We start from the raw sequence: 71,160 nt of genomic DNA, 5'->3' as shown, positions 1-71,160 counted from the left end.
TAGGGTAGTTTTGATGAGGTATGCCTAAGTCTTTAATAAAACGGAACAAATGAAATTTACTTTTAAATCCCTTTAGCGTGGCTGGCTTGATGTTTTTATTACATTCGATAGATCCTTTCGATGACATGAATGGGTGGTAGGGAATTATTCTACTCAACTGCATTCTCATGAACTAATGGATTTTTAAGTCTAGATAAACATAAGTCAAAATGACAACTGCAACTCAAAAACACATGATAGGTGCATTCTAGAATAACTATTGGCAGTGACGGTATCTTGGGGAGAGGGATCGTATCAATGTAACCTTCTTCCTAGCAAAGCTGACTGGGTTGAGGGGGCACCGTGGGAGAAAATTAATTTCTTACACCGTGTTTGCAAAGTGTGACAGCAACAGCACGGAGGCTGATCTTAACAAGCATTTTGAAAATGTGATTACTGAAGAAAGTAATGAGATTTTTTTTTTTCTGTGCAGGAAGGAGAGAAAGTTTCTCTTCCTGAAATTATCGTGTCAGATAAATCCAAGGTAGGAGCTGAAAAGAAACTAATTACGTAATCCCTCTGCTTTATCTTATCTCCTTTTTTAGGGATATAAACTGTTACTAATACACTAGTGAGAATTTTCATATGTTGAGTCACAGCCTGTGAATCATAGTAAACCCTCCGAAGGCTGATTGGGAAAGATTCTGTTATATTCCTATTCCCACACTGAAATAATAACTCCCCTCCCACGGGGGCCAGCAGAAAAACATGCCTTTTCAGCCATGAACTTGAACTTCTTTTCTTTATTTCTTTGCCACTTGATTTTTATGGGACTCTGGTCTCGGCTGGCTGGCTCCTGGAAGACGACGTTATTTAGGGCTTTCCTCCACGCAGGATGTAACTCTTGCTCGCTCTTCTCTCTCCCGATCGGTTGCCTCCATTTGCTGTTATTTCTACAGCGATAACATTAATGAGTCATTCTTTTTAGAGCCTTACGCTTAACAGAGCACTTTCCTGATAACCTCATTGGAGCATCTTAGCGACTTCATGGGAAAATATAAATTAGCACCCATTCTCCGGGTTGGGAAGCGAGGCCTCGGGGGGCGTCAGTGGTTTCCCAAGGTCTGACACCTCCTTATGCCGAGTTGAGGACATCAAACCCCTCTTGGGCTTGGTGGACCCCCGCCTGCCTAGTGTCACAGCAGGAGGCTGGAGCGATGGGCGCTGAGATGCCAAGAGACGGAGAGCGCACGGGGTTTCTCTGCAGGCAAAGAGCACCGCAACTCGCAGAGCCGGCCGCCTGCTGCGGGGCCCGGGACGCGCCAGCAGAGGGAGGAGGCGTTGCCGGGGTCCACGGACCCCCCAGAGAGGGACAGGCGCGGAGGACACCCCGGCTAAGGGGGGGGATTCCAGGGCACACAAGCAGCTCACCTCTGCTCTTCTCACGGGGTCCCCGTGGTCCCTGTCCCCCGAGATCCGCACGCACCCTCGTGCCTGACCCCCCACCCCTGCCCACCCGGCAACAGGGTACGTTCCTCTCTGCTCACCCCTGCAGGCTCCTCGGGCAACACAAACCAGCTACCGCCGGCGGGGCCGGAAAGGGTGAGCACCGGACCCCTCCTCGGGGCCCCAGCCTCAAGCTGCGAGGCGCACACACCAAGAAACACCTCACTGGCTCGATCAGCCACTCCGACAAGAATCAGTTGCCCCTGAGTCCGCAGTGGGAGACACAGTTACGCGGACAAAATCATGAATACGGCGCTCAGAGCAAAAGCAGACTCTCCCGTCCGTCCCTTCCCTCCCTGGGATCACTCGGAGGCCCCCGCCCCCTACACGGCTGCTTGGACCTTGCACAAAGCGTCCAGGCTGGCCCTCTACTCCCCCCCCACCCCCATCTAGTCTAGTGGCCTTAAATGCCATGTACACTTGACGCTTGAACAGCCCGGGCCATGGGCGCACCAACGTCCGGCGCAGTCAAGAATGCAGGTGTGACCTTAGACTCCCGGAAAACTTCACTACTAGCCGCCTGCTGTTGACCCGTTTAGCATGACCGTCCGTTAACGCATACTTCGTGTGTTATGTGTATTATACGCCGTAGTCTTTTTTAAAATTTATTTATTTATTTATTTGTCAGCAAGAGAAAGAGAGCATGAGCTGGGGGGAGGGGCAAAGGGAGAAGCAGGCTCCCTGCGGACAAGGAGCCCGAGGCGGGACTCGAGCCCAGGCCCCTAAGATCATGACCTGAGCCGAAGGCAGCCGCTTACCCAACTGAGCCACCCAGGAGCCCCTCCGCCCGCCTTCTTATAATAAAGTAAGCTAGAGAGAAAATGTTATTTAAAAACTCACACGTTTTCAGCGCCTCCGCGGGCCTCCCTGCTGTCCAGCTACTGAGGACCCCTGAGCCCTACAGAGCCCGGTGCAAGGAGTCAGGAGGGAATTGGCTGGTTTCAGCCTCTGGCGCTTGCTAGTAGTTTGATCAAAAAAACTTTTGATTGCTCTAAACCTGTTTCCTAATCAGTAAAATGGGCATAATGGTTCCGGCTGCAGAGGTCTATTGAAGGATTAAATGACACTGCTTGTGTAAAACACTTGCTATGATGCCTGACACATGGCAGGCCCTGGGAGAATGGAGATTATACGTATTAGCAGTGAGAAAAGTTAGAGGAGCTGCAGGTCATTGGTTTGAGAATTGCACTGGTGAGTTCAAAGAAGCTTGTCTGGTGCTGTCACTGTTTGAACCTTATGTAAATGGAATCCCTAGAGTATATATATATATTTTTTGGCTCTACCTTCTGTAGCTCAACATTTTGTTTGTGAAACTGATGGCGATCCCGGAGGATACTACAGTTGGCTCATTCCCATTGCTGTAGAGTTTTTCATTGCCCAAGTCCACAATTTAGTCAGGCATCCACAGTAGGTGGACAGTTGGGTTGTGTTCTTTTCTTTTTTTTTTAATTGATTTTTTTTAAAGATTTTTTTTTATTTGTGGGACAGAGAGAGAGCAAGAGAGCATGAGCAGGAAAAGGAGCAGAGGGAGAGGGAGAAGCAGACACACCACTGAGCAGGGAGCCCCACCCGGAGCTCAATCCTGGAACTCCAGGATCATGACCTGAGCCAATGCTTAACTGACTGAGCCACCCAGGTACCCCTTTTTTGGCAAACTAAAGTGGCACCAAACTATTTGTAGTTTGATTTTAACAGTGGTCCCTCTTCAAAGATGTATGTTGTCAAAGCTAAAACTACATAACTCTCAGGAGAAAACAGGAGTAAATATTCATGACCTTGGCCTGGGGAAAGCCTTCTTACACGTGACACTAATAGCATAAGTGACAAAAGAAAAAATAAAATGGACTTCACCAAAATTAAAAACTTTTCTGCCTCTTAGAATAATATCTTAAGTGAAAATCCAGCCCAGAGGGGTGGGCGATATTGGCAAATCCTATCTCTGATGAGGAATGTGCACCCAGAACATACAAAGAACTTCTACAACTCAATAATTAAAAAAAAAAAATCAGAATTTAAAAATAAGCAAAAGATCTCAATAGACATTTCTCCAAAGAAGACATACAAATGGCCATTGAACGCATGAAAAGATGCTCAAAAGTGGCTCCTTAGCCCTTGGGGAAATGTAAATTCAAACCAGAGTAAGATATCACTTCACATCCACTCAGAACATATAATAATAAAAATAATAACAATAACAATAACAACAACAACAACAACAACAATAATAATAATAACAGGGGAGCCTGGCTAGCTTGGTAGGTGGAGCACATGACTCTTGATCTTGGGGTCATGAGTTTGAGTACCACATGGGGTGTAGGGATTACTTGAAAAAAATAAATGAAGGTATTACCTATTTTAAAAAAAGAAAAGGTAACAAATGTTGAAGAGGATGTGGAGAAATGGAACCCACATGCACTCCTGGCAACAGTGTAACCATGGCAGAGTCCCTGCGGACAACAGCTTAGAAAGTCCCAAGTTACCATGTGACTCCGGGATTCCACTTGTAGATACACACGCATGAGAATTGAAACTGGCCACACATATACGCACACGGGAACCTTGGTAGCAGTATTATTCCTAAGAGCCCAAAACCATGAACAACCCCAACTATCTATCCAATGGTGAACGGATGAACAAAACATGAGATTATCCGTATGATGGAATATTACTGGGCAATAAAAAAGAAATGAAGTAGGGATGCATGCCTGAAAGATGGACCCAAAAGCATGCTGAGTGAAAGACCACCCATAGTATGATTCTATTCATTTGAAATGTCCAGAATAGGCAAGTCTGTAGAGACAAAGCCAATTGGTGCTTGCCTCAGGTCCAGAGGGTGGAGGAGGAAAGTGACTGCTAATTTATACAGGAAGTTCTCTGCGGCAAGAAAATGTTCCAAGGCTGATCGTGCTGCCGGTTGCTCAGCTCTGTGAATGGCACCCATGCCAGCGAGTTGGACAGTCCACTTGGGTGAATCACATGGTCTGCAACTTAAATCTCATTAAAACTTTTAATAAACAAAAACTCTGGTGAGGTCACACCTGTGAGGGCTGGATGCCAACCGGCACCAACCAGCACCTTGACTTTTCCTCTTCCAAATGTGGAGAGTGGACGCGCATCATTTCAGGCTTCAAATCAACCTGTTATATCTACAGATTCAAACATCCCGTGGGCACACTTAAGTTTGAGAAGTACCAAAGGGCTTCAGACTCAGGAAACAAAATCTGGAGCGACATAGTAATTGATAGAGATTGAGAGGATATACATAATGTGTACTTCACTTTTCTGTTTCTTTAAATATTACTTTGTCTTTTTTATTTATTTGGTGAATCAAGGGTAGTGCTGTGAGATAAATGTTCACACTTTTTTTTTAAAGATTTTTTATTTATTTGACAGAGAGAGCACAAGCAGGCAGAGCGGCAGGCAGAGGGAGAGGAAGAAGCAGACTCCCCACCGGCAGGGAGCCCAAGGTGGGCGTCCATCCCAGGACCCTGGGATCATGACCTGAGTCGAAGGCAGACCCCCAACCGACTGAGCTTCCTAGGTGCCCCAAGTGTTTGTCATTTTTCTTTTAAAGATTTATTTATTTATTTGAGAGAGAGAGAGAGAGAGCGTGTGAGCAGGGAGATGGGCAGAGGGAAAGAAGCAGACTCCCCACTGAGCTGGAGCACAGAGCCTGATGCAGGGTTCAATCTCAGGACCCTGAGATCATGACCTGAGAGCCTTAAGAGCCGGAAGCTTAACCAACTGAGCCATCCAATGCCCCAAATGGCTACATTTTTATTCAAACATGATAGACATGCTCCTAACTGACGTCCACTTAACCCATTCATCCCACGGCCCCAGATCTCCCTTCTTGCTGCCATATGCACTGGCTTGGTTGGGAGCCCATCGCACCCCTCTGTTGCAAGCTTGCTTTTCTGGACATCATCCCATTTGGCTAGTGGATGGGCTGATCGAGAGGCTCCAAACAGCAGTTTTACCTGCCTGGTGAGGTGTCAGGGATTCCTAGAAGACTAGGAATGTCCACCAAAAAGGCTAAATGTGCCTCTTCAGCATGCTGGCTGAGTTGAGGGATGTCTGCTTATACGGTGGTCTGAGCCCCCCAGAGTGTTCTAACAGACAGGAGGTGGAACGTGCCAGTTTCTTAAGATGTGGAGCCCACACTGAGGCAGCATCACTCCCATCATATTTTATTGGTCAGAGCAGGCATGGACCCTGCCCAGACTCAAGGGAAAGGACCTCGTTCGGTTGAGAGGGAAAGGGCGGTTAATATTTAGTTGGAACAGGGTTTCAGTTTTCAAGATGAAAATGCTCTGGAGCTTGGTTACATGGCAATGGGCGTATCCTTAGCACCAGTCAACCGCGCACTTAAAATGGGCAAGAGGGCAAATGCTACATTATGTGTATTTCACCGCAAGTAAAAATATGAATAACAAAGTAAAAGAAACTCACCTGAAAGATGTACTGTCAAAAATAAAAAATAAATAAGTAAAAGAAAAGGAAAAAAAAAAGAAAAATATATTGCCGACTTAAGCCCACCACATCACACATAAGGACAACGAGCACAGTCCCAAATGCTGCTGGCAGCCTGTGATCTCTTTAAGCTCGGCACAGCTGTTGTTAGGGGCCAGGATTTTAACACCACTAACACTGAGTTGGTGGCATCATAATGTCCCTGAAATAAACATGAACACAAGACACAACAGAATGCGCCCCGCATGACTCTGAATTGGGTTCCACAAGGAGGACGACGGAACCAAATAGGACAGTAGCGATGGGACAACTGGACACTGGTCAGTGTGATCACTGGCAGGTCAATGGTCCTCTGAACTTCAGACAGAATTAGGCAAAATCTATCATGGGGAATGACTCTCAAATATTTTATGTACAGATGAACAATCAGACACCCATATGGGAGAGATGAAACCCTCTGAAAGGCTTAAAAATTCCCCGGGTAAACAGAGACAGAGATCACTGTCCAGATAAGAAGATTGAATGCTGTACCTCCCTGTTTCCCGTTCCCTTCTCCATGGGAGAAATATTAAGGAAAAGGGTATAGGATCTGGTTCTAGTAGTTCTGTTTGCACCATGCCCTGTTCACAGAATCACAGCCGGGGAATGGCAGTGGGGAATCGCCTCCGGGCACAGAAATCTGATGGGGGCAAACGTTTTAAATAATCATCTTAAAAGATTGGGTAAAACTCCCCACTCAGTGAAAGGCTTCCTCCACCTCTCAAGCTGTTGGCTCTTGATCTCAACATCCAACATCCAAGGTCAACATCCAGGGTCATCCAAGGTCAGCGGAGGCCCTTTGGACTCTCCTCCTTCCCATGCTTATGACCTTATCTGGGGGACAGCCTCCGTGTTACATGTATATCCCACTAACTGATAGAACTGACAAGGAGATTTTCCACTCTAAGAGTTGAAAGTGAATGTAGAAATGTTAATACTAAATCAGAATGACACGCTTGAGTATCCCCGCCATTTTTATGCTGTGAAGACGGATGAGTGATCACACTGACCAGTGTCCAGTGTGTGGATGCCATTAACATAAAAGACAAGGAAGTGGGTAGTTGGCCTTCCAAAGGTCAAGACAAAACTAAAGCCAGTGAGCAGACGAAGGCCAGATCCAGAAACCAAAGACCAATTTGCCTGCATCTCTGGATTTTGACCTAGACATCCCATTTGGAGATGTCTATGCTAACCATCAGGGACAAATGTTGACTTTGTCCCACATCTATCCTTGTGGGGACAGCACCCCCTCCCTTGGTGAATTTTTTCTCCTCCTTTTGAACCATGTGGTTCTTGAAGTCTACCCATCACAGTGACCACCCCCTGGACACAGTGGTTGGTCTAACGTGGGTGTCCACACACACCCCAGGCCAGGGAATCAGGGTCCTTTCCAGGGATTGCTGCGTACTGGGGTGACGATCAAGTATTTTATTTACTCTGGGGTTTATGATGTGGGATGACATCCACCCAAAGCTACCTCATGGCGTATCGCTGACTCATACAGGAAGATTATAGAGTCGAGGAGGCAATGGGACGAAGCCCAGAGAGAAATGGACAGGACAGAGAGAGTGTGCCTTGTTGGAGCCTTTGGGACCATTTTGAGTCCCTGGGGCAGCTCCTTTTGTGTCCATGATATAAGCAAACACATTTGATTTTGGGGGGGGGGGCGGTATGCATTCCATTTTTTTGTTTCCGCTACTTTGAGGTGGGCTTCTGTCACTGCCCACAGAGGTTTTCATTAATATCCTAAGGAAATGATCAGAGATGCACACCAAGAATGTTCGAGGCTGCCACGTGCATAACCTCAAAGGAAAAGACCTTGTGAGGGGAAGGGCTCAACAGAGTATGGTTTATCTATTGATAGAATGTTGTGTCATCCTTAAGGATTGGTTTTTAAAAATACTCGATGATATGGCAATGCTTACGCTGTGAAATAAAAAGAAGGCGTAAAACTAAAATAAATACCATGATTCTAACTTACACCCACGAACACGCGCATCTGTGAAAGTGGAATGTTCCTGGTGATCGGCATTGTATTTTCATGCTTTCGTGTCTGGTCATAATGTTTTGTTATTTTTTCCACTTTTACGGAGGAATAATTGACACAGGTCACTCTCCAAGTTGAAGCATCCGGCATGACGGTCTGATTTAGGTGTTACCGTGGAGCGGTCATCACCACGGGCCCAGCTGAGATCCATCATCTCACGTAGATACAACACCACTAGAAAAATGTTTTCCCTGTGATAAGAACCCTTGGGATCTACTCTCTTCACAGCGTCCCTACATTCGACACAGCCGTGCCAGCTACAGTCACCGCGCTGTATGAGGCATCCCGCTGCTTATTTATCTTGCGCCCAGAAGTCTGTGCCTTCTCCCCCCTTCCTCCCATCCCCCTCCCCCTGCTCCCACCTCTAGCAACCATGCTTCCGATCGCTCTTCCTATGACTTTTTAGTGTTTCCCTTTCTTTTTTCTTTTTAGATACCACATGTAAGTGAGATCAAGCAGTCTTTGTCTTTTGTCATAATTTTTATTTATTTTTTCAAGATTTTATTTATTTGTCAGAGAGAGAGAGAGAACACAAGCAGGGGGAGAGGCAGGCGGAGGGAGAAGCAGGCTCCCCGCTGCGCAAGAAGCCCAACACAGGACTTGATCCCAGGACTCTGGGGTCATTTCATCATAATTTTTTAAATGTTAGTACATATTTTCTTTACAACAAATTTAAAGATAAACAGGTTGTCTTTTCAAAAAAGCAATAAACACTTACAGCTCAGCTTCCCGTTTGCCAGCACGTACCTTATCTTTGAACCCTGAAAGGAGGTGTGCGTGACTTCGCATCACCTGAATCAGCTGGGTAGAAACCATAGCTCCTTCCGTGATCCGTGCAACCTGTCTAAGACGTTACTGATTCCGTAACAATCCGCCAAGTGGAGAAAACATTGCAAACTTGACACCATTTGCCAGGGGTGTATCCACAGAGATGGCAGCCGAGGAAGCGAGTCTGAAGTTGGGGTCTTGTGTCTTTTGATGGTCCGTTACACAGTCAGGTTTCTTCAGGAGGTCGCCAGGGCCAGAGCCCTTGAGGGCACGACAGCCTTAGAGACAAACTGTGACGATCTTCCCCTTCACCCTCCACACAAGCGAGCAAGACATGATGACTCTTCCTCAGTGTCCTCCTCTGACGTACCCTTGTCCCTCTCTGCCTCCGGGCATTCCCACAGGCAGCCCCTTCCCCTGGAAGGCTCCCTCTCCCCGTCTCATCATCAGAGCCCACTGCCCTCGGGAGCTTTCCTTACCTCCTGCCACACAGCTCCTCCCTCCCGTGACAGCAACCTCTGACAGCCTGTGAGGGACCCTGCGAGGGCCCCTCCAAGTTCAACTCATCGTCCCAGCTGCTCGAGGGCCGTGGGGCTCTGCCACGAAGAGCCTCCTAGTCCAGGGTGAAAGCTTTCCAGGGGAGGGGGTGCCGTCCCCACAAGGATGGACGTTGGACAGAGTCAGCATTTGTCCCTGATGGTTAGCATAGACGTCTCCAAATGGGATTTCTGGGTCAAATTCAGAGATGCCCGCAAACTGGGCTTTGGTTTCCGGATCTAGGCCCAGTCTGCTCACCGGCTTTGGTTTTGTCTTGACCTCTGGAAGGCCAACTGCCCACTTCCTTGTCCGTCATGTTTATGGCATCCACACACTGGACACGGGTCGGCGTGATCACTCCTCTGCCTTCACAGCATAAACATGGCGGGGATATTCAAACGTGTCATTCTGACTTAGTATTAACATTTCTACCTTCGCTTTCAAAAACTGGCTCCTTTTCTGGCGTCGCCCACATTCACTGCTGACACGTGGTGGAGTATAATGGTCTAGCCACCCGCCCAAATCAAGACATCTCTGAAGGTGGTGGCCCTTCTAGTTCCAGAAGTCCCCCCTCTCCCCCTCCCCGGGGTTGGCCAGGGCTGTCATTGAACCTGACAGAACCTGCATCCCATCTTGACTTCTTCCTCTGCCTGGTCCTGCTTCTCACCGCTCCCAAGGGCAATCCTTACTGAGTACGCTGCACACCAAAGTCTGTCTCAGAGTCGTCTTTCTGTGGAGTAGAACCTTCAACAACAGCCCTTGTGATCTGAAGTCATTTTGGCCCTGGATCCTAAACTGCCTCGCCTACTTTGCTTTCGCAAGGGTATGCTTATCTCAGCAGAGAGACTGGAAGCTTCTGGAGAGCAGAAGCTGCCCTTCCATTTCTTTAGCATCCACAACACACCTCCCCCGCACCCTCCGGCCCAACACTCTGCTCTGAATTATGCTCAAGGATTTCCTATTACAAAAGCAGACGCGTGAAGGGCCTTAGAAATTTCTTATCCCCATTATTTGAAATATGGACACTTGTCTCAAGTGCTCAGGCTGATACAACAAAATACCACAGAGACTGAGTGGCTTGAACAATAGACATTTATTTCTGACAGGCTGAGAAGTCGAAGATCCGGTGCGGCTGAACCAGGTCCTGGTGGGAGAGGTCCCTCTTTTTATAAGGACATTCGTCTCATCATAAGGGTCCCATTCTCTAAAATTACCTCCCCAAGGTGCCATCACTGGGGATTAGGGCTTCGACATATGACTTCTGGGGGAGACACAAACATTCAGTTCACAACTTTTTTTCTGAAAAGTGTGTGTATCACAATGAAGGTCAAACATCTGCCTTCTTGTCACATGTAAAGCCAGATGCAGGGTGGAAAAAATATCCCTTTCTACCATGGTTCCTATTTCATTGGTCTTCTTGTACAGCATCAGTCTCTTCACCCCTTTTAGCTCCCATTACACTCTTTGGGCTTTTTAAGTTGCATGAGGTATTTACTTAAAACTCGCTGAAATTTCAATCCTCGGAATTCACCCCCGGAAGAAACCCGCGTAGGTGTACTCTGGCGACACCTGGTGGTAAGATTTGCAATAACATCATGAGCCGCCTATAATGGCGGATTCCTGGTGTATCCCCGAAGAAAATTAACTAAAAAGGAAAATTCAAGAACCGCTTCATAGAGTTAGCGACAAGGAGAAGGGGGGTGTGCGTGCACAGGCACACCTGTGTATATCTTCTTGTGTTTGGAGGATGGAAACGACCCGCGACACCACCGGCAAAAATGAGAGCAGAATCTCTACCTCTCTGTTCCCCGCCGCAATAAATAAAATCTTAAAAAAAAAAAAAAAAAAAAAAGAATAAATGAGAGTTAAAAGAGAGTGAGTATAATTTGTAACTGACAATTTTTTTTTTTTTAATAGGACAAGAACAAGGTGAGGGAGCATTCAAAAAAGGGTTGTTTGGTTTTTGGTTTTTTTTTTAACTGTTTTGAGTAAGCATATTTTTTTGAAGATTTTATTTATTTATTGGAGAGAGAGGAGAGAGAGAGAATGAGGGGGGTGGGCAGAGGGAGAAGCAGACTCCCCGCTGAACAGGGAGCCTGACACAGGACTTGATCCCAGGATACCTGGATGGTGACCTGAGTTGAAGGCAGATGGTTAATTGACTGAGCCCCCCTGGTGCCCCTGGTTTTGAGTCATCAGGTTGGCAGTGGTGATATTACTCTTGTTGCTTTAGGACTGTTGTGTAAGTATTAAGGATAAAGCAAAATGGTTAAGTATGGGATATTCTCTCATCCATTTACGTTTTTGAGAATCATCTGCCCATTTTGGAAGGAAGGCTCTTACAGCTGTAAGACAGAAAAGGTTAAGCAAAACCTCGTAGTTCTGAATTTGAAGCATCGGCATGAACAGATAGGGTATTTATGTTTATTACATTATACTTTTATATATAACCTCCACTGAAAAGGCTCAGAAAGAAAACAGTAACCAACACAGTAGCAATGAGCATCTTTAGTACTGATTATTATTTTTGAAATGCCATTTCCCACTAACAGTAACCAAGGCTTCTTGAAGAAATGGCTGATTCCTGGTTTGGGCCGGGAAATGTATACGTTGGCCCCATCATATCACCAAGTCATATCAGCTTGCAACAAAGCTATGGTAGACCACTAGATTTTGTAAAAAGGATGCGGGAGCCAATTTTAAGAGACATCCACTTGCCGAAGATGGGGCGATTTCTGCTTCACTAATTCCAAGGCATTGAAATCGTTTAAATCTATAGGTTCCTAGTTACATTTTTTTTTTTTTTAAACTTGGGGCACTCGGCTGGCTCAGTCAATAGAGCATGTGACTCTTGGTTTTGGGGTTGTGAGTTCAAGACCCACAGCACAGAGCTTAGTTTAAAAAACAAGCAAACAAGCAAACAAACAGACAAAATCCTTAAATCATCACGTATGGAGGATGCTACGGAACCAATATTTTATTTTGAAAAACTGATATGTAATCAGAAAGAATGAAGCACTTTTCCTACCTTCCCTACATGAATCAAACCACTGGGAAACCACATGGCGGATGAAGGGTAGCGTTTCTTTATGAAAATATTACGACTAATAAATGAAAAAAGAAGCGATGGAAATGGAATATTACTTTGCAGTCCTGGTGAATCAGTGGATTTAGGCATTAAGCATCAAGGGTTGCTAACGCAACAGTCCTGTGCCTCCTCATTCAAGGTCGCCACTTACGATTTTGCCAAAGGGATAAACCTAAGTCTCGCCAAGCCTCAGCTTGAGCCAGCCGCCGGGTGGTAGGATATCAAGAACATGCTGAACTACACCCAGAGCATGTCGTTGGCAACATCCAGACCACAGGGCATCTCCACAGCCAAAAGACTCGGGTTCTTCAGCAGATAAACCGTAAGGCTGAGAAAGGGATCAAGGGCAAACCTGGAGACAGAGACTTAAAATCATATCAAAAAAAAATTTTTTTTAAGATTTTATTTATTTATTTGACAGAGAGAGATCACAAGTAGGCAGAGAGGCAGGCGGGGTGGGGGGAACAGCTCCCTGCTGAGCAGAGAGCCCTATGCGGGGCTCGATCCCAGGACCCTGAGATCATGACCTGAGCTGAAGGCAGAGGCTTAACCCACTGAGCCACCCAGGCGCCCCAAAATCATATCAAAATTTTTAAATGGACAACTGTAAAGCCCTAGCGTATTCACCTGGGTGAAAGAAGGACCAGGTAACACAAGCAAGTGATTATCTTACTGGTCACTTGGAGAAAAGGGTATGATCGGGATTGGGACACGTGGAGGCTCTTCCCCATTTTCTTGACCAGGATAGTAGTTACGAGGATGTTATAATAATTCATTCTGTGAATATTCTTTATAGGAATATATGCCTTATAATTAAATAATAATACATTAAATACTAATATAATAGGATGTCAAATTCAATGTTAATTTAGCAACTCAATTTTAAATATTAAGTATTAAATTAAAAACTAACATACACCTTACGATTGATTAAGCAATATGTTTATTTTGTTTCTGTATCTGTGTTTTGTTTTCCAACAAAAATCCCTAAAAGAACATAAAGAAATTGGATGGCAGAAGTCTGTGGTATCTCCTCACAGCAACACAAGCACACCCCGAGGGTTTCTGGAACTTTGTTTCATAGTTGGTAAGGTAGTGACAATTACTAGGGTTGGCCACTAGGGTGTGCTGTCTGTGCTTACACTGGGAAAGGGGGGGGGGTTGGTGTTTTTTTCCCCCCCACGTTTCTGTAATGCCACGTGAGGATTGGGATAAAACAAGCCATTATTCTTTGTCCTTTGATCACCATCTACATACTACTGGCAAATTTTATTTGGAAAATTAGATTCATGATGTAAATACAGTGTAGATACTGAAAATAGTGTAGCTGTCTTCTCCTTTAGAGTAAGTTTTAATTTCTTTAATCAATTATTATAATAAAACTTCATGAGCCATCATAACAAAACATTAGGACCTACCATGTGGAGCAGGAAAGGTGAGTGGTGTTCAGAGCCCTGTTGAATAAGAGATGAGAGCACCCCGGTGGCAGGACCAGAACTTTTTTTTTTTTTTTTTTTTTTAAGATTGTATTTATCTTTTTGAGACAGAGACAGAGACAGAGAGCATGAGGGGCGGGGGGAGGGGCAGAGGGAGAGGGAGAAGCAGACTCCCCGCTGGGCAGGGAGCCCGACGACGCATGACTCAGTCCCAGGACCCGGAGATCATGACCTGAGCTGAAGGCAAACGCTTAACCCACTGAGCCACCCAGGGCACCCCTGGGTCAGAAATTCCTGAGGGCTAGTCAGATGCTCCATCAAACTTGTCGCCCAGCTCTGGGAGGACAGCGAGTAACACAGCAGCCTTTGAGGGCCGATGAGGAATGAGCGATGGTCTCTGAAGGGCCTCGGCTTTAGAGAGAGCAAGGATGGGGCCGTTGGGAAGGCAGATCCCAGACCTGTTCCTCCTGTCGCCCAGTGTGGGAAGGGCAGCTGCTGGGTGAGTTGTATCGCTCTGAGTTCAGGCTGGGTTCGACGGGCCTGCATCTGGGGCGAGGAAGAGGGGCTCCCCTGTAGTAGCCGCTTATCTTTTCTCAAACGGGGTGAGGGGTGATACAACCCCTTTCTCACAATAAATCGTGGGTCTCAGGTGCTTTGTATTGCTAAGGAGATAGAAAGCTTATGAATTGTTCACAAGCCAAGACAAAAAGATGCTTCGGGTTTTCCAGTTTTTCTACAAGGCTGCAGGAGATAATTCAGCAGTTAATCTTGGTCTTTAGAAACCTAACTGTTACGCTGTCATTTCGCCATACGTCTCCAGCAGTAGGTATGATAAGGGGTACGTGGGTGTGTATGTGTATACGCTGGTTAGAATGCATTAGGAAACATTCTGGTTAGTTTTTTAGTTTTAAGATGTACTTACCTGGGGCGCCTGGGTGGCTCAGTGGGTTAAGCCTCTGCCTTCGGCTCAGGTCATGATCTCAGGGTCCTGGGATGGAGCCCTGCATCGGGCTCTGCTCGGCGGGGAGCCTGCTTCCCTTCCTCCCTCTCTGCCTGCCTCTCTGCCTACTTGTGATCTCTGTCAAATAAATAAACAAAATCTTAAAAAAAAAAAGATTTATTTACTTACTTGAGAGAGAGAGAGCAGATGCTGGGCGGGGGGGAGGGAGAGGGAGAGAGACTCTCAAGCAGACTCCACGCTGAGTCTGGAGCCCGACCTGGGGCTCAATCCCATGACCCTCAGATCACGACCTGAGCCAAAACCAAGAGCTGGCCACTTAACCACCTGCGCCACCTGGGCGCCCCTCATTCTGGTGAGTTTTTGAGATTTGACAGCTTAGTTCATCAGAGACACATCCTTCCTGCCGTGAGGCCACTCCCTCCCCTCGGCGGTGGAGGGATGGGACACGGATTGACAGCGGGGAAAGGAGAGCAGAGGGGACGGGCTGCAGGGCCACGTTTGGTGGGTCACTGCTGAAGAATTCCTGCTCGGCAGACACCAAGGCTTGTCCCTACTCCCTGGTGCCGTTTAGGGACCCCCCACCATGCTTCAAGCCAGAGCCAAAATCCAGCCTCTCTCTCTCAACAACATTCCCAGGAGCCTCAGGCATACAATTTGCTCTGGGCTTGCCCCTGCTTTGGGTACCCCATGGTGTCCCAACCCCCTCGGCTTCCTCCCGGCCCTCCCGGCTCATGCCCCCTCCTGCACCCAGAATGCCTCCTCGGGGGCCCCTCCTCTGATTCACTTGCCAGGGTTAAGAAACGGACGCCACCCTCCCAGAGAACCAAGTTGGAGTCCCAGCCGAGCCACTTCTGTGTGACCTTGGGCAAATCACCTAACCTCTCCGAGGCTCGGTTTTCCTTTTCCATCAAACAAGGATGGCAAGGATAATGATACCGATGTCATATTGATTTCCTTTTGCAAAGCAAACACTCTCCTGGAATCAACACCCAAATCAAGAAATAGAGCAGCCCGCTCCCACTCACTGACCTGACCCCTGACCTGCAGACCACAGATCTCTTTTGTCTGCTTCTGAACTTGACACAGACGGTCACCCACAGCATACATACTTTTATGTCTGGCTTTTTCTGCTTAACCTTCTATTTCTGAGATTCACCATGTTGTACTCTTTCCTTCTCATTCTCCTGCCGATGAGTTCTTGGGCTGGTTCCAGTTTGGGCCGTTACCAAGAAAGCTGCTAGAACTTGCCGGATGTAGTCTTAAGCCGTAGAAAATAAACATGCTAACCCTCTCCTGAAATGAGGCAGAATGAATTCCAGACTGCAGGATCACACACATTTTGGGATTATTACTGACCAGGTAACACAGCAGAATAGAAAAAAAACACAAAAAAACAAAAACAAAAGGTTTTAGACAAGACACACTCGTGACTGAATTCTGGACTTTTCACTTACTCACAATGTGACTTTGAACAGTTACTTGACCTCTCTGAGAATTGGTTTCTTCATCTGAAAAGTAGTAATAAAAATATCTCCATCAGGGTGCCTGGGTGGCTCAGTCAGTTAAGCGTCTGCCTTCAGCTCCGTCATGATCCCAGGATCCTGGGATCAAGCCCCACGTCGGGCTCCCTGCTCGGTGGGGAGCCTGCTTCTCCCTCTCCCTGCTGTTCCCCCTGCTTGTGCGCTCTCTCCCTCTCTCTAACAAATAAATAAATAAAATCTTTAAAATTAAAAAAAAAAAGATACAGGATCTGACTTGATGAGGCCAAAAACAGGACAATTTGAACACCAAAAGGACTAATGACTACAGTGGATTAAAAACAACAAAATTATAAAAATCCAAGCATTCACGGCACTGATCACCCTCCCCCTGCCCAACTCCCATCACCACCAGAAAAAGTCTGCATTGCTTGTCTTTGGAGGTTATTAATGTATCAACACATTTTCCTGAAAGTTGGTAAATGAAGACAGAGTCAAGCACTTATCCTGCCTTCCCATTCAGCTTGTATTTCCAGGTGACCGAACAGCTGATAAAGGGAAGGTCTTCTTTGAGAAGAAATCCAGATAATAAATCCAGAAACAATGAGCCACTAATTGAATAATGGGTCAAGGCCACAATCATCAACAGCTACTAAAACCATCAGCTGAAGGAAACTTTAATTTTTTTTTTTTAAGAGAGAGAGGTGGGGGGAGGGGCAGAGGGAGAGAGAGACTCTTGAGCAGGCTCCACACCCGGCACAGAGCCCGACGCAGGGCTCGATCCCATGACCCTGAGATCACAACTTGAGCGGTAATCAAGATCCAGACGCCCAACCGACTGAACCACCTGGCTCAGGCGCCCCTGAAGGGAACTTTAAAATGGGGGGATCAGGCTGACACATGAACTGCTCGACAAAAATCTTGGAGAGTGAGAAATGGGGAGCACGGGGCAAACTATCAAGTATTTCCAGCTGCAAACCTGTCCCTGAGCAAGCCCCTGGGTGTACCTACGAGGTTACAGGAAACAGGAGGGCGGCAGAGCGAGCTGAATGACGCAGCGGAAATCAACCAGCCAAATCCAACATAGGGCAAACATTCTACAGCCAAATGGCCTGGCTTCTTCGACTAATAAGTGTCATGAGAAAAAAATGGCAGGTGAGAGGGATGATGAAAAGAAACTCGAGGAGATGGTACCAAAGGCAGTTCAGGAACCTTGTTTGGGTCCCGATCTGAAGGGCCAACATTAAAAAGACATTTTTGAGGCATCCAGGGGAATGTGAATATGGACTGGGTTCCAGCTGACGGTACCGGTAATTTCGTTACATGTAATAACACCATCAAAAGACACATCGAAAATGTTTAAATGCCCTGATGGCTCAGAGGTAGCTACTGAAGTCTTTATGGTAAAATAACACAATGTCTGGGACTTGCTTTAAAATATTCTAGCCAGAAAGGGGGGTTAGGGTGATACATATGAAATCAGAAGGGTCAGAGGTTGATGGTTGAAGTGGATGAAGGACACTTAAGAGTTCATTTTGTTATTCGCTCTATTTGCTCGATGCGGGGCTCGATCCCAGGACCCTGGGACCATGTCCCGAGCTGAAGGCAGAGGCTTACTGACTGAGCCACCCAGGTGCCCTGTAAAAGTTCTTTAAAGAGTTCCCAAATAAAGTATCAATCGTGATGTCCAGATGATTAGGCTCAGCAAGGACCCCAAAGACCAAATGGTGAACAACAGGTGCCAGGTCGCCTGTTTTGTCGGTTGATGGATCACCTGGACTAGACCATCTTTGCTGGGCTTGTAAAGGGGGAGATCCAGGCCACTTCCACCAGCACTGGGTTCTAACCTGTAAGAAGTCAGGAGACTGGAGTTGGGCTATGTTCCTTCTCCACCCTAGGGGAAGGGATGAGAGTCCTTCCTCCTCACTCAGAGGGGCTCCAAAAGGCCCAAGAGAACTTGGGAGTTGGGGTCATGGCAGCAGGCATTTGAAAGGTGAGAGGCCATAGCAGAACTGCCCGTCTGTGGGCAGAGCAGAGAGAATCACTTGGGAATGAGTTATGTTTCCACTGATGGCCAAGCAGAGGGAGATGTTTTCAGGGATGCCATGTGGACCCATGGTGGCGTGCTGCCTGCTGTCATCGAAGGACTTCAACTAAGAGCACCACCTAGAAGCAGGACCACCTACAGGTGGGGTCAGAGGGCCCACAGGGCAGATTACAGCCCTGAGCGCCATGGGAAATTCTGCTTGACCTCACCCCCCAGGGGGAGGGGTGAGAATTCGCTGCTAATTTCCAAGTCTGAAGGAGACCCAAGCTTGGGAAGGCGGGAGGTTTTGAATTTTTGAAAGTTTGGAGTTTCGGTATAACTCTTAATGGGACTTTAAATTTTCTGAAATGTGTTATTCAGGTGACAGATACAGAAACCCAAAAAAGCTATGGGACATATTCATTAATTTCATCTAAGACAGAGGCAGAATGGGTAAGCTTAACAATTAAATTTTCTTTTATACGTAGCAATTAAATCTAGCTTGCTCTTTTCTTTCTTTGTGAGAAAGAGAGCATGCACGTGTGAGCAGTGGGGCTGGGGAGAGGCAGAGGGAGGGGGACCGAGAGAGAGAATCCTCAGCAGGCTCCACACCCAGTGCAGAGCCCGCCTCGGCGCTTGATTTCCTGACCCTGAGATCATGGCCTGAACCGAAATCAAGAGTTGGAGGCTTAACCAACTGAGCCACCGAGGTGCCCCCCTAATCCAGCTTTTTCAATAAACCGCAGAAAATAATTGTAAAACCTTGGCAGTAACTAGAGAGCTGGAAGTCCATGCTGCAACTAGAGAGCCAGGAGCTCCGTCCTGAACCTCGCCAAGGATTTTGGTCTTTATCCTAAAAACAATTAAGAGTCACTGAAAGGCTGTAGATGGTGGCTTACGAGGTAGGATTTTCAATGTCGTGGCTGTGTGTGGGCGGGGGCTGAAGTGGAAGCAGGACAACCAGTTAGGAAACTACAGGAATCTGGGAATCCAGCCAGAAGATGACAGTAACTCTGTGGTGATCAGGAAGGTGGGGGAAGAAGCAAGTAGATATTAGATTTATGGGATGATGAGCTACGGGGTCGGGGTGGGAGGAAATAAGGGAGGGCGGGAAGGAGGGTTCCTGGGTTTCTGGACTGAGCACCTGCGTGGGTGTGGTGTCTTTTAATGAGGGAGAACACCACAGAGAGGAGGGAAAGATGATGAGCTTGGTTCCAAAGTCGTCAAGTTGAAGTCCGCAGGAGAGACCCTGGGGAGTTTTGGGGCAGGAAACTGGAAATAGCCTGGAGCTCAGAGGAAAGGAGGGTCCACCCTGGGGAGCACAGGCTACGTGTGGCCTGGTGAGGGCCCGGCTTGCTGGGCAGTCTGAGACGTGGCAGCATCACCAGGGAGAAGCCCCAAGGAGAGGGAGAGGGTGGTGGGGGGAGGGAAGAGTTGGGGGGGGAGGGCCAACAAAGACAATCTCAAAGTGGAGAGGCCAGAGAGCAACCAAGAAGAGTAAGAAAGAATAGTGTCATCAAGATTTAGGGAGGACAAAACACCCAGTAATTGCACTACTACGTATTTCCCCAAAGGATACAAACATGCTGATTTGAAGGGGCACCTGCACCCCACTGTTGAAAGCAGCAATGTCCACAATAGCCAAACTATGTAAGCAGCCCAAGCATCCGTCGACTGATGAATGGACGAAGAAGAGGTGGTGTGTCTGGACACTGGAATATCTCTCAGCCATCGGGAAATGAAATCTTGCCATTTGCAGCGACGTGGATGGAACTAAGAGGGTATTATGATAAGTGAAATAAGTCAATCAGAGAAAGACCAATATCATATGATTTCACTCATATGTGGAACTTAAGAAACAAAACAGATGAACACGGGGAAAGGAGAAAAAAGAGAGGAAAGCGAACCATAAGACCAATAACTATAGAGAACAAACTGAGGGTTGGTGGAGGTGTGTGGGCAGGGGATGGGCTAGATGGGGGATGAGGATTAAGGAAGGCACTTGTGACAGACACTGGGTGTTAGATGAGAGCGATGATTCACTAAATTCTACTCCTCAAACCAGTATTACATTATATGTTAACGACCTAGAATTTAAATAAAATTTTGAAGAAAAGAAGAATTTAGGGAGGACTCTTAATAGTATTGTAATAGCAGCGTCTGGGGACATATGGGAGCTACACCCACAGTGAGCACAGCACAATGTACAGACCTGCCAAACCACTACGTTGTACACCTGAAATTAACATAATTGTATGTCAACTGTACCTCAGTTTAAAAAAAAAAAAAAGTTTACGGAGGAATAAACCACATTAGATGTCATTGGATGGTCAAGGGGAAGACGTGAACATGGTCTTTGAGCATTCTTGTGTTTTTGAAACATATACTGAATATTTGGGGATAAATGATACGCTATCTGGTATTTCCTTTACCATCGTCCTGGGGTGGGGTGGGAGGCAGCAGGGACCTGAGCGTGGGCTGCTAACTGTGGGAGCTGGGCACTGGGCAAGTGGGGGCTCGCAGCACTGTTCTCTCTACTTGGGCATGCATGTGAAACGTCCCATCACCAAGTTTTTACTTTCCCGTAATAAGAAGGAGCCTCCGGGGCACCTGGGCAGCACAGTCAGTCAAGCGTCTGACTCTTGGTTTCGGCTCGGGTCATGATCTCAGGGTCGTGAGATCAAGCCCCGTGTTGGGCTCGCTGCTCAGTGCGGACTCTGCTGGAGATTCTCTCTCCCTCTGCCCTCCTGCTCGTGCTGTCTCTCTCTCTCTCAAATAAATAAATAAATCATTAAAATAAATAAATAAATCTTCAAAATAAATAAATACATTAAATTAAATTAAATTAAATTAAAAGGAGCCTCTGGATTTGTCTTTATGGAGCCAGTGAATAGCATCCACGTGAGGATGGAAGCCAGACTGAGTGGTGGAAGCAGGAACTGAAAGTTTGGCCGTGAGGCTGCTCTGCGTGGATAACGGACAACTTGCAGGAATCTGGCTGCCTGGCGGCAGGGACCGGGAGCGGGCCAGAGAAGGGTGTGGGGCCGGAAGAGGACTTTTCTCTTTCGGAGGAGGTAGACTGGAGCTTGCTTATCTCCTGATGGGGCTGAGCCAGTGGGTGAGGAGAAGCTGAATGAGGAAGGAGCCTGAGAAGCCAGGGGACAGGAGGAGGGTTGCCCGACAAAGAATCGGGACTTAGATGAAGAGGGAACAACTCTCCCCACCCCCCCGGTACAGAGGGAAAGGAGAGGTGGGGGACGGTGCAGGTGGTGCGTGGCCCCCCTCGGCTGGACGGGGAGGGCACTCACTGGGGACACGAGTGAGGGGAAGGGGGCCGAGGCTTCACAACAGGGAAGAGTGTCTGAAGAGGAGAGAGCTCCCTAGGAGAACGCTGTAGGGTCCTGCCGACCGTCCAAAAGACACTGGGTAGCGTGAAAACTTCTGTGGGCTTTCTTGGCAGCACCTGAGCTCAGCAGTTCTGAGCTCGCAAAGGAAGGATGTTCAGGTCCGTCCAGTCGTTGGAGGTTGGCCAAGGACACCGGAGTTTTTATCTGCTGCGCAACAAATCACCCCCACACTCAGCGGCTTCAAACCCCAAGTATTTACCATCTCATGTGGCCTGTGAGGGGCAGGAATCCCGGAGCGGCTCTGAGCGTGGGTCCCTCTCAAGGGTTATAGTCATCTTCTGGATGAAGGCCTGGACGGACAGACTTCAGGCGGCTGGGGACCCGGCCAGACGCTGCCATTTCTGCCTCCCTGGGCTTCTCCAGCAGGCTGCTTCCGTCAGGCTCCACGCTCAGCTCGGCGTCTGCTCGTCCTTCCCCCTCCCCCACTCCCCCCCCTGCACTCTCGCTGTCTCTCTAAAATCAAAAATAAGTCAAATCTCTACAGGCAAAAGATAACTTCACCCAAGGGTCACTGTAAAGAAAATGTCCACTTAAAATCCTCTTTTTCAATTCACTTTCAATTTAAAATCAGAAATTGACCCCCCCAACCCTCCCAAAAGTTGGTCCCTGGAAGAAAAAAAAAAAACATCCTGAAGGAGTCCAGCAAACTCTTTTTTTTTTTAAGATTTTATTTATTTATTTAACAGAGAGAGAGAGAGATCACAAGTAGGCAGAGAGGCAGGCAGAGAGAGAGGGGGAAGCAGGCTCCCTGCAGAGCAGAGAGCCCAATGCGGGGCTCGATCCCAGGACCCTGGGATCATGACCTGAGCCGAAGGCAGATGCTTAACCCACTGAGCCACCCAGGTGCCCTTCCAACAAACTTTTTGAAAACCACGTATCTTGAGGAGAAACTCCGTTTTGAAACACTAACATTCAAAATGCTAATCCTGGTGAAAAAAAACAGTAATATCTTACCTGGGTTATGTATTATATACATAAAAGTATGTCACCCATCCCCCAGCATTGTTTGAGACGGCAGGTGGTGAGGGCTACAGAGGCAGGGGCTGCGGTGAAGGCCAGTGTCTTGGGCTCACAGACCCAGCTCTGCTCTCTCTAGCTGTGTGATCCTGAGCCAGTCACTTGACCTCTCTGGGCTTCACTTTCCTCCCCTGTAAAATGAAGTACTAGTGCCTCCCTCACGGGGTCGTGCAGGTTCAATGAAAAGCCCTTGGAACACCTAAGAATTGTGAGTTACCTAATACGGGCTATTTATTGTCTTTCTTTTTACAGATTAGACAACCAAAAGCCAGAAAAGGCCAGAGATTTGCTTAAGATCACACAGCCAGGCAGGTATCTGTGCTTTGACTCATCCCCAGAATTTCTGACTCCAGACTGAGCGCTCTCTCCACCGAACTACAATTATCTCCCCTTTTAACAACGAGAACGTACGGCCGCGCTCAGAAAAGGTCAAAAATAAGAGCACTGAAAGCAGAGCGTGCGATCAGAAACTGCCAGCAAGAACACTGTCCTTAGCGGCCCCTGGGTGGCTCAGTGGGTTAAGCATCTGATTCTCCATTCTGGCTCAGCTCATGATCTCAGCGTCGTGAGATCGAGCCCCAAGTCCAGCTCCCCGGGGGAGCTTGCTTAGGATTCTCCCTCTGTCCCTCTCACCACCCGCCATCCCCCTTGTCCCAGCTGTCTCTTAAAAAAAAGAAAGAAAGAAAGAAGAATTCGCTCCCCTAAAAAAACAAACAAACAAAAAAAAACCAGTACTATTCCTACTTTCTCACAGTGTTCCCATTCTAGACAGATCAATCCCAAAAGCACAGAGATTTGACTAAGGTTTCCCAGCAACAGAGTATCATAAATACTTTTAAATTACAGCTAAGGAGTGTTCTTGGGGGTGGGGGTTTGTTTGCTTTCCTTTGTTTTTAACATCACTCCCTCTCACTGGCCTCTGCCCAGACGCAACTGCACAGCGTATTACCAAAATCCTTTCTGGAAAGTCACTGCCAACAGGGTTAGCGAATTCCCAGGGGAAATACAGGGTTCGGTTCCTGCGAGCCTCTGGAGACACTCTCGTCAACCAAGCAATACATAACGGCATTTTATGTGGTTTTTGTTTAAAGACGCCTTCCTGAACACACACCGCTGAGCCACTAACGTCGAACTCACGGGCCGCGGCACCGTAACTCAGGCCCGCGCGCAGCGCATCTCCCGTGTTGCTCCCCTGAAACGCGCCTCACGGCCTTCTCGGGCTCGGGAAGGCCGGACAGCGCCGCGCACGGCCCGCGGGGGCCACTTTCCGCAGCAAAAAGGCCCTCACGGAAGGCAGAGCAATGCAAAAAAGCAGGGCATTCGCGAGACCACGAAGGGGCCGCCGAGAGCATCCGAGCTACGGGAAGGCAGCGGCGCGCCGCCTTGCGCGCTCGGGTGGGAGCGTCGCCCGCTGGGCAGCTCGGAATTTTCACCCTCTCGGCGGCTGCACGACTGACGCACGGCCTCACGCGAGGTTCCCCGCCAAGGTCAGCGAGGAGACGAAGTCACAAATACAGGGTCTGCACGTAACTGTGGGAAGGGCTGTGCACGCTTGGACCGGGGCGGTGAGCCTTGAGACGGGCTCTCCTGCCAGGGAGGTGCGTGGACAAGTACCCAAGTCAGTCTCCCGGCTGCCCAGGGAAGAGTCTGGATTCCGTCTCCTCCTGGCACTGACACTCAGTGATGCAGTTACCACCCCCCACGGGATCGCGCAGTAGACAGCTTTATGTGGGGCGTCTGGGTGGCTCTGTTGGTTAAGCATCTGACTCTCGATTTAGGCTCAGGTCATGACCTCAGGGTCGCACGATCGAGCCCCGCATTGGGCTCCGCGCTCAGTGGGGAGTCTGCTTGAGATTCTCTCTCTCCCTCTCCCTCTGCCCCTCCCCCTGCTCTGTCTCTCTCTTAAATAGATAAATAAATCTTAAAAAAAAAAAATAGACAACTTTATGTAAAGTGTAAGGCTATGTGGACTGTGGACCCAACTTTGCGATTCCAGGCAAACAGCTCACCTCTCTGAACATCAGATTTCTTCCGCACAAAGTGATGACATTTGTCTCACAGAGTTGCCAGGGGGAAAATGACACGGAATAATAAATGAAATCATAACATATGCAAAGTACCTAGAACATGGTGAGCCCTAAGATGTTAATTCTTCCCTGAGAATGTATAAATCCTGCTTCTTAATACAAACTTGTTCAACTGTATGCTGGGAAAGGCAGCTACTTAATAACTTCATAAGGTCTAAGAATAATCAATGACCAATATGTTTTATCAAGATTGTCCCTGAGTTTCGTCCATTAGTAGATCAAATGTGGCCAGCTCAGCCCCAGGAGGTAATCAAAGGCCCCTGGCTCACTCGTTCATTGATTCATTCATCTGTTTGTTCCACAAAGATTTATGGACTAGCTGTTGTGTGTCAGGCACCATCCCAAGCCCTGGAGATAAAGCATAAAGCACAGAATGAAATACTTAAGTCCCATGTGCCTGGGTGGCTCAGTCGGTTAAGCCTCTGCCTTCGCCTCAGGTCATGATCCCAGGGTCCTGGGATTGAGCCCCACGTCAGGCTCCTCACTGGGGAGCCTGCTTCTCCCTCTCCCTCTGCCTCCCGCTGCCCCCTGCTTGTGCTCTCTGTCTCACTTTGTCAAACAAACAAATAAAATCTTAAAAACGAAAAAAGAAATAGTTAAGTCCCTGCTCTCCAAGAGCTTATGGTCAAGCCTCAGCAGAGGCAGACGGTAAACTGAGATCAGGGGCAATGTCTGTGACAGTCGGGGCTAGGAAGGACAATGGAGGGGTCCAAGGGAGCGAGAGCAGTGTTGGGAGGAGTGCCCCCTTAGATGAGACGGTCGGGGGGGGGCCTCTTTCGGGAGGTGCATTTGAGCAGAGACCTGGATGATGGGGAGGAAAGACCCAAAAGAAAATCCAGGCGGGGAAAGCGCACTCCGGGCCTTGAAATAAGAAAGAGTCTGTGCATTGGCTACGTACATGGAGGCGGGGGCCCCTGAGTGTAGGGTCAAGAGGGGAGAGCAGGACCCGAGGTCAGAGCGGTGGGAGAGGCCAGCTCACGGAGGCAAAGAGGTCATGCTAAGGACATGGTAAGGACTATCATTCTAGATACGACGATGAGCCAGCCAGGGATGGTTGGGAGTATGTAAATGACTTTTCTGATTTGTCTCGAAAGAATAACCTGGACCCTCATGAGGCAAAGACCATCTGAGGGTCAAGAGCGGAAGCAGAAAGGCCAACCAGGAGGTCGCCAGTAATCTAGGCAGGAGCCGGCGGTGCTTGAAGGAGGCCGGTCAGCGCCTGTGCCATAGGCCAGCGCGGGATTAACCACGCTCAGGACAGGCAGGGTGTGGGAAGTCTTTACCAGCGGCGGGTGTGGCGATTGATTACGAACTCTGCATCCGAGCTTGACTGCAACGGGACATGAACAAATCTGAGGGGGAGGGGAGGGAAGCCAAAATTCTCAAAACCACCCTCTTTCCTCTTTCAGATCTCTTTTCCCAATTTAAAGCTCTTCTACTTCTCTATGCCCTTTCCCCGCAAGACCTTGGAGAAGCGCAGCATATACTGGAGATTTCCTTCGTGAATGTTTGTAAGTTGGGTAAACTTACATTGGATGAATTTAGAGTGCGTTGTAAATGTAATTATGAAATATTTAAAGCCATTCAAGGGTGTAAAATACAGCATTTACCTTTATCACCCGGTTTAGGGAGTTAACTATAAAATAGAATAGAATCTTCTTGGTTGCCTGTCCTTAGTGACATACCACTTACTCCCCACAAGAGGAAATATTTGCTTGAATTTGGCATTATCATTTCTAGGTGTATCTTTATGTTTTTACTACATATATATGCATCCCTACATATATGGTATTAGTCTGCATAATTTTAAGCTTTATGGAAATGCTTTCCATATTTTTTTAAAGATTTTTATTTATTTATTTGACAGACAGAGATCACAAGTAGGCAGAGAGGCAGGCAGAGAGAGAGGGGGAAGCAGGCTCCCGGCCGAGCAGAGAGCCCGATGTGGGGCTCGATCCCAGGACCCTGGGATCACGACCTGAGCTGAAGGCAGAGGCTTCAACCAACTGAGACACCCAGGCGCCCCTGCTTTCCACATTTTTGTGTGATATACATTTTGTTTAAAATTATGTTCGTATAAAACATCCACATTGACCTTAATCTAGTTCGTTTTCACTGATGTATATGTTATGGATGATGTTACCACAATTACTTGATCCATTCTCCCATTCAAGAATATTTAGATTTTTTTTGGTATTTATGCTTTAACAGACATACTGCTATGAATATTCTCACTTTCATAGGTGAGAATTCTCACTTTTATATGTGAGTCAAAGCTGAAATCTGTGGTCTTACCACTCAAAGTGAGGTCGCAGGACCAGCCTTACCAGCACTGGTTGGGAGCTTGCTAGAAATGCAGAATCTTGAGCCCCACAACAGACCTTACTGAATTAAATCTGCATTTTAAAACGATAATTCCAGAGAATTTATGGATACAAAACAAATACAAGAAGAATTGGCCTATTATTTATGACGAATCAGTTCTGTTTTGGATTTTACATTTTCAATTTGTTACACATGGGTATTTTGTAAAGTATCAAAATTTGATACCACGGCTCAGAAGGGAAAGGCTCACACAGGGTGTTGAGCTCGCCATCGGGCAGGACTGAGAGGGAGCACGGGGCTGGTAACTGGAATGAGGCGGAGTATTGGGGCAGATAACTGGAAGATGGACGATGCAGCGAAGTCCGCATGAAATAGGGAAGTCGCCAACGAAGACTTTGCCTCCTTTGATTGTGTACTAAGTACGCATTTCTGGAGCAATCTGAAAGACTGACATAAAAAATGGCATCATGTCCAAGACCACCGAGCTAAAATTGAACTACTTGGGAGCTCTGATTCACAAAAACAGCATATTATGGAAGATCCCTACTATGGGAACGACTCGGATTCTGAGACTGTGTACCCGGCAGTTAGATGCTGCTGCGTCCATCCACGGCTCAACACCAGCACCGGTTTGACGACCCCACAGGGAGGCTCGTGTTCCACAGCTCAAGGCCACAGGTGTTTCTTCCATGGACTCACTGATTCTTACCCTAAGAAGAGAGTTGTAAGGGGGCACCTGGGTGGCTCAGTGGGTTAAGCCTCTGCCTTCAGCTCAGGTCATGATCTCAGGGTCCTGGGATCGAGTCCCGCATTGGGCTCTCTGCTCCTCGGGGAGCCTGCTTCCTCCTCTCTCTCTCTGCCTGCCTCTCTGCCTACTTGTGATCTCTGTCTGTCAAATAAATAAATAAAGTCTTAAAAAAAAAAAAAAGATAGTTGTAGGGGTGCCTGGGTGGCTCAGTTGTTAAGCGTCTGCCTTCGGCTCAGGTCGTGGTCCCACGGTCCTGGGTTCGAGCCCCGCATTGGGCTCCCTGCTCGGCAGGAAGCCTGCTTCTCCCTCTCCCCCTGCTTGTGTTCCCTCTCTCACTGTGTCTCTCTCTGTCAAATAAATAAAATCTTTTTTAAAAAGTACTCCTAAAAAAAAAAAAAGATAGCTGTAGATGGAAGTCAGTTGTCATGTGCGGCAGAAAAATAAATAAAAATCTTTGATGCAGACAGTTTATGGAGTACATTAAGTATGCTCAGACCAGCTGAACCTCCCACTCTGCCCCAGTTACAAAAAGAGTGGACCGAACGAAATAGTAGACCGGCGCCGTAGAACATGATGAAGTAGATAAAAGCTTGTCAAGGCTCGGGTCAACCTCGGTGCTCACTGACACAAATCACGGATGCTACCTCTCCGGGAGGTTTAGGCAGACAAGGTGGTGAAGAACTGGTGCCTTCTATCCCCCTTGAGACTTCTCCTCTTTTCACAGTAGGGCCTTTTACGGAATAAGATTAGAGACGTGAACAGCCCCAAGCACAGGAGCTCACACTCTGGATTAGAAGTGTTTTAATTCATACACCCATAGTACACACTTGTCTATTAAAAGGACAGGGAAAAAAAAGAGAGAGAGAGAGAAAATAAACAATTAAAGGACAGGAAAGAGAGAAAGACTTAGTGGATTAATCATTAACACCTTTAATACTTCTTAAATTTCGTATGCTTATTTTATTTCCTAAGGAAATCGGCTTACTTGTTCCCCTTTGAACAACCGTACCTCTGAAATTTTAATATATCCTGAAAGAAGGACACTGCCTGCTGGCCTGGCTTATGGGCAGTTTGAGGAGTGGGTCTGTTTTCATAAACACACGGACACCAACTGTAAATGCATGTTGGCTTCGGTGGGAAAAATCACTGGAAAGGTTGAAAAAAGAATTGTATTATGTTGAATGCTTGAATATTAATATGTTAGTCAGTTAATAGGCATTCTTTCATCGGTGTTTCATAAATTCACAGGAAAATCTGCACAACTTCTATGCCCTTTGAGCTGACTAATCTCAAATTCATGTGAATATATTTCAGAAAAGAGTGTTTTCAAAATAAACTAGAGAGTTAGAAGACTGAAATTTTAAAAAACAGGGCAGGGGTTATCCGGGGGAGAGGATGATGCTGGGAGGAGCAGAGGCTGACGTCTCCATCCTGGGACAGGCCATACACACTGATGAGAATGGACACCAGACGGTGTTTTAGCCTCACTTGGCAAATATGAAAGCTAAGGCTATCCAAGATTCAGTTTCACCATGCAGTGGGAAAAATAATGGTTTGCGACATAACACTTCAATTCTGTGATCAGCTACACAGATGGAATAACATGTGTGTACAAAGCATTAGGTAAGGATCTTGAATAAAATTCCATCAATGTTTTTCCTATGCTTAAAAAATATTCATCTCAAGTGGCTTTAAGAAGCAATGTAATCCCCACTAAAAGAACAAGAGTTCTTTGAAGAAACAGTTGATTACAGGTCTGGGGCAGGGAATGTACACAGAGCATGAAAAGAATGACTATAATTAATTGTAACATATTAGATACATACATACATGAAATCATATCGGTATAGACCTATTAAAGGGGAGGAGTAAGCTCTTTACAGACCAAAGCCAGCTAATAAACAGAGATGGATTGACAAAATAAGAAATTCACCATAGGACGCCTGGGTTAAGTGTCGGTTAAGTGTCTGCTTTCGGCTCAGGTCATGATCCCAGAGTCCTGGGATCGAGTCCCACATCAGGCTCCTTGCTCAGTGGGGAACCTGCTTCTCCCTCTGCCTGCTGATGCCTCTGCTTGTGTTCTCTCTCCCTCTGACAAATAAATAAATAAAATCTTTTTAAAAAAAAGTTTAACTTGAATTCAATCAGGCTGCTAGGCCATGCATATCAATAGGAATATAATGTGAGCCACGTGTGTAATATTAAATTTTCTAGAAGCCACACAAAGTAAAAATGAAACCAAAAAACACACAGGTAAAGTTGACTTAATATACTTAATTTTGCCCCAATATTGAAAATATTAGTATTTCAACATATAATCAATAGGAAAAACTTTGTATTTTACTTTTTTTTTTGTAGTAAATCTTCAAAATCCATTGTGTTATTTTTACACTTAAAGCACATTTCAATTCAGATGCTAAGTTTTCATTGGAAATATTTGATCTGTATTTAGATTTCATAAAATTTACCATTGGAAAGGTAGATTCGCATACCTGTTTTTCAAAATAAAACACTTAAAATTTTTCCAATAATGAAATTGAGCATGAGTTTTAAATTTAATTTCAATTAAATTTAATTTCAATTTCAAGTGAAATTAATTTAAAATTTAGCTTCTCAGTTACACTGGCCACACATATTTCCAGTGTAAAACAGCCACATGAAGCTGGCACCCACCATACTGGACAGTGCAACCCTAGACTTCACTTCCACTTTACAGAAATAAAGGGGATAGCAAACACACAAGTTAAATGATACTAAGAGTTAATCCAGAACGTGGGACATTCTGCAAAATAGTTCTCTTATTAGTTTCCAAAAATTCAGTGTCATAAGATAAAATAAGATGGGGAGATTGTCCTAGACAAAGACTAAAGAGACATAACAATCAAATGCTTGTGTGGGATGCTTGTTTGAAAACAAAAACAAGGGGCGCCTGGGTGGCTCAGTGAGTTAAAGCCTCTGCCTTCGGCTCAGGTCATAATCTCTGGGTCCTGGGATCGGGCTCTCTGCTCCGTGGGGAGCCTGCTTCCCCCCCTCCCCCCGCGCCTGCCTCTCTGCCTATTTGTGATCTCTCTGTCAAATAAATAAATAAAATCTTAAAAGAAAAAATAAAAAAAAAGAAAAAGAAAACAGAAACAAAAACAAAAGCATTGGGAATTGGGAAAAGCTTCTCTAAGCAACCGGGGGAACACTGAATATGTGCTATATTCTAGACGAATTACAGAATTTTTGCTAATTTTCCTTGGGTGGGATAATGGCATTATGATTATGTAGATTACTTTATTTGTAGGAAAGATAATGATTCTAGGGGGAGACTAATTCAAGAAATGCAATTTTATCTAAATATCAAAGTTGACAGGAGAAAAAAATATTTGGGGGCAAGATGCCCCCAAATGTTTATCTTCTAAGCAACCTTTTTCCAGGAAGCCACTAGAGGATGCAGCGCTCCAAAATGAGTAAGCCAACGAAGAGGAAGATGAGGAACTGAGGAGGCAGGAGATCACAGGGAAGAGGTGATGAGAGTCTCCACGATCATGGCAGGGAATCAGTCAGAGAAAGAAACCATTCTGAACTGGGTCACAAAGAGGAAAGCTCCAGGACAGATGTCTTCCAAAACCAAAACAAACCAAACCAAAACAAAAAACTGACGGGCCAATTATACACTGTGTTTGACTACACTGTAGGAATTTTATCACTCTGCAGAAGCCTGAGAGAAAAGTTAGTGATGGGTGTATGCAGTGGTGTATTGGTAAACCACCTCTCTGAAGAGAAAGAAAAAAAGAAAAAAGCCCTGATTTGTAGCATTTGTTGATTTCCATGGCATAAATACTTCCATTATAGCTGATTTTAAGCTACCAACATAAATTCATTGAACAGTTGACAAGAGATGCTCACCACCAGCTCTCAAGAGTCATTATGAAAAAGAAATGAGCATCTAATACTCATCTGTTCCAAGAACCAAGTATTATATGATGAAATTCAGATTTCTTATGCAGAAGAGAGCCAGCAAGACCTAGCTCCAACGAAATTAAAACAAATAAAGCAATTATTAACTCAAAAAAAAGTTTTACAAGAAAAGAAATAGAATCCTAGTACTCTAAATGGCTCGGCTATGAACATTCTAGAGGTCTGACAGAACAACTTTTTACCACTCCTTTCTCTGAAACCTTTTGAAATGATGAAAGGAATAGAAAGATAACGGGGTACCTTTGCTGGAAAGACAGGAGAATGCACAAGCAGCAGACCAGGACCGTAGGAATTTCCTGATGACCCAGAGGAACTGCGATCAGATTGACTATTAAACCCAGCACACCCAATTTAAAAGTAACCCCCCAACAGCCTGAGAGAGAACCTCGAAAGGTAAGTTTTGCCAGTACAGCCCTGCCAACCCCCTAAAAGGATATTCCCCTTTCCCTCCCACCATCGTGCTGCAGACCACCGACCGTAGCTCTCTAGGATGGGATTACTGATAGCCGATGCTCTCTCCCGGCTGAGAAAATGAAAGCACAGACTCTGGGCAGTGAGCCACAGGGTTTATAGCCACCGCGAGGGAAGGAACAGGGAGAGAAGAGTGGGTTCACTCCACCCACTATGCTGAAGCACCACCTCATTCAGGGTACTATGTCCACGTCCATGGCCAAACAAACAGGAAGTCTCACAACAGCGCGGTTGATGAAGGAAGCCCCATGGCGGGAGGAAGGCTGAACAGGTCCAACATCTTGGTTCCTTGTATCATGATGATTCCTTGCTGTCACTGTTACCCTGAAGACTCACTTTACTCTTTACTTCTCGCTTCTGGGACCCCCATAGCTGTCCCGGATACAGTCCTTTCCTAGAGCTGGCTCTTCAACTTTTTAATCAGTTCAGTGAATTTCTTGACATCTTCCCAGTACATTTCTTGTTTAAGCTGATTAGAGTCAGAGTCTGTTGCTGGCAATGCAAAAACCCTTACCATACAAAAAGATGGTTGAATGATAATAAGCTTAATTTTATACTATTAATAGTTTCTATATATATATACATTATTTACATCCATTATGCTATTATAATAACCTTAACTTAATGCTAATACAGAGAACACACAGTTTTTTTTTTTAAAGATTTTATTTATTTATTTGACAGAGATCATAAGTAGACAGAGAGGCAGGCAGAGAGAGGGGGAAGCAGGCTCCCCACTGAGCTGAGAGCCCGATGTGGGTACACTGTTTTCAAATTTACCTATGGAACATATACAAAATGATCTGCTAGGTAACATACCCAAATCAATAAATTGCATAAAGTAGAAATACAAGTGCCACAGTGTAAAACAAAACCAAAAAACTAAAAATTAACTCCAAAACCATATCCATACTTACTCAGGAAGAAAAGCTGAAACTATTAAAAATTTAAGAAAAAAAAGGTTAATAGGAACATTGCCTGTCAAAATCTATGACATAACATGGGATAAAATGATTCTCAGAGGAAATTTTATAACATCTTTCTTGGTTATGGAGATGGAGAATAAATGAACTAAGGAGTCAATTCTAAAAGCTAGAAAAAAGATAAAAACCTTGGTCAGTAATGCCAAAAGTTGATCTTTTAGGAAATAAGACATAAGCAATTAAAATTATTAATGAGAAAGGGAGCATATGAGGATCTTTTCAAAATTATGAGAGCATTTTTAAAAAAAATTTTTTTTTAAAGATTTGTTTATTTGACACAGAGAAAGATCACAAGTAGGCGGGGGGGGGGGGTCGGGGGGGTGGGGGGGGGAGCAGGCTCCCTGCTGAGAGCCCGATGTGGGCCTCGATCCCAGGACCCTGAGATCATGACCTGAGCGGGAGGCAGAGGCTTAACCCACTGAGCCACCCAGGCACCCTGAGAGCATTTTTAAATTATGGGAGTCAGGGCACACCTGTGTGGCTTAATCACTGGGCATTTGCCTTCGGCTGGGGTCATGATCCCGGGGTCCTGGGATCAAGGCCCGCATTGGGCTCCCTGCTCAGCAGAAAGCCTGCTTCTCTCTCACTCCCCCTGCTTGTGTTCACTCTCTCGCTGTCTCTGTCAAATAAATAAAACATTTAAATAATAATAATATTAAATAAATTATGGGCGTCAAGGCTTACAAGCAAGGCACAAGATGAAAAGTCATAAAAAATTGATTAGACTCCATTTTTTATTATTTGTAAAGATTTTTTCATTTATTTATTTGACAGAGATCACAAGTAGGCAGAGAGGCAGGCAGAGAGAGGAGGAAGCAGGCTCCTATGCAGGGCTAGATCCCAGGACGCTGGGATCATGACCTGAGCCAAAGGCAGAGGCTTTAACCCACTGAGCCACCCAGGCACCCCTAGACTCCATTGTTAAAAAAAAAGTTTAAGTCTCCAAAAAATAAATTAACAAATAAGTGAACTAGAAATAACTTATGAGTTAAAAGCCAAAACCATAAAGAGCTGCTATCAACTAATAAAAAAATCACATACACAACCAAAAATTTTAACGCACAAAACTTACACAAATTCTTGGAAAAAGAATTACCAAACAACATTTGAAAGAATGTTCACCCATAGTAGTAATCAGGAAAGTTTAAGGCAGTTAAGATCCCACTTTTCACCCATCCGATCTGCAGAAATTTTAAAACCTAACATGCGGTGTTAAAAAGTTTGAGAAAACAGGCACTCTCATACATTGTCACTGGGAATGTAAATTAGTAGTATTTTCGGAGGACCATTTAGCAGTACGCATTCAATTTTTTAATGTGCATCCCTCTTCGGATCAGGCCACTTCCAGAAATCCATCCTACAGAAATAATTCGAACAGGTGCACAAAGATATAAGCCTAAAAAGGCTTAAAAAAAAAAAAAAGTTTTTCTTTTTTCTTTTTTGACTAGTGTTTTCTATACGTCAATCAGAAGGAAGATGAGGTTTGATGAAGAACTGATGAACGGCCTTTAAAATGAATGAGAAAATCTATACCTACCTGCATGAAAAAAATTGCCAACAGAGTGTTAAATGCTAAAAAAGTATTGAATGCAAAGATACAAACACAGGGAGCCGCACGAAGAGGGGCACGTGTGGCATGGAGACTTCCGCTTTTTATCCTAAATCCCAGCGTTGTTTTAGTAAAGAAAAAAAAAAAAGGAGAAAAAGGAACATTTTGGAAACAGACACATCAAAACCGGTGAGTTTACCTTTAGGGGAGGAGGGTGGGGTGAGAGTGGAAGACGTTTTTTGCTTCCTCACTCTCTGTAAACTGTGAAAAACAAACATGCAAGCAATTTTTGTGAAAATAAAACTTTTAATATAAAAAACATATAAAAATACTTTTCGAGGGGCGCCTGGGTGGCTCAGTGGGTTAAAATCTCTGCCTTCAGCTCAGGTCATGATCCCAGGGTCCTCCGATGGAGCCCCGCATCGGGCTCTCTGCTCGGCATGGAGCCTGCTTCCCCCTCTCTCTCTGCCTGACTCTCTGCCTACTTGTGATCTCTGTCAAATAAATAAATAAATCTTAAAAAAAAAAAAAGCAAAACAAAACAAAAACAACTTTTTGAAGAAGGCTTTACAGTTCTCGCAGAGGTTTACAATCTTCGAAGTCACCGTAAGAAATACAACAGGATGTTCTAGGTGTTTCACCTGGTACTTTTCCAGTCCTCCTTCCTTTACGAGGTCATTAGGAATGGCTTCCCAAGAATTCCTCTCTCCTCTACGGAGTGGAACCTTCCAGACCAAGAGCTCAAAGCACCTCAGCCCGGCAGTCCCGGGGAGAACCCCCGGAGCAGGATCGCGGGCGGGGGGCTTCCCTCCGCGAGCCGGCAGGCACGCGGCAGGCTGCGGGAACTGTCGGAGCTCCCCGAGCTCCCCCCGCCCTCGGCGGACCGCCAGCCACACGCGCGGACCAGTCCTCCACCGCGTAGCGCACCCGGACCGCAGAAAGGTGTTAGGCGAAGGCGAAGGCGAGGTCGCGAGCCGGAACGGGGCGACGGGCACTGCCACATGGCTGGCGCGCTTGCCGCGTAGACGCGTGGCCGGACGCGCCCCGGGAAGGGCACAAAGGCGGGCCGCGCGACACAAGGTGCAGAGGACGGGAGGCGTGCGCCCGCCGCCGGGCCCTCACCAGTGCGCGGACAGAGCCGCCGCCCGGCCTCTTCCGCCCCGGAGCCCCCGTCCGCAAGGGCCTTCTAGCCCCGCGCTGGGGCCCGGACGCCTTGACGCACGCCCGCCCCCGAGCGCGCCCTCCATTTTGTCCCCAGTCTCCTTCGGGCGAGCGGGGCGGCGCTATTTTAAAGCCGCTAAGTCATGGAGCGAAAAGGGGAGGCGGCGGGGCGGGCGCGGGACCTTGAAGTGCAAGGGGCAGGCGCTCGGGGCTACACAGCTGCCGGCGCTGGAAAGCCGCCGGCGGCACCCACGGCTCGGCCTGGGGCCGGAAGGACAAAGGACACGCAGGGGACGCGGGCCGCGAGCGAGCGCGGGGCAACTTCCGGGCCGGTGGGCCAGGGCTGGGGGCGGGCTAGGCCGCCGACCCGGCCGCAGGGCCCGCGCGCAGGACAAAGCGGCGGCGGCGCGCCCGCTCCCCCAGCCGCGGCCCTGGCCCGGCCCCGCCCCGCGCGCGCGCGCGCCCGGCGTCCAGGCACGCGGGCGCGAGCCCGCGGCCGACGGGTAGAAATGGCGGTTGGGGCGGAAGGAGGGGGCTGGAGGGGGCTGGGGCGGGAAGCAGCGCAGGCTCGAAACTCCAGGGCGCTGTTCCGCCCCCGCCCCGCCAAGGATCCTGGGGCAGGGGTGTTTCACGAGCTGTCCTCCTCTCTCGGCCCCGGCCTCCCGGGCTGCGGAGGGCCCGCTGGGGAGAAGCCGTCACCCGTTAGTTTGAACAAAGGAGATGGCCCCACAGGCCAGGCGACGGCCCGGCGCGGCCACTGCAGAGACGCAAAAACGTTCCCTAAAATGGCGGCCGGCGCACGGGGGCGGGGCTGGCGGGGCTTCCGCTCGCGGCGCGGGCGGGGTGGGGCCGCAGGTACCCACCGGAGCCCATGGCCGCCGCGCCAGATCCCGGCGAGCCCGCAAAGGGGAAGGTAACGGGGCGGTGGGGCGCGCGGGGCGCTCGGGCGCTCGGGCGGGGGGCGGAGGGCAGACCCCGAGCCGGGGCCCCGTCCCTGGCTTCTCCGGCGTCGCGGGCTCCAGAGAGTTCCCGTCCCCACCCCGGCACGCTTTAGCTCCCTCGCCGGGCCTGGGGGGGGAGCGGGGGAGTGAAGCCCCGGGCGGGAGAGCTGTGCGCTGGAAGGGGCTGGTGCCGGGGAAGCGTGGTTTCCGCGCTCCCGGAGGACAGGCTGATGCGGTGGACTTAACACGGAGGGACCCAGAAGTGCTGTCGAGCAGTGAAAACCTGGGTTAGATCCTGAGCGGAAGGAGCGGCTGTCAAGCGGCGGGGTTTCCCGTTCAGTGCGCTGACTTGTAAACCGCGCCATTCCACCTCTCTGCGTAAGACCCAGTCGCCACAGCCCGTGGCTCCCGGGATAAAACCAGAGTTCCTTGGCCTGGACCGTAAAGCCTTTGGCCAAGCCCTTGTCCGCCTGTGTCCGGCTCGTCTCCTTTCCAGAGGCTTTGGAGACGGTGGGCCGCGAAGGGAGGGCGCTTTCTCCTGAGGGGGGCCCCTGACTCCCCAGCGCGGACTGAAATGCGCCTGTTCCACGCCCCCACCCCGCTCCCCGGCGCCTTACTCGGCTGCATCATTCCAGCAAGTCCCCAATTTCTGTCATCTGCCTCTTGCGCTCCTTAAGGCAACCCAATTTACCACCTCAGTGCTGAACAGATAATAGATGTTCAGAAAATAGGAAAAAAGCCATTTTCCAGTGGTAAGCTTATAAAGATGTTAATAGTGGATCAGTGATGCACAAGTATTGACTCAAGAGCCGCTGTGTGCCAGAACGCTCCTAATCTACAATTACAGGATATGCTCTCCCCAGCTTGGGAAATTTTGCTACTTATTCAAAGTTACTGCTTTTCTGGGGACTTTTCCATTTAAATTTCGCCAAGATCAAATGGTTAATATGAACAAATATTGGATAAGTTATCTCCAGATTCAGTATCAAAACAGCGTGTCAGTTTTGACGCTATTGGTGTCTTTTGTTTTCATGCCTCATATATTACTTGGAATATGCTTAATGTAACCAAGTGTGCCCTTATTTAAAAGTGATTTATTTCAAGAGGCACCATAATTATATAAACGGGGCTTTTATCCCTCTTGTGTCTGGTTATCGCCTTTGATAGGAGATAATTGCCATCATTTAAGGGTCAGAAGTATGGTTTAGCCGTTAAAAGTCAAAAAAATGGAAAGTATAATAATAATGACCTAATTGGTTCATCATTAGTAAAACAAAACACTGTGGTTGGTGAAATGAAGGATAGGTACAAGCCCTAAAACTGAGCACTGACCAGATTTGTGTGGTGAGGTTAAAGAAAAAAACAACCAAAGACTTATAAATTGCTCATGAAATACTAGTATCAAAGCTCACTAAGGAGATTATAAAATTTATGTAACATAAGCTAGGACTGAATGAGTAGCCCAGGGTAACGTCAGAAAAGGAAGCCTGCAGTTATCAAGCTGACAGAACTAACCCTCAAAAACTCCGCTCCCATTCTTTGCTCTCCAGGAAACTTTAAAATACGAAATTTGGTACATGCCTACCAGGAAGGTGCTGTAGGTAAATTTTAAATTTATTAATAAACCCATTGGGAAAAGTGGTGTATGTATCTGCTGATTATTAGGCACTAAACTAGGAGCTAAAGATACAGCCTTGATCAAAACAGGCAAAATGTTCCTTGTGGAACTCACATTCTTACTGCAGGAATCAAACAGGAAATCACAGTTTCATTTACTGAGCCAACCATGCAGAGATCCTGGAGAAAGGCAGCACGCGCTAGGTAGGTCTCGTTTTGTCAGAGGAGAGCCAGTGTACGAAGACTAGAAGACAAGATAAAGAGGGATACGAGAAAGGAGGGTGGGTGTCAGGTCCGGCGGGGCCTTCCCAGCAGTTGTAAGGCATGGAGGGTTTTCAAAGGACAATGATCCAGCCATCTGAGTGGAATCGAGAGCTTTTAAGATACTGAAAGAGGGGCACCTGGGTGGCTCAGTGGGTTAAAGCCTCTGCCTTTGGCTCAGGTCATGATCCCAGCGTCCTAGGATCGAGCCCTGCATCGGGCTGTCTGCATGGCTGGGAGCCTGCTTCCTCCTCTCTCTCTGCCTGCTTCTCTGCCTACTTGTGATCTCTGTCAAATAAATAAATAAATAATCTTAAAAAAAAAAAGATACTGAGAGAGACCATGGTAGTCTGGGGGTAGCGGCAGCAGAGGTGAGAAGCGCTTCAGTTCCAGCTGTATTCGGTTCTGGTATATCCCAGACTTGCTGGAGCACTGAACATGGGTTTGATGGAAGAAATCAAGGATGACTCCTAGGGTTTTGGTATGAAAATTCGGTGAGTAGGGATGCCTGAAAAATAATTCTAATTGGAAATCCTAAGTTCAAGGCACTTCTTTGACATACAAAAGGTGTCGCTAGACCAATGAATTAGAAGACAAAACACCTGGGAGAGGTTAGATGTGATTTACCAAATTGGCAGGCATCGTCATGTAAATGGCATTTAACCGAAAGCCTGTGTTTCTGAGCGGGCCAGGGGAGCTCTTCAGACTGAGAGGTTGTCAGAGGAGGGAACAGAAGCCAAAGTGCTGGGAATGGCCAGTGAGGTGGAAACCCAGGAAGCCTTGTCCTCTTTGAAGCCAAGTAAAGAAAATGTTTCAAAAACAAATGATTATCTGTGCCATGTGTTGATGGGAAGTGTGCCGGCATCTGTAGTGTCTGGACCAAGCTGTTGCGGTGCAGTGTAGGGATAAATGCTCTTTGAAGGGACTTAAACAGAGAAGAGGTTTCTAACACGTAGGTTAACGAGTTTTGCAGTGAAAGGGAGCAGAGAAATGGGATAGTAGCTCAGGCGGCTTGTGGAGGGAAGGTGTGTCAAGAGAGTGTTTTGTTTATACTGGAGAGGAAAAATAATGGTGCAGATGAGGACAGGGTGACTAGTAGCAACTTCTGCAGTGGAATCAACTGCAGTTAGGACCAGGTTTAAATAGAAGAGTGGGGCGCCTGGGGGGCTCAGTCGTTAAGCGTCTGCCTTCGACTCAGGTCGCGATCCCAGGGTCCTGGGATGGAACCCTGCCTCCAGCTCTCTGCTCAGAGGGGTGTCTGCTTCTCCCTCCCCCCCACCCCCACTCGTGCTCTATTTCAAGTAAAATCTTTAAAAAAAAAAAAAAAAGAAGAGAGCCAGTTCACCCTGTGCAGCAAGAGGAAAGACTCTGAACACTGATGCAGAGATGTTTGGCAGTGGGAAGTGGGCTGGCTCTAATTCAGTATATTTCCTTAAATTATTAAATGGATATTCCAGCTTAGAAATCTTTTAAGCATCTTTTAGTTCCATCAAGGTGAGCTGGAAGATCTGCCTTTGTAAATCTAAGCTTTAAAACTTCATGGGCTGCCTGGCTGACTCAGTTGGCAGAGGGCTGGACTCTTGATTTTGGGGTCGTGAGTTCGAGCCCCATGCTGGGTGTCGTTTACCTAAAAAAAAAAAAACCAAGATTTTTAGCCTACGAGTTTAAACTTTCATTAGTTTAAGGCTTAAGTTTGTTAACAGCAGAAGTTAAACCTTAAGATTGCAGACTACGCAGGGAATAAAAATGTGAAACGCTTGTACATCATAAATAGAACTACTTAAAAGGGATTTATGGCTTGAACCCTCTATTAATTTGGGAGTCTTACAGTTCAGTGTACTTTCTAAAAGCATTGTATGTGCTTAAGACCGGTTCTTCGTTTTCCTGTATTTGCTTTTAAGTAATCTGTAGTCTAAACACCAACTTTACCAGGAGGCGGAGAATTCTCTACTAGTGAAGAGAAGATTATGCTCTTAAATCAGTCTGCGTTCCTACCCAGTTTTGATACAAATTGCGTACTTAGTCCTGTCCACCCCCTCCCCCCACAAAACGTGTAACCTTTGGAAAACATCTCCCTGAGCCTTCGTTTTTTCATTTATGACCAAATGGTTAAGTGACAATTAAAGAACAGGTTTTGGAGATCTGGCCACATGAGAGGTTGAGAACAAGGAATGTAACGGGCCTGGGAGGAGCAGTGCCCCCCCCCCCCAACGCCACCTCCAAATCAGGGCATTCATCAGACCAGCGCTGGTTTCCCAGCTTCGGCCTTGCTGACACAACCCCCGTTTTGCTGGGCACGGGGCTGATAAATGCTGAGAAGGTCTGGCGGCAGCACCCTTGGCCTGAAGCCACATGTTGGGCTTTAAAAGGTTCCATTTTAAAAAGCAGATGTAATTTCTGTTAAGGCATCTTTTTAAATAAGCAGATTTTTTAAAAGGATGTATTTATTACAGAGCACGCACAGGGGGAAGGGGGCAGAGGGAGAATCTCAAGCAGTTGGCCTTCAGCACAGAGCCAGACATGGGGCTCCAGCTGGGGACCCTGAGATCATGACCTGAGCGCAAACGAGTCAGGTGCTTTTAACATTGTGCCACCCAGACACCCCGAAATATGCTGGTTATTTTTGAAGACCTTTTAAAAACACTTTAAAGATTTTGAGAGAGTGGGGGTGGTGGGGGCAAGCAGACCCCACGCTGAGCGCAGACCCCGATGCAGGGCTCCATCGCACAACCCTGAGATGATGATCCAAGCCAAAAAATAGCGAGCCTTAGCTGACTGAGCCACCCAGGCACCCAAAACTATTTTTCTAAGCAGTATCTAAAAGCGGTTTCCTCAATCTGATAGGCTCACAGGGAAGAAAGAAAAAACAAAAATCCTTAAGTTTTCCAAACTCAGATCCCCATGGCCCATCCCAGACCGGAGTCAGCATCTGAGGGGGCAGGGATAATGAAAACCTGGAGACTGAGAGAGATGCTGTCCTAGCGGACTTGAGTAGCACTCGGTACTTGGCAAGCATACTTTATACTTTGCGAAGAACTGGGGTTAAGAGCATTTTGTCCAAGTGCCCCACAAATGTTTTGTCTGCAGATTTGGTGGTACCCTGGGGTCACGCTAGGGCTCTGCCATGGCAGGGAAGCCACACAAAACAGCTATGGTGTGGTGTGTGCAGCGGCCTGCCTGATAGTTCCTTTTCTTCTCAGGACCACACCTCCCCCCCCCCCCCAAACCCTGTGGTGGAAGGTGGTGTTGGTCTACTAGCTTCTAAGACCTAAAACGGGCACTAATCACCACCTTGGCCTTCCTCTAGGAAAGCAAGCTCCTTTGAAGGTGCGGGCATTAGCTCTGGCCTGGAACGTGGGGCCTGGCTGTCTGCAGAGCGGCTCACGACACCCTCCTGCCTGCCAGGACTATATTCCACTTGGCTTTTGAGCTTATCGGTTTTTTGTACTGAGTTTTTTTCCTAAATGAAGCGAAATAACCTAGCAGCAGAATTAAATCCCCCAGCCTCTAAGATTTATATTGAAGAGCTTTTTACAATTAAAGTCTGCAACACTGAGCACCTGCTGTGTCCACCAAATGATGTTAGGGCTGTGTGTCAGGGTGGGGCTCGGGGAGGAAGGGACAGAGAGACAACGGTTTTTAAAAAATGGAATAATCAAGTAAATAGTAGTTTTGCTTTATTATGAACCAAATCACACTTGGGTCTTTTCTGGCAGTGGTTTGAGCCAAAGCAGCAAACAGGAGAATATACAATCAAGAACATCCTTTGTAATTCAGCTGTAACCTGACTTGCCTCTCCCGGTTCCTTTCCCTTCACATTACTTTCTAGGTGTCCCCTCACCCTACACAGTCCTCCCGTTTTAGCATAAAATCCTGCTTCATACTAAATCAAGTTTTAGGGAAGTCTCATTAAGTCTTCTAAGTCCTTATTAATGGGAATGCCACAGTGAAACAAACGTGACTTTTAAGAAAGTGTGTCCTTCCCTCCCAGAGCCCTAAAATAGAGTTCCATTTGACATTCACATTAAAACACGTGAAGGTTAAGCTGGCAGTATTTTTTTTTTTAATCAGGAAAATCAAGTCCATAAATCCCATGAAAACTGCGGAGAAACAATGTAAGAATCATTCATTTTAGCACTTGAAGGAATTTATCACGTAGCCCAATGCCTTTCATTACAGAAGGGTGGGCCACGGAGATTAAAAAAATACATGTATCCTACAGGTGATCCAGTTAGTGGCAGAGCGGAGACAAAACCCAACTGTGGATTTCCAGCTTTTCCCATCACACCTACCCTCCCCATCTAAGTGTAGTTGCCATGTCCTACCAACAAAGACTCAAATACAGTCAAATGCAGTTTCTTACCACAGGTAAGGAAATGAGAGGAGAGCTATTGCACACATTTTTAACACCAATAAAATCTGAAGTTCTTCAATTTAAAACTTTACTATTATCAGCAAACCTTGTTAGAATAATTCTACTTTTCCCATTTTGTGTGTCCAAAACTGGAAGAACTGTGGTGTTCATTTCAGGGATGGCCAGATTCCCAGATCATTTCATAGATGTTTAAAGACCTCATAAAATAGCATATGCTGTTACCCCCAGACCGGTCAGTTAGTAAATTTCATAATATTAACACCATAATTTAATTGGTTTAGGTTTCAGTTGCCCTGCTGTTAGGGGATTTTCTGGTCAGATTCTCAAGGTTTCCCACTTAAAATTTAGATCGTAGGCTAAAAGCCTGATGACCAATGATGATAAACCAAGATTTATGGTTATCACCTAGCACATACTCTTGATCTTTGCCAAACCAGTAAAATATTTACTTGTTCAATCCAGGTTCTCTTCTGTTTTATTCTAGCCCTTTAAGCTCCTAGGAATTTTAGATGTTGAGAACATTCCCTGTGCTCGGGACTCGGTATTGTATGGTTCATTAGGATCTGTTGTGGCTGGCCTTGGACATTTTTTATTAACTAGTGAGTATCTTTTTCTTAATGTATGATGAACATTTTCTAAATGGACTAATGTCAAATTTAATTATGGTGGTTATGGTTTTTGACAGGTAGGATTAGAAGATCATGTGATGTTGGAGTAGGAGGATTTATCTTGGTGACTTTAGGATGCTGGTATGTGTACCAAGTAATTCAAGAAGATCCAGGATCATGATTGATCTATTTCAAGCACATGCTCTTTCCAAGCAATCTGTCACTGGAAGACTCCCACCCCCTCAGTGAGGAATTTTTTTTTTTTTTAATTTAATGGAAACTTGCCTTACAAAATGGTACTGCTGGGTGCCTCTTTCAAGTATGTATATGTAGACACATTGTACATACATTTGTCAAATGAGCAGATGAAGGCGTGACATTCCACCAATACCAAATTACAATTTCTAATCTGGGAAGGCCTCAACCTTTCAGGTCACCCCGATGCTCTCATTTCCTGCTCATTACATTACATCTGAAAAGCCTCCTTTAAGAATGTGCTCACAACTGACGAAACACGTGCATTAATCTCCTGTGTTCTGAGCCAAAAAAGCCAGAGCCAAGAGTACATAGTATATATATGGTTCCACTGGAGGAGATTCTACCAGAAAAACTAAGTAAGCTAGGTGGGGTCAAAAGCCTCACTTTAGGTAAAACCTATCTTAATGATTTGTTAATGACACTGAACCACTCCAGAACAGCCCTCCAAATTAGAAGGGTTGTATTAATACAGTCTTGGGGTAACCATCCGTAAACATCTTATTGTTACTACAAATTTCAAAGTGGTTCCTAGAAGAACTTTTCTGTTGAAAATGACTCAGTTGTGTTCTTTTCTCGTAAGGTTCCATTGTAGGTATAATTACGCGAAGCTAAGAATCCGGGAAAGAATTGCCAGAGATGGAATTAAAAACCAGATTCTCTACGAAAGTACCCACCTTGATCCTGAAAGAAAACAAAGCAAGAGCGGCAGCTGAGCAGGGTCTCAAGCATCGAAAACCCGACGGCTGCGGGGGTCGGTGCGAATCAGATGGAGGGCAGCCGATCACCCTCGTGTGCGTGTGTCCCGCCAGACTTTAAGTCACATAAAATAAAAGATGTGTGTGTTGTAGTTTTCTTTTTTTTTAAAACATTTGTATGAAGGCCCACACACTTGCTCTGGCCCTCACTCTACTGCCAGGAAAGCATCTTTTGGACTTGCCGAACTTGGTGCAGAGATCAGAGTGTAAACAAGACTACCCTGATGACTTTTCAAACTCCTCTTAAAAACAGATCACTGTACTACTGCACCTTGTTAAAAATGAGGCAGTACTTCCCAGTTTCTAAAGTCAGTGCCTTTGTAAGAACACTAATGGGTTTTTTTGACTTTGCAAATTGCTATTTTTAAAAATGTACACTCACGGCTTGACCCTGTTCTTCCATTTCTTAGAACAGGTAGGTCATCTCCCCAAAAGTGCAGGTAAAGATAGTTTTTAAACACTCTAATGGTTTCTGAATGTAGCAGTGTTTGGAATTTAAATAAGACACATGGCACGCACAGAAGTATTTTCAGAACTAGTCTGATACAAAACCACCACAGGATCTCACACACATCATTACACTAATATGTCATTTAGAATTCAATCCACTGCTACTAAAAAAAGGCAAAAAACAAGGCACCCAACCAAGTCCACAGCATTTATTCATTCAGGAAAAAAACTCTCCCTCTCCAAAGCAGTGCAATTTGTTTTTATGTCAACATGACTTTAAGAGAATCTTTTAAATATAACACAAAACACAAGCTAGAGGTGTTCCTGGTTAAGAAATGATAATGAAAAAGACCAGCAGACAAGGACTCTGGCATTATTAATGATCCTGTTACTCGATTATCACAGTAAGCCAGAGAAGGTGAAGCTATCGTGAGATTTTATCTTGTTCTCTCACGGCTTTTCAAGGGGTAAGTGGGGAGTGTGCGCTTGGTCTGGTTCACAGGAAGGGGCATCTTCCCTCCTGCGCCCACTTTTCCTGGGGTCCTTCCGAGGGGCAGCGCACGCAGGCTATGCGGTTTACCAAATGCCACTGTCAAGCACAAGCCCGAAGATACTTGTACTGATCCTAATCCTCTAGCAGCTACCAAAGGTAGGACTTGGACACTAATTAGGGAAAGTTGTTGTTAGAAAGGAAAAGGCAGTTTCCAAGACCGTACCACCTGTCCACTCTACGGGCACGAGTCACAGTTGAATCCAATCTGCATTACTCCAACTGACCAGTCACTCCCATTTTAGGAGGCGGCGCCGTATGTGAGTAGGGGGACCCCTGAGGAGTACTCCTCAGCTCCGATCTTTAACAACGTTTGTGCAGGCCACTTACGATCTCCGCTTCCGCTTACAAATGCATGCAGAGTACAGAACTGGGCGACCGGATGGAGTCTTAACTAAATCCCCACCTAGCTCTCCCACACTAGGGTTACATCTTACCCTGAGTAAGAGAAACCTCTCTCGGCCGGCAAAATTTCCAAGGCCTTCACCAATAACAAGCTTTAGTTCACTTTCACAGCAGAATGACTGCGTAAACTGGAGACCTGGATAAAAACAAAGTGGTGACACACTTACTTGGATAATTTTTAAAATATCACTTAATAAGTACATTTGGTTATTAATACCTCCTATTTCCTTCCCCAACTATTAAGAGATTACAAAACATGCTAACAGGTTACTGGGCTACACAACACACTCCAAGGTCCCTGTGCCGTCGCTACTGGATACCTCGGACAAGGCCTCCAGACTTCACACTCCCACTTCTGGTCTCCAGCCCCATCTACTTGCCCTCTGCCACGCAACTCCAAGCTCAAACTGTGCACTCTGTGCCCATCCCCTCTGCTGGGCACCCCCGGCCTCTGCTCCAACTTTTCCACCATTGCACTTACGCCTTCCTCCAGCAGCTTCTCTCAGTCCCTTCTCCTCACTAACCTCTGGAAGGAGAATCACCTTCTCATTTAGGTTCTCCTACTACTAGCTGCCACTTGCACGGGTCACTTAGGCTCCAAGCAGAGCTTCAGTGTCTCATGGAGAACCCTCCCGGTTTTGGTCTTTTGTGTCTGGCGTGAAACCGTCCACGCGTGTCTGCTGGATCCTATCACTAAACGTTCACTCGCCCGGAGACAGAGTCCAGGCTCCCCTCTCATCCAAACGCGCCTTCCATGGCCCAGAGTGACGAGCGACCTACCTCTCGTGCCCACTCGGGAGCCTCCGGCTGCACTGCTTCTTTCATTGTTCCATTAACTCCAAAACTTCACACTAGGTGATATAGCAGTAGATACCAGCTAAATAGCTGATTAAAATAGAATTGTGGTCATTAGTAGTTTTCAAAACTTCTCCCGGCTTTATCTATCATACTTCATTAAATCTTTCTAGTGCTCTAAGCATTTCCCCCTTCCCTCAACCCCTCCCTTCTTTTCCTGGACTACTTGGCTTTTCCATCACAGTAAAAGGACCTCAGGGAATTTAAAATTAACTAGAAGCTTTTCTCTGGACTTGTGATTTATAATGACTGAGTTCAGCAACAAAAAATTTTAACTATTCCTAACACCATTATTTGATTCGCAAGCATCTTTTTAGTCTACGTACCTCTACTCCATCGCTGGTTTCCCTTTGCTTCGATTATATAATGCGAGGAGGTCTATATAATAAATTCAGGACTCCTGTTTATGCACTTTTCAGCAAAGAGCTAGGGATCAAATAGGGTTTGAATCCTTCTAGTCCTAGATAAAAATCTGTAGTGATGGGGGTCAAGGCACCCCTTTAAAATTCATGTTAATATATGTACTTTACTTGGGTAAACAGAAAATCTGAAGTAGAAAAATTAAAGCGATTGCTCGAATTCTGATTTTTAATGGTCCTCTGGAATATTTTTTGGAAGCATCTTAAAATAGGGTCCAGTGGTCATTCAATCAGGACAATATACCAATATCCTCCACCACCCGCGTGCTGGCATCTTACACAGCTGATTTTATGCAATAAGCCCCATCTTTTTCTCTTAAAATAGGAAGCTTTGGGGACAAAAACTTATCACCAAGATCTTAAAAGTTTTACATTTTGAAGCTGTTGTAACGCGAACACTACAGGTGTTGCAAGTGGTTTTCAACTACATCTGCCTTACTCTTCGTTTTCTAGAATACGGATGCCCACCCACCCACCCACCCACCCAAGTCCTTCTATCTTGACAAAACTACCAGTGACATTATGAGCAGGTAAGAAATTTAGAAAGGCTTGTACTGTTCCCTTTTTAAGTTTAGATCAAGTTAACAAAAATCTGTTCAACCCCCTTACATGGTCTACCCCTCAGGAAATCAAAGTAAATAATCTGCAAACCCTGGTTTCTTAATGGATTGGTTTCCATAGAAATGTTTCTTTCCTTTAGACCATGAGGACAAGTCATATGAAATGAAACCTATGCTTTGCCATCTGAATTCAAAGCTTCTGAAACAAATGTTCTAGTTAAAATGGTTGGTTTTTTTTTTCTTCCCCCTCAAATGAACAAAATGTTAGGATTTTTTACCTTTTGGGTCTGAAACCGAGCTGTCTGCTCTTTCAGCCATTAGATTTTTAGTTGACACAGTAGAACTGAGTTTCAGTGAGCAACTCCTGACAGCTACATTTCAAATCAGTATAGCAGCCAGGTCCTCTCATTTCACCAAGATACATTATTCTGGAGTATGTGGTGGAAGAACAATAGATTTCCTCTAAGCTTCTTAGCCAGTCTTAAATGACTTCTGGGCAATGAGAAATTATTTGCTCTGGAGACACCGAGCTTTTTTATTCCTTCTGTCTTTACAACTTAAATTTACTTCCTATAGTTGATTTTTCCACTTTGATATGGAGTGCTATGTCCTCATTCTCCAAAAGGCTCTGTCTAGTTTCCAAATGTTTATAAGCTAGTATTGAGTTATTTGTGCATTTTGCATAGATGCAGAAGGTTGGGAAAAACAAAGGACATAGGTATCTTAGACTCGTTTTTCTGCATTAAAATATTTTAAGTATTTGCGCTCTGCAAGTGAGAAGCATTAAAATGAATGTCTTACAAAAAATTAAAACAGAAGGAATTTGAATGGTTAGAACCGTACAAGGATTTGGCTCCATCTGCATAGTCTTAAACCTAGGTGAGAGGACCGCCAACTGCTTACCACCACGGACTAGCTCACATCTCAGGTATGCAAAGGGTAAAGTGAGAAAACCTTTTTTTCCTCCCCTGTTTATACAATCTACCCAATCTGGGTTCACAGTTATTTCCTTTTCCCATCCTTTTACGTAAGGGAGTTCTAATGAAGGTGACCCTGGAAGCCCAATGTAACAAGTGTTAAATGTACAAGCAGCAATTAATTTGGAATACCTATTAGAATCACTGGAACACATTTAGTTGGGCCCTTTTACTCTTCCACACAGCACATTCACATGGACAGACTAAGGAAAAGGAGATGAAATTTAAATCAGCATGTTTTTTTTTTTTGCTTTATTACCTTAAAAAAATATATGTTAAGTTGGAACCTTTTATCGTACTTGACCATGATGCTCCCACTCCCGTTCACTACAGACAACCGAAACGTTAAGGAGACCCTTCTGGTCACAGCTACCTGTCACCTGCCGTTCGAGTAAACCCCAACCGTTCTTCCGAAGGATGGATTTTACCTCGCCCTCTCTCGGCATGCCCTAATTCTTCACAGCTTTTACATGACACGTTAACGGACTATACTGGCCATCTCACTGTTCTTGGCTTTTGTTTCTTAATCTTTTCGCTGATGCTCATTAGTGAATACGCTTAAGCGCTTGCCAAGTGCAGAATACTTTACCGTCCCAAGCGGACCTGACTTCCTCTGAGATCCCGGACCGGGAGAGCAATGGCAGGAAGCCCCGCGTCCGTGAGGCAGCCCGCGAGCCCTCCAGTCCTCGACACTTTCCACTACAGCATATTGTTTCTCATAGCCACAGATCCAGCTTTGTTTAAAAGCAAAACCCTGTCCTTGTCAAGATGCAAGGATGTGCAGGATCCTGGCCTGAGGAGGGAGAAAACAACTGTCCTCTTCCCAGGCAATCATCAAGTAAACACAAATTTAAGCACATTGTTAAGGTCCTTGTCCCAATAACCTACCTAACCGGTGGTTCCTGATGTGCTGGCTTCGCAGTCTGTCTGTTCCCTTACAAATACTCATCTGCGACCAACAACGAAATTCCCCAGTTACCTACGTCATTACCAAACACCTGTCCTTACTCCGCTTTCCATACTGACAGCACATCCCCAACGTAACCTCACAATTCACGCAGGTGTCACATTTTAAAAATAAGTCTAGGTTAACGTTACAAACATAGTATTTTACAATCTAAGCCTTACAGACTAAATTTAGGTCCTCAGGCAATCTAATTGAATATATCCAATCACCTAGATTTTTAGTCAACTGGGTAGGTCGGACAGTATACCCTTACTGCAAGTGCAAACTGTTAGCCATTTCCAACCAACCTAAAGCCCTCTTACTTTGGGGGCTCCAGCCACCCCCCAAACCAAAGTGTGACCATCAAATAAAGTACCATGTTTTTCAAAACACAGTAAAAATGAACTATGAAAGTAGGTTATTTCAACTACTTGATTTCACATATACATAAATTTAAACTTTGGAATGTTAAGATGCTTGCGGATCCTGGGTTTTCTCTTTGTCCTACCCCACACACTCAAGAGATACATACTGTATCCATCAGCACACTTTTAGGTCGCTTCCAAAATAATTCTGAAGGGTTTATTTCAATATCAAGGTTAGTAAAGATTAGTAAGACAAAGGTTAGCTACACAAAGAATGTTTAGTATTTGTCTAACACGCTACCTGTAAGCACTGGCAACTAGGTATTAAAAACAAAACCAAAAAGATGGGCATTAGAGCAACCAAAATAAAAACTCAACCACTCAAATGGTGAGACCTACCACCTGCATGTTTTAGCAGAGAAGCTGAACATAATAGGGCCAAGGAGGACATTCAAATCTACAATTATCCAAGTTATCAGAAGGATACTCTAGTTTTAAGTAAGTTTAGGCCAATAACGATATGAAGAGACCGGTTTCCACTAATAATCAATTCATACTGCTGTTTTGGGAACTAATGCAGGTGATTCTTGCTCAAAGTACTAACTTAATATCCTTTCACGCTTGTGTTAACAACTGTGACCTATTGCCAAGGTCGGAACTCCATATATCCTTACTAAAAATGTTAAAACTGAAACCAAGTTTCTCTCAGAGCCTCAGAAATGGGAACGACAAAGTTTCGATTCAAACCATTTAAAAAACTTGAGGAGAAAATGGCTTTAGAAAAAAATACTGTTCTACAGTATTTCTACAGTATTTTTTAGCAATTCTACAAATACTTCTACAGTATTTCACGGACTATTCCGGGGTGTGGGAGCGGAGAATCATTCTCTCCTACAGGTTCCACCCTCTTTTTTAAAGATGTCATAGTTACATGTATGGAGGGAATTACGGAAATAAAACTTTTTAAGATCCACGTGTATGTCTAAATATCAGAAACCAAGACTTGGGCTACGGAAGATAGGATTACGCCTTCTTCAACAGAAGCTGCTTCTGGTTTCAGCTTTTTCAAGTATCAGATGTGCTCCCATAGAACTGTATCATCAGGTCTTTGTATGTGACAAGTCTATACCACTGCTTAAGAAACTATGAAAATACTTCATTTTTATTTGTGCCATGGGACGTATAAAATGATCCTAGGATAAAAAGCCTTATAAAGAAAAAGTCAACCTTATAGAAAAACAAGTAGTTCAACTCACACAACTGATGCAAACGTTAAATACAGAACGTAATCTGTCCATGAATGTAACCTCTCCAGAAAGTCAAAAATCCTTAAAATAGACTTTTCCTAGAAAAATTTTAAGCACTTTTTCAAAGAAAATGGGTCTTTTAAGAAGCTTCAACACCTCGTTAGTGCTCGGGACCCTCTTGTTTCAATGTCCTTATTGTTCGACAGGATCTATCCTAGGCCAACGTGAGCTGCTTGTTTTGTGGATTTAATATGGCTTCCTTTCGTCATCTCAATGTCAGACTGACTTGACTCGGGCTTCATTCTAAGATTTCATCTTCCTGTGATAGATATCCGGTATCAGGGCCAGAGGTTAGTGCTGGCCTCCTAGGTCCAAGCCAGAGCCCTCTGTCAAAGGCCAGACAGGAGTGACCAAGATGTAAACTACCAGCAACCAATGAAATGTTTTATGGGAGGGCATCAGTTACTCCATTTCTATCTTGCAGTGCTTTCTGCCGTCTTTCCTGACTCAACTATTCATGCTGTTTTCACACGACTGTAGCTGATCAATCTGATCCAACACCTGACTCAGGATGACTGGTCCAACTCCCTGCAGAACTTTCTAGGCAAAGAACCACTTAAAGCAACAGCCATCTCACGGGAGTAGTTGGGACCCTTGTTCAGAACTATGCCTTTAGTTTACTTGGTGTTTTGTTTGCCACGGAGAGGTAGGCAAGAGGAGGGTCAAAGACTAAACCCAGTTTCTCAGTGACAGATCTTAAGTTGGCCAAATGGCAGTCCTCACTTTTCTCCCTCTTGCTTGCGACCTGCTACACTATGATCTTCTGAGTTTCCTAAACACTAAGATTCTTTCTTTCCATACTTATTAATTCTAAACTTAAGACTGCTTCTGGAAACTTTAATTCTCCTGGACAGAAACTTATCTATTCCACCTTTCTTCCCAAAATTTTCTGGGCTACACAAGGCATGACAGTCTACCCAATTGTTATTGGCCATTACTCTCCCACTGAGATTATTAGAATATGAATTGCTTACAAGCTAGAAAATAGATCCGAGATTCTTCAAAGGTACCTAAAACACTGATTAGCAACAAAGGTTGAACTTTTTCCCCTGGGTAGGTCTATGCAATCCTAGTAATTATAATGTATACTGCAAAATAGTTCATGCCAGCGGTTGCTACCAGTAAGCTAACTGCTAAGAAAACAAACCCCTTGAGACACTACCTTGTACCTTTCGGTAATTACAGGATTAGCCTTTGTTCCGAAATTTATCAACTAAACCTACACCACCATCTAAAACTCAACTCCAGCTCAGCTTGTAGCGAAATTCCTAGGAGTTATGAAGAAGTTTAAGATCTGATTTAAAATGGCTAAAACAAAAATCTTAAGCAAACAAATAGACAAACCTAAACTTACCAGAACCTAAAACACCAACAAAACACTAGACTGTAGTCAAATTTTAGTTCTACAGTTTGACTCCTGATTGATTCCTCACTTCACATCAGTGAGGGTCCTTTAAGAAGATTAAGTGTTCTGTGCAAACCCAATAGAATTACGATTAGGGGATCTAATGTCATCACATAGCTACAGTTAAGTTAGCAGTGTTGTGTAGTAGTGAAATCAATGACTGGCTCGCATGATGGCTTCTAAAAGCATCGGTTCCCAGAGTTTCATGTATTATATACGTGCGTATAAGATATTCGGTTGAGGACAGCCATTAGCATTTGGTAAAGATGGTAAACGGAGTGTTAACTTCTCCCAGCCAGTACACCATTTCCCCTCATTAAAATGTTAAGTCATCTGGGGGGGAGGGGAAGGAAGAATTCAACTTTACTTCATAATTCAAAGTCAATTCTCAGTATACATTTAAGTTTTTAAAACCTAAATGTTCCAAGTACAGAGTAAAGAATAAGCTGTCCAGAAAGCACACACTTAAATTTTCTCCTCTTGGGAGTTTTATAAAGGGATTTTGAACCTTGATGGCGAGAATCCCAAAACGAGAGTAAAATGAATTCTTTTTATTGCAAACAAACGTCTAAATTAATTTCTCCACCCACTTTCTTTAGAAAGAAAAAGAAATCAGCAGGCTAAGGAGATACCCATTCAAGAACTGACATGATTAAAAATTAAGATATAAATGGGTGACTCACAATGTCATTAGCTTACAAAGATGGTGGAGTAACTACTACAAGCACACTAGTTATACAGTATTTTGTGGGAGAAGGGCATACAGACATAGCTAACTTCATATAGATCCCATTAGACAACTGGATTTACAACAAGTTTTTTTAATAAGAAATGGGCAAAGCCAGCTTTCTTTTCAGAATCAAAATGCAGAACAAATGGAAAAAGTATGGTATTGAACCTTCACAAGTTTGAGCCTCCACAAATAATGCAACCAAGTTTTACATTTTTAACAGCCCTTCTACATACACTCCATCTTCTCTATCTTGGTTCCAATTTTTATCTTCAGTCCCAATTATGCCAATTCCATTGTTATTTAAAAAAAGAAAAAAAGCCTTCCCAGTTATTGTCGGAAACTACTATTGAAGCTTTCCCCCTCCACTACTCAGCGAACTAGAGAGAGGATGGAGTGTACTATGAGCAGTACAGAGTCTTATGCAATTCATGAGGACGCCTTAGTCCTTACATGAATCTGGTTGCTAACATTTCTATTATATTGTGACAATGACTCCCGACTGTTATCTCTGTGAGAAATGGGGGGAGTAAATTCTTAATAAAAGACACCAGGTACAAAGCAACATTTTACTTTTGTTGTGATAAAAAAAAAAGTCACATTTTACAGATAAAATGTAGAACCCTGAAATACTGACACATTCTCTTATCGTGCACAATGCTGAGGTTCTCTTACGATTCACTTTAAAACTGCAATTAAAAATGTACAAAAAAGAAAAGAAAAAAAATCAACCCACAAAGCTTCTAAAAAAGGAACCCGCAGGCACTTCCTCTTGTGGAATGTTTAAAAAGTTAGCCTACTAAAGAAAACAGTCGACTTCTTGTGAAGGTTTTGGAGAAATATGTATCAGTTCGTTTTATTTGGGTATTCAATAATATCCTTGGTGATAATGCTGACTCCATGGCTTCTGACCCCAGAATTGCTGTAAGAGAAAATTTTTTTTTTAAAGAAAAAAACATCAATAAGCCACTCAAACTGCTTTTAGGAAATGACAATCTAATTCAGAGTAACTGCTGGAAACAAATTTACACCTGTCATATACCTCTGACTTCTACCAAACCAGATTTAGTTAGTATTAATATCCCATTATTATCAATAAACACGTTACAAAAGGAAACACATCATGACTTGGTTAGTTTATACCATTAAAGCTAGCAATAAAAAGAACCATCTGTATTAAAGAATATTTTATTATAACATTAAATTACAGCGAACTCCACCTATATTCACACCTTGCCCTGTAACACTTATAAACACTCCAATCCCTGGACAAGTTTTTCAAGACTGACTCTTTATGAACTTAAAGTACAATTAATGTCCATAGCACATAAGAGATTACTTACACCCTGCTGCCACTGGTTGTAGCCCTGAGATTGATTTTTGTAGCCACGATTGTTTCCTCGTCCTCTGAAGTTCTGGTGGGGGGGGGGGGTGAGAGAAAAAGACATCTTTAAGAACTCCGAGCACAGCCTGTTAGTTCTGTACCTGGGGGAGGCAGCAGCACAGAAAGGATCGGCTGCTGGCAATGAAGAAGCGCCGGGAACCCTCTGCCGCTGTTCTTGGGTGTAGAATTTATTCAGCTACGGCATCAACCTGACTCAAATCTAGTTCACCTGAAAATCAAAATTCAGCGGGCCTCCTCTTACTTCACTAGTCTTTCTAACACTACTGTAGACAGACACACAGGCTGCGGTGCTTCCGACTCTTACTGAGGCTTGTGACGCAAACCTCCAGCCTTCCAGACTAAATCCTGCAGCCCCCATCAGTGCCCGGAGAGCTTGAAATCGTTACCTGGTTGTAGTTCCCTCTGTTGGGCATTCCACCTCTGTTGTAGTTCCCTCTGTTGGAATAACCGCCTCGGCTGGGAAACACAGGGCCACGCGGGTACGGGTAGCCAATCCCGCCGCTGCCGCCGCCGCCACCGCCTCTCTGCGGCATGTTGCCCCTCCTGTTGTAGCCACCGCGGTTCCCAGGAGCTACAAACGAGAGATGCTTCATGGAACAGCATGTTCTGCCTCCTTTACACACAGAACTAACTACAGGGAACCTCCAGACCAGTCCTCTATCGTAGGAGAAAAGTCACTTTTGAAGGCATTAAATTTAACCACTCCCGTAACCTACGTGTTTGTCAAGTCACAAGATTTTAAACCAGTTCCTAGGGCAGCAGGATCAACCCAAGTTCAATGACCGAGGTCAAACTCCACTAAACCACACCCCCCCAAACTGCAAGATTCTCATCACTTGTTTCAGCCGCGAAGCGAACAAGGCCCGCACTCCCGGCGAACTTGCCTCCTCCTCGGAAGTTGCCACCACGCATGTTGAAGCCGCCGCGGCCTCTGTGGCCGCCGCCTCTGTTGAACTGGTTCTTGCCGCTCTTATTTTTATTGCTCTTCTTCGAGCCAGTGTTTTGTTTCTTTTCTGGCGGAAGAGCCTTTTTGCTTTCTTCCTTATACTGCTCCAGAAGTTTCTGGGCTTCCTCCTTCTGCAGTTCAACATAGGTTATTTCATCAAAGCACTCAGCCACCTCAGGCAGCGTAAAGTTTCCTACAAGGAATAAGGTCAGATTAGCTTAAAACCTCCACAACCCTGAAGCCCAAACTCAAATGGCTTTTGCTCTCTGAAATAACACTACGCGTCTACCCCTGGTTTATGAACGTATGTTCCTAGAAACAGAAATAAACCAAACATTCATTTACATGGAACGAACATGTGACTCGTCAAATAGTATTGCCGGCAGGAGACGTCACTCAAATTTACAAACACAAATCACACAAGATTAACACGATAACAGATTCAAATTCCATACCTTTCATTTTGAGGACTGCGTGTTCTGGTAGGTCTTTCCCCTCGACTTCGGCTTTCTTCTGTGTTCTCTGCTTGTAGTCTTCATCTTTCGGGCAAACTACAACAGCTTTTCGTTGGAAGCCTGCAAACAGGCACATTTTTCTCCTCTGGGCAGCAGCAGACACATTTGTCTTGAAAGCAAAGTTTATAAAAAGCCAGATATTAGCTCCACACCAAACCCAACAATCCATTCCTTTTTTCAACCTCAAAACTACTGCTTACCTGATCCAGAATGAAATTTCGCTTCTTACGGGCAGCAATCTCAATAAACTTTCCAAGACACTGGGGAGCTCTCTGCAACAGCGTGTTCAGTTTTCCTGTATCCGCCATCTGCTTCTTAAACCCGGCCACCTGTTTTAAAAGTTAAAAAAGTTCCTTTGAACTTGTGAATGAAGCTTATTTTTTCTAGTATCAGCTTAGATCTATGTGGAAACCAGACATTTGCTAACTTAAATACTGTCTTTCCTCGTCATTATGAAAAGGGTCACTTTACCATGTAACAAGATCCTCTGCTGTTCACTTCTTTTAGCTACTAAATGTTGACAGTTCAAGAAATTTTATAGGAAAAAAAAAAAAAAACAGTAAAACCTAGCCACTGGGAGGCACTTTACCTTACACATAAAAGTAACTTACGTCTTCTACTTCAATCAGTCTTAACTCTGACAAATTCCTACCTCTAAAACACTAACAAAATGCATAAAAACATCAGGCAAAAAAGTTAGAATACCTTCTGGTCTTTTTAAAATGCTGAGATCACACCCTAAATATTTTTACTTACCATCATCTTATCCATTATGGTGTTTGTTCCAAGAATGTTGTATTTACCAGGGTTTTCTGCTGCATGTTTAGTAACCCAGGTGGTTTTCCCAGCTCCTGGCAAGCCGATCATCATAACAACCTACAGCAGAAAGAAATGGCCATTTCACTTATCACTACAGCCATCTAAGAATCCCTTACACATATTTTTTAAATGCACAAGAACCCAGTTTAGATATATAAATTTTCATTGCCCTAAAAACAAAGGCAATTTTTAGAAACTCAACGCTCTACATAAAAGAACACAGCTATACTAAGAGACAAATCTCTGGCTGATGGCAACTGGCATGCCAGAATGAAACAGCAATCATTCAGATCTTCCAAATGTCATTTTTGCCAAACAAAAGTAATCTTCAAAATGCTTAAGGAAAAAAAAAAATCCAACTTACCTCACAATCTTTCTTCTCTTCAGGCCCCTTTGGTCCTCTAACTCGATCCTCCAAGGGGACATTCTGGATAAAAGTATAATCTTCCGGTATCGGCAAATATGGCTTTTCCTTCTGACCAAAATTAAATTCAACTGCACAGTTGTGGCAGAGAACATGTGGAAAAAGTGGCCTTCCGGCAAGAATTTCCTTACTGATTTTGAAGGCAACGCCAAGATCTTGCCCATTCTTTGCATAGGAGAGTTCTACTTCATCACTTTCAAAGTTCTATTAAATCAGGAAAAAATTAATGGTTTTAATCTGCTTCTTTAAAAACTTTTTCTAAAAAATTCTTCAAAATTTGAAGAATGAAGCTTATCCTATGGAAAATGTATTCAGGCTAAATGTTAGGAGCTTTTTAACAGTTATAAACGATGTGGGGCACTGGGGTGCTCAGTGGGTTAAGCCTCTGCCTTTGGCTCAGGTCATGGTCTCAGGGTCCTGGGATCGACCCCCAAGCCCCAAAGAGCCCCAAGCCCCACATCGGGCTCTCTGCTCAGTGGGGAGCCTACTTCCCCTTCTCTCTCTGCCTACTTGTGATCTCTGTCAAATAAATAAATAAGATCTTTAAAGAAAAGTTATAAAGAATGAAACACACGTATCTACAAGCAGAAACTATGCTGCCTTAACAAAGGGAGTAGATTTCCAGGTCACCTTCATGTTAAGTAGTTCTGAGTCAGAACAGTATTGAAGGCTAATGTTGATATACCTTTAAAAGAATTCCTAGCTAAATAACTTCTCAATTAAACACAGAAATTTAGCTGACTTACAGCAAAACATGTAATCACATCATTTTCATCAAATTTCTCTCCATAATCTTCAGTCTCACAGTTGCATGTTTTTATTCCTTTAAGAGAATACCCATAAGAAAATTCTTCTTCACCTAAGAAAATAAATTAACTTTCATGAAATTGATTGTTCCAAACAGTCCAGTGACCCACATATTTTAACATTCAAGATGGAGGGAATCAAGAAAAATGGGTATATAACCAACATTCCTCCATTTACACTTTAGATGTAGAGAATTAAGGAGCTGGATGGGTTATGTAACTATGTGAAAAACTGGATACCATGCGATAGTGATTTTTAACCCACTGGTCACAAAACAAGTAATCATAAAAAAAAAAAAAAAAAAAACGACCACCTGAAGGTCAGCTGATACCCACACTATAAGCTATTGGTATTGTTAACGCCTAAAATACTACAAAATAGATTAAAAACAGGCAGAAGGTTTACAATGCCTTGGAATCTAACTACTGAAATCAAACCCCTAAACATGCATGAGCACATACTACTCAAATGGAAACTTTACCAAGCAACATTCCACTTGTGGTTAGTGACCAGCCAATCCGAACTTCATGTATGTCAATATCTTTTGTATATAAATGCCTTACTGGGATCTTCTCTGTAACCTGAAAATCAAATCATAAATGATTACAAGGAAGATAAACCCTTGAACCCTAGCTTGTTTCATCTGGGCAGTAGGCTAATTCTTCTCTGGCTACTAATACAAAGACACCCATTCTACCCCACCATCTCTCCCCTACATTTACAAGAACTTTAAAAATTGATAGAACTTAAAACTTGAAACTATAAAGATTCAAGTCAAGTCCCTGGTTGACTTCACATTTAGAAAAGTTAATTTTTAGAAATTATAGATTCTCGACTCAACACCTATTAAAATATACATTCAACATGTTTGGCTCTGGAACAAAACTTGAAGCCTAACCAAATTATTTTTAAACCCTTCGTGGGCCTTTCAAGTGCCTGATAAAAAAAGGAGCACCCTAAGTAAAAATAGACTGACTCTACAACACAAATATCTGATATAACAGATACGATTAACTGTTATAGAACAGGTCTTTTCAAGTCCCTCTTCTAATTCACAGAAACTTCAAAGATAAGAAGTTCCACTGACACCGAACTTCTCAGGCAAACGGAAACTCACAAAGGTTCTTTAAAAAAAAACAAACAAAAAACCCCCCACAAAACTGCATTTACCTTCATCTCAAAACAGACTTTGCCTTTTGACACACCATAAGATGCCCTTCCTCCAGCCCAAAGAAAAGCAAAACTCTCCATAGTGAGGGAAGAAGCACTGAGGCGGTCTCTTGATATTTTAAAATGTAGATCACAATTATCTGCAATTATATCAAATACCATATTATTTCTTTCGACATCCAATGTAAACACATCTGCTATATAGACAAAACCTGGTTATCGCATTCTTGCATAATTTCCTAAAGCTGCATGGAACACACAGTTTCTACAAATCATGCTGCTGTTCTCATCTTCACTTTAAGCCCCACTCCCACCAACTCACTCTCACCAAATTAACGACTGAATTGTAAACTGCCTACAAAACCAGAAACACCAAGGTTTAACGTGTATTTTAAGTATATAAAATAATCAAGACAATGTGACATGGGATACATACCTGCTCTGCTCTTTACCTTGATTTAGAGGCAAGCAGTAGAGGATAGCAGGAAATCAAAGTGAAGCATGCCAGAACCAGGTAGAATTTACCAGTGCCACAAAAAAACTGAAGGGAGTCCATGACCACATACTTTAAAATACAGGATTATGAGCTGTTGATTCTGCACTTTGTAATTTTACAGGGGCTCTAGATCCTAAATTCTTTCTCAAACTTGTGAAGGCGGCAACCTCAACCTAGCCAAGTGCAAACCTGGTTGTCTAACACTGTTACTTCGTCCCTTTTCCCCAGGCTTGCTGGTTGGTCAATAACAATGGGGGATTATCCACTCCCCAGATTACCCAAATCCCCAAGAAAGGTCTTTAACCTAGCTACCTTTGGGTCAGTGGCTCATTAGCATGCACCTTCTTGGGAGTTCTCACCTCAAATTAAAAAGCTGTTTTCTTAAGTTTTTACTGATGAAAGGAAATTACATCTATAGTTTGGAATTCTCCTTAAATCAGCTTTGCTCTCAAATTCCTGATCACTGGCAGAATTTTCAATTAAACAATTGTGTTTGAACCCAATATAGATAGCAATAAATGAGATGATGTTCCTAGATAATCAGCTAAAAGCCCATCTACTTGGAGAGTAGTGTTAACTTCTGGAATCACCGCTCCACTACCTTGCCAATTCCAACTTAGTTTGTATTTAAGCAACCGAACTACTTAAAATAAAACTCAAATCAACTATTTTTCCATGTGCAATTTTCTTCCTTTAAAGACTCCCTTAGCTCAACTACCTGTAAAGCATATATAATATATTTAAAAGTTAACGTTTACAGCCTCACAAATCTGATTAAAAGTAATTTGTATTTGAAAACATAGGAATCTAAACTTTAACTCCCTAGATCTATGGGGCAGGTTCACACCTTACCACCTACTCCTCCAGCGATTATTTCTACACTTTGTTCTATTTATCAAAGTGAAAAACTGTGAATTCTGATCAAATACTAAACCAACAAAATGTTTTTATTCAAAATCACACTTCTGACAGCCAAGGCCCATTTAGAGGTTTGCAATACTTCCTCATACTCAATTGCAACCCAACTGGGTAAAGTAGCAGTGTTTACAGCGCTGCCATTGATACCATTCGCTGCTGAAGAAAGCTAGTAGCCCAGTGATAGCCCACTGCTGCTGCCCCAGGTCTTTGGAAGAAATCAACTTATGTTAAAGCAGCAGCTACTGAACTGGAATTGAGAACAAAAGAGCAGTTATTGAAAAAGTAATATTACAATCTTTTAGAATAGGGAATATACTTGTGTGCTAATGGGAAAAATCATTAATACATACTTAACTAGCCCAAATAGCTCACTTAATTCTACCAAAAAAATGAAATTACTTTATCGTAGGAGCCTCTAACGACAAGTTACAGGTAGTCTTACAGGTTTCCATTAATTAACTAAACCAAAACTGGCATTAATTTTACATTCCTACAAACGAGATCTAGTCATATAAAATATACCACCAAATTGCTGAAGCCTGTAAAATTATCAATACGACACAACTGAAGCTGTACTGAGTATTTAAGCTACCAGAATCTGAATACAACCCATCATCATCTTTTTAAGTTTACGCTAAGTTTTCTGCATTTAAGTTCAGCGCCCTGCGTGAAATACTCCGACATTTTGGACCCAAAATCGCCACATTTAGTAACGAGGGGAGGAAAGGGAAGAAACAGCTTCACTTACAAGTATCAAGACAAACCACTGTGTCATCGAAGTGCTCATCTTCTTCTTCAACAGGTGGCTGAGGAGATTTGGCTCTGAAAGACAGAATTGTCTCCTGATTCAGCTTTTCCTACCCAAGAAAGAACGGGGGCGGGTAAAACTAGATCGGCATTCTCTACCTGCTATACTTGTTCTCTTCAATGTACTCAAAATATCCACGGCCATGATCTTCTCGAGGTCTTTTCACCCCTCTTTTTTTATCTCCGCCTTTCTGCTCTGTTTTGCCGTCTCCTATAACACACAACACCCCTACCATAAGGGGCCAAGCCGCGACACCACGGGGGGGGGGGGAATGCCCCTCCTGCCTGCAGACGCAAAAAGCTCGACTCTCGTTCTTTTTTGTAAGCGTTTACAATCGACGAATCCAACGCGAATTCAAAGAACAATCAGCTTGGAACCGGCCTGCAGTTAGTGACGCAGTCCAAAGACATTCCTAATTTTGCCAGCCTACTCGAAGGTTCGAGAAAGCTCCTGGAGACTAGCGCGGCCCAGGCCCCGAGCCCACGTGTATCCCGGAGAGAGTTCAGGAAGGGGGGAGGGGCCGGCCCGGCCCGCGCGCCCTCCCCGCCCCTCCCCCACTCGGGCCCGCGTTCCCCGCGGCCGCATTGTACTGATCTTCCGCCCCGCTCTCCCCGCCCGGCCCCTCCCGCCGGAAGTGACGTCACGCCGAGCCCCTGCGCTCCTTGCACAATACCGCGGCCCAGCGCCGCCAAAGCGCGCCCGCCCCGGGCCCTCGGGCCTCTCCCCTCCCCCCGAGACATGTGCCCGCACCGCGCGCACGCAGCGCGGCGGCGCCACCGCGGGCCGACGGGGCTCCCGCCCGCCGCCCGCGGCTCCTCCCCCTCCAGCGGCAGCTGCAGCTCCCCCCCCCCCGGCTCTCCAGCCACATAATGGAGGCGCCGCCGCCGCCGCACACGCCGAGCCCGAGGCCGCGCAGGCCTCGAGGCCGGGCGGGATTCCCCGCGCCCCCTCCCCCCCCACGCCTCCCCCGCGGCGGCCCCCGCCCGGGGCTCCCTCCCCCCGGCGGGGCTCCGGCAGGCCTGGGGCACGGTCCCCACCCCGCGCGGGCCTCCCGCCGCGCGCAACGTACAACGCAGCACTCACCCGCCGCCGGAGCCCCGGGGCGACCGCCGCCTCCGCCGCCTTCCGCCTTCTTCTTACCTCCCGCCTGCTGCTGGCCCTGCCTCGCCCCGGGCGGCGCCACCGTCACCGCGAATAGCGAGGTGGGGCCGCTGCTCTTCCCCGCGGCCTCCTTGGCGGCCCCGCGCTGCTGTGGGGGCTGTTGCTGCGGCGTCGCCGGCGGTTGAGGCTGCTGCTCCCCGTGCCCGTTCTCGTCGCCCGCGCCTTCCTCCTCGTCGCCGAGCTCATCCTCCCCTTCCTGGAAGCCCTGATCGTCGCCGTTCTCGTCCTCCGAGGCGGCCTCCTCCTCCTCCATCGGGCCCGTGTCGGCCGCCCCCGCGGCCCCGTTCTCCTCCCCTAGCTCCATCTGGTCGCCATCCAGGGCGGCGATCCCTTCCTCCTCCTCTTCCTCCTCCTCCTCCTCCTCCTCGTCGCCGCCGGCCGCGGCCTCCTGCTCGAGGCCTGCTCCCGAGCGCCCGGCGGAATCCCCGCCCAGGTCTAGGCTGCCGTTCCCGGGCTCCATGGCGGGGCGGCCCCCGGCCTCCTCGTCGTCCAGCGCGGCCTGGAGTCGCTCCATGAGCTCGGCCTTGAGGCCCTTGTCGGAAAGGCGCCGCTTCTTGAGCTCCTCTTTCAGCTCCGAGACCTTCAGCTTTTTTACATTAACAGGCGAGGAACTCATGGTGAGGGCCCCGATTCACCGCTAGGCGCTGGCTCAAACTCGGCTCCGCTCACTCGGCCACTGGTGGCGGCTGCTGCGGCTGCTCCTCGGCCCGGGCGGCGGCTGCGGCTGCGGCTGGAGGTGGGTTCGTGCTGCAGAGCGGACCCGCCTGGTGTCGAACGGCGCCAATTCCTTTCACCGAGTTCGCGAGGGAGACGCGGAGACTCGCCTGGCGCGAGCGAGCACGCAACGTCCTCTCGCAGGGGCGGCGCCGCGCACGTAATATAGCCGCCCCGCCCCCTGCGCTGACGGGAGCGCTGCGCAGGAGGAAAGCCGGAGCGCGCCCGCGCCCCGCCCCGCCCATTACCGTACTTCCCTCCCCGCCCCCACGCCGAACCCGCCGAGAGCGCGGCGCAGGCCGCGCAGTGCGCTTCCAATTGGGACCGAGCAAATGGAGGAGAAGGAAACCGCCTTTCAGTTAAACCGATGCACTGCAGCCTCTGTTGGCTTCCCTAGTTGTCTGGGCAGCCCTCGGCTTGCTCTTTGCTTCTCCAGCCCGGAGGCCGGGTTCGCCCCCGAGGCGTGCAGGCCTCGACTCGGCATGTTCCACGCGAGCCCTCCACCTTTTCTTCCATCTTAGATTTGCCTTCTTATCTCTCTCTCCAGCTATTTGCTTAAAAACTCCTTGAAATCTTACTTCCGTGTTGATTTGTGCAGCGCAAATTGGCAGTTACTGTACGCGGGGGGGGGGGGGGTTCTTCCGCTTCATATTTGGGTTAATTTTTCCAAGTCCTGCCTCGCGCCCTGGATTTTTTAAGTTCGGGAAGGGCGAGGGCAGAGCATCTCTTTTGTCTCTTCCCCCACCCCTGATGCAGGGCTGGGTTGGGGAGCGTGATCCTCTCTACTCCCTGCTGCAAAGGCGTGCTGGACGAGCCTCCTCGGGGCCGCTGCCCTCATGCGCTGAGAGCCAAAGAAGTTAAAGTAGCCTCAGAATGGCATTTCTGAGTTTTCTCTACCTACCCAGAGAGACAGACCTCTGCAAGATTAATTCCGTCCAACTTAGGACCCGGCCATCCACACCAGCAATGAGACCCAGTCAGATCATACATTCTGCTTCTGCTCCTAATCCCGTAGAAACACTCCTGAGTAAATAGTGCTGAAACTAGTAAAAGCTCATGACAAAGGGCCGGGATTTTGTTAAAAAAAAAAAAAAAAAAAAAGCAACGATCACTCTTGGAAAGAAATCTGTTATTCTGGTGTATTTCAGAAGTTTTAATTTTTCTCTTTACTAAATAAAAGGCGTGTTCTTGAGGTTTTGCACAGGGGTGACAATTTAGATTTGTGATAGAGGGGAACATCTTAAACCCCAGAAAATCTGCACATTGACTAGCCAGTGGTCCAGTATCTCCGACTAAGGTCAGTTCTACCCACCGATTGCTGCTCTATAGCTGGTACAGTAATGCTGCCCCAATGTTAATTTGAAATTGGAACAATATGAACACTGTCCCATAGGCCAGTGTGATTTAACAGATTAATAGATTTTGGTTTTAAAGTTTCTTCTCCATAACTTTTTAAGAAGAATGTGCTTTACCATGCAGTCATAAAAATGAAATATTAGGGGCGCTTGGGTAGCTCAGTTGGTTAAGTGACTGCCTACGGCTCTGGTCATCATCCTGGAGTCCCAGGATGGAGTCCGGCATTGGGCTCCCTGCTTAGCAGGGAGTCTGCTTCTCCCTCTGACCCTCCCCCTTCTCATACTTGCTCTCTCTCTCTCTCTCTCAAATAAATAAATAAAATCTTTTTTAAAGAAGATGAAATATTAACATTTGTGAAATGATTAGAGTTGAAGTTAATGGACTACGTACAGTACTGGTAATTCTCACTTTAAGTTAGTGGAGGTGGAAGGCACCCAAAATAGGAACTTCCAAGTCCTGCCAAAAGCTCACTTAGCCTTTGGTTACAATGTCCTTGGAGCTTATAAACAACTCACAAACTGGAGTTATAAATTCTTTGGGAAGGATGGGAAGGAGGGGCTTACATGTTCACAAACCAGATCATCAGCTCCTCCATGAATCAAAGTTACAGGTAGTTAACATGATGGCCCTTTAAGGTTGTAAGTGTCCTTAGATAGGTTCACAATTTTAAATATTAGTGTTATTAAAAACATTTCCATTTGATCGGAAATAAGTAAACTATGAAAGTTTATATGTCTAAATATCCATTTATGACCATTGTTCTTGGCATGTTAAGTCAGTGGTAATAAGCAAGAAAAATAAAACTAGATGGACATGAAAAGTTCCATGGCTTTATCTCCAAGAGCTTCGCCAACTTTTAGCTCGATGGAGCTGAGAGATGGTCTTCAGGCTGCCCATTTTACAGTCTGGGAGGCTGAGGGCCCCCTTCCCACCCCAGCACTCCTTCACCACACGGGCCTTCTTAGAGGACATTTGACAGAAAATGCAAATGACCAGAGCCCTCATGCTACTGTTTGTCCTTTTTACAAACAGATGAAATTTGCCATTCAATATTTTACCACTTGCAAGTCCAAATAGCCACTTGCACTTCTAACGGTCACGCTTGTCCCATTCTGCAGAGGCCAGTAAAAGTACGAATCACTTCCCCTAAATCACTGAGGAACCTAGAAGAGTCCTGAAATTCCCCCCTTTTGAAATCCTAGAGACTAGGAAGAATACAGAGTGGAAGAGGGGACAAAGGAAGTCACAATTGCAAAAAGAGATTAGCCGATGACGTGTGGGTCTTCGATGGATGGCACAGCCGGGGCGCTCAGAATATACAGCTGACAGCTTCAGGTTGATGCGAAGGCATACCTACACCCTGTAGTTAGACACACCGTTCACTCAGCAAATACGTTTGAGCACATTCTCTAAAGCAGGCAGGTCTACTAGGAATACGGCGGTGAACTGTGTAACTCTGCCTTCAGTCTCTCAGGGAGAGTTAGGCAGTAACTAAAATCGAGGTGGTAACAGGTCCTACCGGGAAATGCAAGTCGGGAGAACAGCAGGGGGTGTTCATGTGGGGGTGAGAATTTAGCTGTAAATGGGGATTGGGGGGCTGTCAGGAAAGCCTAAGAAATAAGGTAACAGCAAGCATCTAGCAGAGGTGGAGGGAAAGAACAGCAAATATAGAAAACAGAGGGAAAGGACAGGAAGTAAGATCAGAGAGCGGAAAGAGTCAACGCCCAACGTATCCATTTATCTACTTAAATATTTACTGAACACCTGCTATGCACCAGTACTATATGCCATGTGCAGGGAAAACAGACATGACTGACACAGACTCAGGCCTCTGGGGGCTTGCAGTTTGGATAACCACTAACTAGTACAGCTACGTGGAGAACAGCCACCCTGATCGACTCCTGAGCCGCTGTCTGCAGAGCTCCCCTGGTGAAGGTCTGTATACACACTTACCCACCCACTGACATTCACACATTCGAAAACAACACCAAACCAAGCCTCACAGACACACTTAAGAAGCCAGTTGTATGACATTTGCCAGGAAACAGTAATTAGCTAAGATTATCTTATATCGTATTCATTATCCTATATACGGAGCTGCCTGTCATTTGTAGACTTTTGCTGGCCGATACTTAGTCCACCGCTGAAAGTTGTCAGGGGTTGAGAGGGGGAAAATCAAACTCAGAAAAAAATCAAATCACTCAAAGTGCCTCCAGCCCTGTCCTAATTGCCTGGATGCTGTATATATACACTCTTTGCTTCCCTCCCCTCCTTTCGCTTTGTTCTTCCCAGGCACACTTTAGATGCCTTGTTTCTTAAGTCTGCTGTGTTTCAGGGCACCTGGGTGGCTCAGTCTGTTAAGCGTCTGCTTTCAGCTCGGGTCATGATCCTGGGGTTCTGGGATCAAGTCCCACAGCAGGCTCCTCTATACTTACTCGTGCTTGCTCTTTCTCTCAAAAATAAATACATAAAGTCTTTTTTTAAATAATTTTTTAAAAAAAGTCTGCTGTGTTTGTCCAGATTCGTTTATTTGGGATAGGAACTGGCAGCGATTGAGTTCCAGCTAGGTACCGGCCACTGCACTAGGCATTTTATACCCAATATTTCTAGTCCCTGCAGCAATCTCACAAGGTGGGAATTACTGGTTTCGGTTTATGGATATGGTAACTGAGCATCAGAGAGGTTGAGGAACTTGGCCAAAGTTAATAAGCGGCAAGGCTGAGATATTGAACCAGGACCGCCTGACTCCCCTATCCAAGTTCCTTCTCCTGTACCAGCTGGATGCATCAGGGTTTCAAAGTCAAAGCTGACGTGCTGTGTGGCAGCAAGATTTGGCAGTATATAGTGCGGGAGAAAGAGACAAAGCGATGACTACGTTGCAGGGGTAATTTTTGCTATGAGGGAGGGATGTATTCGGTTTGGTATAATGGAGCAAAGGCCCCTATTTAAAGGTGTACCTACGGGTGCCTGGGTGGCTCAGTGGTTAAGCGTCTGCCTTTGGCTCAGGTCGTGATCCCAGGGTCCTGGGTTGGAGCATCAGGCTCCCTGCTTGTCAGGAAGCCTGCTTCTCCCGCTCCCACTCCCCCTGCTTGTGTTCCATCTCTCACTGTCTCTCTCCATCAAATAAATAAATAAAATCTTTTAAAAATAAAAAAATAAGAAAAAAAAATAAAGGTATACCCACCTATGGCCTGTGGGAATGGGACCCAGGATTGCCAGGTCTTTCTTAAGGGAAGTGGGAAACCTTCACTTTTATGTGACCTCTCCTGAATTTTAGAGGTGGCCAGCACTACTCCGGCCAAAAACCAGACACAAAAACGTGTCTTTGGCCAACCGTTGGTAAGCCCGGGGCTAGAGGGTCGTGGAGAGTTCACGGGCAGGAAGACCAGTTAGGAGGCCATTTGGAGGCACGAAGGTCACCGGACCCAGGTCAGATGCCTCCCTTTTGAGATACCCCTGGGGATGTTCCTTTGGACTCTGACACCAGCACGTAGGCTTGGCAAATATGACCATTTGGGTTAATTTTCTAAACAGCCCTGCCATTAGAATGGAGAGGAACTATTCGCGGGAGTGGGCACAGCCTTTACTAAGGGAGAACGGTTGTGCAGGACCCAGCTTTCTGGGCATTTTGGATGCCTGCACATGAAGGCACTCAACCCTCAGCCAGGTCCTTCCCTCCGCCTCAGCAAAGTGGCTGCATACAGACTACAAGACGCAGGAATCCAATCAGAGAATCAAAGCGGCCCTTAGCCACACGGAAAGCCTGGGGCTTTCTCCCATTTCCCTCCCTGCTTCTGTCCCATTGGGCTGGCGGAAACAATGCCAAGCAGTCTTCGGAGGTGGACAGGGGCACAAAGAGGGATCTAGAACCTAAGCGGAGGTGACGTATGGAAGGAAGGGTGGACCTCCGCTGTCAGGAGTGAGCCCTGTTACAGGACCGCATGGGGAGAGGGACAGACAGACAGACAGAATGTACTCACAATGATCTGCAACTTCCCGGTCCTAATCAGGGTGTCATTACGTCATCCTCACAGTGATTCTAATTCTTATTCTACTTTGTTTTAAGATTCGAGTTGGGTGTCACCTCCTCCAAGAAGCCTTCCCTGATTGCCCTCACCCCACTGCACTACATATGCCTCCTCTCAAGCTTCCAGAATCTCTTGCCTAATAGTCTTATGATGACTTGTTTGTGTGTCTGTCTCTCACTGACCAACCTTCTCAAGGGGCTGCTGCTGTAGGTCCCCCTCATCTAATGCTCTTCTAGCCTGAGAGGTAAGCATTCAGGACAGGTGATGTGCAGAACAAGGGAGCCTTTGTGGATCCACATAGCTCAGCAAATCTCTCTGTCCCTTCCCAGCCAGGTAACCTCAGGCAAAGTTCCTCCCTCTCTCAACTTGGGTCTCTTCACCTGTAAAATGACCAGGTCCTATTTTCCCCTGAGAGGTAAGAACCCCATACGTGAAAATGCCAAACCCTAAAATGCTATACAAACGCATGGTATTTCTATAATGATTACTTAGCAAACAGACTTGGGGGGAACGTTTTTGTTTGCCTATCTCGATCTGAAATTGAGTAGTAACAGTGTTTATTGAAAAACTTTACAGTTCAGTTCAATAGCCCTGGGAGTAAGAGACCCAAGACAGTCTGGGTTGGTAAGCTCTGCCTCTTTTGACTGGGGGTCAACACCAGGCATGGCTGGCCCTCTTTCTAGAACAGCAAAGTCACATTTGAACAAGTGGTCTGGAGAGATTCTTGACTCTTGAGTTCTTATCTGCACGCAGGGTCTGCAACCACTCTTGCTAAAGAAAAAAAAAAAAAAAGAAGCAGGTGCCTTAGTCACACTACCCCTACAGAAGCATTGTTATTGCTGTGAATAACTCAAAAAATTAAAACAGATAAGGCCCTTAAAAAAAAAATCCATGTGGTGCTTTAAAATGTGAAGATAAAGTCATTGGCGGCCCGTCAAGTGCGGCAGGTACCTTTATGGGAACAGGGATGAATGTGCCCGGCCACCCACCCTCACCTGGGACGGCTTGGTGATCCACGGTTGGACGCCAAGGCAGGAGAGGAACACAAATGAGGGGAAAGAAGGGAGTTTCGCTTATGTATCCGGGTTTTCCCCTCCAGAAACAGAGCTTCTGGCCTTTACTACAAGAACACTCAAGCCGGGGCACCTGGGTGGCTCAGTGGGTTAGAGCCTCTGCCTTCAGCTCAGGTCATGGTCCCAGGGTCCTGGGATCGAGTCCCGCATCAGGCTCTCTGCTCAGCGGGGAGCCTGCTTCTCCCTCTCTCTCTGCCTGCCTCTCTGCCTACTTGTGATCCCTGTCAAATAAAGAAATAAAATCTTTAAAAAGAAAAAACAAAAACACTCAAGGCACCGGGCGGTCCTCTAACAGATGAGCTTGAAGCACGTTGTGGAGTTATGACTGATAATATTGCCCAGGCATGCTAATGAAGCATTTTGTCAACAGAATCTTAATTTACGTCAGTCCAGAGGGAACTGAGGGAATTTACCTTCCTGGCCCCCAGAGAGGGGGGCAGGGAAGACAAGGGTCAACAGGTCGAGAGAGGACGGCTAGTCCGGATTTAGGCTCATACTTGTATCTTTCTGAACGGCGCTCTGATTTCTTCCCCCAGTTCGAGAGGTCTGGTAGGCTGCAAGCTGGGACACATTTCCAGTTTCTTCCTTCATCAGACGGCGAGTGGGGTCACACCATCTACTTAAATGTGAATTCCCAGAACGGGAACTTCAAACAAAGTTTTTACATTGTAAATAGTAGCGATTTTT

General features: G+C 45.8%; 2 protein-coding genes across 3 annotated transcripts; one reads left to right on the top strand and one right to left on the bottom strand.

Moving 5' to 3' along the window:
* The first annotated feature begins 36,878 nt into the window (after positions 1–36,878).
* COX20 (cytochrome c oxidase assembly factor COX20) lies at positions 36,879–44,961 on the top strand. The gene is made up of 4 exons (XM_080824400.1): positions 36,879–36,962; positions 43,728–43,842; positions 43,929–43,992; positions 44,690–44,961. Exons 1-4 carry the CDS (start codon positions 36,921–36,923, stop codon positions 44,820–44,822), a joined length of 354 nt encoding a protein of 117 aa, XP_080680526.1. The 5' UTR covers positions 36,879–36,920; the 3' UTR covers positions 44,823–44,961.
* Positions 44,962–53,908: 8,947 nt separating this feature from the next.
* Positions 53,909–64,164, bottom strand: HNRNPU (heterogeneous nuclear ribonucleoprotein U). 2 transcript variants are annotated; one of them, XM_080824399.1, is made up of 14 exons: positions 63,282–64,164; positions 62,240–62,351; positions 62,082–62,155; positions 59,920–60,059; positions 59,231–59,330; positions 58,689–58,801; positions 57,883–58,146; positions 57,456–57,575; positions 56,900–57,028; positions 56,640–56,808; positions 56,123–56,377; positions 55,625–55,809; positions 55,177–55,248; positions 53,909–54,755 (listed from the first exon to the last, which is right to left on the bottom strand). In XM_080824399.1, the coding sequence occupies exons 1-14, from the start codon at positions 63,916–63,918 to the stop codon at positions 54,702–54,704; spliced, it is 2,424 nt and encodes an 807-aa protein (XP_080680525.1). In that variant the 5' UTR covers positions 63,919–64,164; the 3' UTR covers positions 53,909–54,701. The 2 variants fall into 2 exon arrangements, with proteins under 2 accessions (XP_080680525.1, XP_080680524.1); XM_080824398.1 differs by having other exon boundaries at positions 63,225–64,156.
* Positions 64,165–71,160: the final 6,996 nt, after the last annotated feature.

Source organism: Martes martes, assembly GCF_963455335.1.
Source record: "Martes martes genome assembly, chromosome: 15".
In the NCBI taxonomy this organism is placed as follows: Eukaryota; Metazoa; Chordata; class Mammalia; order Carnivora; family Mustelidae; genus Martes; species Martes martes.
This window is presented reverse-complemented; position numbering and strand designations above follow the sequence as displayed.

What these genes read in the sequence shown, in the direction of transcription:
- HNRNPU (XM_080824398.1), bottom strand. Translation starts at nt 63,918, where the DNA reads ATGAGTTCCTCGCCTGTTAATGTAAAAAAGCTGAAGGTCTCGGAGCTG. An exon ending in CCCCGGGGCTCCGGCGGCGG is followed by an intron (nt 62,352 to 63,224) that starts GTGAGTGCTGCG and finishes TGTGTGTTATAG; the next exon opens with GAGACGGCAAAACAGAGCAG. An exon ending in CGCAGTCCTCAAAATGAAAG is followed by an intron (nt 56,378 to 56,639) that starts GTATGGAATTTG and finishes TATTCCTTGTAG; the next exon opens with GAAACTTTACGCTGCCTGAG.
- COX20 (XM_080824400.1), top strand. Translation starts at nt 36,921, where the DNA reads ATGGCCGCCGCGCCAGATCCCGGCGAGCCCGCAAAGGGGAAG. An exon ending in TGGACATTTTTTATTAACTA is followed by an intron (nt 43,843 to 43,928) that starts GTGAGTATCTTT and finishes GGTTTTTGACAG; the next exon opens with GTAGGATTAGAAGATCATGT. An exon ending in TTGGTGACTTTAGGATGCTG is followed by an intron (nt 43,993 to 44,689) that starts GTATGTGTACCA and finishes TTTTCTCGTAAG; the next exon opens with GTTCCATTGTAGGTATAATT.